Below are 61,854 nucleotides of genomic sequence, written 5' to 3'. Positions count from 1 at the left end.
CCTCTCGCAATTCCAGGCCATGTGCCCCGGGCGCCACACTCAAAACACCTTTGGTCTCCATCAACCTGGGGTCGTCGGTGGCGGGTCGGCCCTACCCCAGCCGTCTCTCCACGGGTTTGCGGTCCTTTGGCCCTGCCGACTGTCGGTTCAGGGTGCCCAGCAGTGGGGCTGTCCTTCCAACTCCTCGAATGGGTCGTCGACTCGGCCCGGTTCCCACTCAGCAGAGCCTGAGTGTTCTGATGTGTCTCCACTGCATCCAGGAGGCCCTCCAAGGTCTGGGGCGCGCATAGACTCGCTGCCCTCTTCATGTAGTGGGGTAGTGCCCGTAGGAAGCGATCCAGGACCACTTTGTCTAGGATGGAGAGGGTGGGTACGTCGGTTAGGAGCCATCCCCTGGTGACACGTAGTAGGTCGCTCATCTGGGCTCGGGGGGATGCGTCGGCTATGAACCTCCAGTTGTGGAATAGTTGAGCCCGATGGGCCAGGCTGTACCCGTGGCGGCTGAGTATCTCCCGTTTGAGTCCATTGTAGTTAGCTGCCTGTTCATTGTTCAGGTCCCAATACACCTTTTGGGCATTCCCAGAGAGGAACGGGTCCAGCAGACTGGCCCATTTCTGCCTTGGCCATCCTTCCCATAGTGCTGTTCATTCAAACGTACAGAGGTAGGTTTCAATGTTGTCATCTTCTGTTAGCTTGATTAAAAACTGGTTTGGATGTGATTCAGTAGACGCTCCTCCTTGTAGCTTCCTGATTTCCTCAATGAGGCGGATGTTTTGTAGCCGCTGTTCCTCCAGTGTTCGTTCCTGCACTGCCTGTTGTGCCTGTTGGGCCCGGATGAACTGAGCTATCAACTCGTCCATGCTGATGCTGCGTAAACGTCAACCCTGATCTGACCACATTGTCAGAGTGCCCGCATTCTCCACCACTTGTGGCAGACCAGGGGGTTGGGTCTAAACGTGTACACAGATCAGACACGGATAGAGTAGGATTAGCTCAGTTTCAAAGGTGTTTATTAAAATAATAGTCCAAAAGAAAAGAATAGGTCTCCCCCAAGAGACCTTCTCCGGGATACCGTCTTCTGGGCTCCTGTATCCTGTGGGGATCAAAACTGAATTCCTTCCTGTTACCTCTGGTACTGTCCCCAACTATACGGGAGTCCTTTCCTCCCCCAGTCTCTCCTGTGTGCTGCCCTTTTGGCAGCTTTATGGACTTGTACAGCTGGTGAGCAATCAGCCCTTGATTACTCACCAATCAGCCCCAATTAGTCCTGGCCGGAGATCCCATTGAGACCTGGTACATCCAGCAGATGGAGCCATCGCCTCGTGATCTATACGCCGTCTGTCACCAGGCCTCGACGAGTCACCCCCTGGTGGCTGACCTGCTGAACGCCACAAGAGATGCACAGGAACAGACACACTAGCACACACGTTCACTGTAATATTGTTGTATGGTGGTATTATACATTTTGTACTGTAGATATGTAGTGGTGTAATAATGTTATATGATGTACTGTTTTGGATCCCTAAGAAACAGCTATGGAAGATTTTTTCACTTCTCTCATTGACTTCTCAAACCCCAAACCCCGGCTTGGTCTGTTTCACAAGGATCCTGGAAGTCTGAAGATGTTGCGCCTCTGGGTTTTACGCATCGATCGCACCAACAGTGGTTTGGCATGTTGGTACACCAGAACTACATTCATTTCCAATGGAACACTGCGTTTGCCTTGCAGCATTGCGTTGCAGAGGCAGTTGCAGTGTGTTCTGCGTGGTGCATAAGTTGGATTTATCGAACGTATGCATCAAATTGTATGTGTAGATGGCTTGAAGGAAATTGTAGCAGAAGGTGAAAGTTTAACTTTTATTGCACACATATCCAGATGATGCTGCGTACCATTTTGCCCAATGACGCTGTAGGTGTGTTCAAGATGTTAGAAACTTTGTGGGTGCACTATGCAGAAATCACTCCGCCATTTATTGGCTGCTAAAATTGTAATAGTTTGCCTAATTTAAGTTTGTGACAAAACAAGCAAGTGTAGTGTAGAGAGTCGCCGTACTATCTCAACCTCTGAAATATATTTTCCATAACCAAAAACATTGTAATTTCAGCTATTTGAAGCTGGTGTACAAAACTGAAAGTAAAATATTTGCTTTCAATGAGAATGATAGATCTATAACTAACATTTCTAAGTGAATTTGGTCGTGTTGCCCAAAAAGTTAATTATCAAATGTTATTTGTCACATGCGCCGAATACAAAAGCTGTAGACCTTACCATGAAATGCTTACTTACAAGCCCTTAACCAACAATGCAGTTCAAGAAATAGAGTCAAGAAAATATTTAGTAAATAAACTGAAGTTTAAAAAATCAAATCAAAAAGTAACAAGAAATGTACATAACAATAACGAGGCTATATACAGGGGGTACCGGTACCAAATCAATGTGCGGGGGTACAGGTTAGTCGAGGTAATTTGTTAAGTGACTATGCATAGATAATAAACAGCGAGTAGCAGCAGTGTAAAAACTAAGGGGGGGGTGGCCATTTGATTAATTGTTCAGCAGTCTTATGGCTTGGGGGTAGAAGCTGTTCAGGAGCCTTTTGGTCCTAGAAGTGGCGCTCCGCTACCGCTTGTCGTGCGGTAGCAGAGAGAACAGTCTATGACTAGGGTGACTGGAGTCTTTGACCATTTTTTGGGCCTTCCTCTGACAAAAAGTTACATATTGCAGCTTTTTATTTTACTAGGTAAGTCAGTTAAGAACAAATTCTTATTTACAATGACGGCCTACCCCGGCCAACACTGGGCCAATAGGACTCCCAATCACGGCCGGTTGTGATACAGCCTGGAATCGAACCAGGGTCTGTAGTGAGTCTAGCGTAGTGAACTTAGTACTGAGATGCAGTGCCTTAGACCGCTGTGCCACTCGGGAGCCCAGGTGCTTTAATTTGAAGGTACTAAAAGACAAGGCAAAGGCATGAAAAAAAAGTGGTGTTTTGTCTGGTTGGGACCCATATTGAAACTGAGGGCAAAACTTGGTCCAGGTAATGTGGCTCAAAGATCTCGTACCTTAATTAACATAAAATATTTTGGAATATACTGACTGACAACAATGGTTTTCCATGAAATTCTCCAATAAGGCAGGTGGCGCTATTGTAATGCAGGCTTTTTTTACCGACCAACTTTAGTGAAACGACAATAAGGTCGCTATCAGCCGGTACGCAGATTCAGAGAGAGAGGTTTCAACCAACATTTCTTTAATAAAACGAACAGCTTGACTTCCAAAAACCAAGCCATGAGGTTGAAGGAATTTTCCGCACAGCTCCGAGACAGGATTGTGTCGAAGCACAGATCTGTGCAAGGGTACCAAAACATTTCTGCAGCATTTGAAGGTCCCCAAGAACACAGTGGGCTCCATCATTCTTAAATGGAAGAAGTTTGGAACCACCAAGTCTCTTCCTAGAGCTTGCCGTCTGGCCAAACTGAGCAATCAGGGGTGAAGGGCCTTGGTCAGGGAGGTGACCAAGAACCCGATGGTCACTCTGACAGCTCCAGAGTTCTTCTGTGGAGATGGAAAAACCTCCCAGACGGACAACCATTCTCTGCAGCACTCCACCAATCAGGGCTTTATGGTAGAGTAGACAGATGGAAGCCACTTCTCAGTAAAAGGCACATGACAGCCCACTTGGAGTTTGCCAAAAGGCACCTAAAGGATTCTCTTTGGCCTGAATGCCAAGCGTCACATCTGGCACCATCCCTACGGTGAAGCATGGTGGTGGCAGCATCATGCTGTGGGGATGTTTTTTCAGCGACAGGGACTGGGAGACTAGTCAGGATTGAGGGGTAGATGAACGGAGCAAAGTACAGCGAGATCCTTGATGAAAACCTGCTTCAGACCGCTCAAGACCTCAGCCTGGGGCAAAGGTCCACCTTCCAACAGGACAACAACCCTAAGCACACAGCCAAGACAACGCAGGAGTGGCTTCGGGACAAGTCTCTGAATGTCCTTGAGTGGTTCGGCCGGGGCCCGGACTTGAACATCTCTGGAATAGCTGTGCAGCGACGCTCCCCATCCTACCTGACAGATCTTGAGAGGATCTGCAGAGAAGAATGGGAGAAACTCCCCAAATACAGGTGTATTTGTGCCAAGCTTCTAGCTTCATACCCAACGAGACTCAAGGCTGTATTCGCTGCCAAAAGCGCCTCAACAAAGTACTGAGTAAAGGGTCTGAATACTTATGTAAATGTGATATTTCCTTTTTTTTGTCATTATGGGGTATTTTGTGTAGATTGATGAGGGGGAAAAACAATTTAATCCATCTTAGAACAAGGCTGTAACGTAACAAAATGTGGAAAAAGTCAAGGGGTTTGAATACTTTCCGAATGCACTGTACTGTACTAACGTTTACTACCTGAATTAGTGGGATCATCTGGTTACCAACCGTGTTTGGAATACATTGAGCTCGTTGACAAAAACAGACCATGGGACACCTTTTCACACAGAGATGTATTTGTCAATGGTCCGCGGTGGGTCTGTGTAAACTATGCGATTATATTGGAGAAAGGTTTATAGCAGTGTTGTCATCTATTAATTTACTGTTGTAGTATTTCTAAGGAGCAGCCATATCAGCCAAGGAAACTAAGAGCATTCAGAGTTTTCTGCCCGACTTTGGCACTCTTTTCCTGAGTTAAGATTATCTTGTGATCACAACAAAACTACTTATTTTACTAAACTAGAGATTTAAATTAATTGTGATTTTTCAAAAAGGTAGGCCTGAGTGACGTGGACTGTTTCCTCACCTTATTCTCCTTGTGGTTGTCCGTGGTTGCTGGTTACTCAGATAAAAACAGAATGAATCTGGACAATCTCACAAGTTCCAACATTGGCAGACAAGTATCCAATTCATCACATTAAAACATCTCAGTCAGATCACGTGAAGGAGTTCCCATAGGTCGTTTAGCGACCTTTTAAGAAAACAAACGAGAGCTAGTTACGATGATTGACTGAACAGAATCCGTTTGTCTCCACTCAACTCCCGCTGCGCGACATGCATCATCAATTTTGTGCACCAGGCGTGTCCGTATAGCCTCTCCCATGCCAAAGAGCTTTGTCTCTTCCTCGGTCGTTACTAGTTACCACAGCCACAAAGCCATAAATCCCGCCTTTTCAAAAAGAAGCAAAGTGTTCGTTTTCACAATTTAGCCAATTTTGACTTTGTTGCTGTGGTAACTAGTGGAAACCCTCTTCCTCTCTTGCGCACCCTTGAACGCAACTTCTGGTTCGCCAACATTGCTTTGTTAAGTCACGTGCTGGGGTACCGGCTATAAGGCACTCCTGTCCTGTAACCAAAATCTAAAACTGACCCTTACCTTAATCCTAACCATAAACTTAACCTAATTTGAACTAATTCTGAAATGAAATATATTTTTGTAGGTCAGGAGTGTCAGTATAGTCTTTTCCGTGCTGTAGTGTAGACTAGTCAACAAACTAGTTTTATTTTTGAACACAGAGAGGCCTTCCTAACAAAATGACAGATATATTAAGTCTATATTGATTGAATATATTTTTTCCCTCCAGACTTCCAGGTACTGACTCCTGCCGTTCCCCCTGAGCAGCAGAACTGTGAGCAGGAGTGGAGCCCCAGTCTAAGGCAGGAGGACCCAGAACCCACACAGATTAAAGAGGAACAACAGGAGCTCAGACTCAGTCAGGAGGACTCACCTCAGCCCTCATATCTGTACCAAAACCAAACTGTGGATGAGGGAGAGAGGAGCTCTCTACCTATCATCATAACTGAGGAGATCAAAACAGAAGCTGATGGAGAGGGCTACAGAGCACCAGAACCAACCAGTGATCAACCCCTCTCAAATCATCCAGACGACTCTGCTGCAGTGGAGAAACCATATCGGTGTCAACAATGTGGCAACAGCTTCACACGTAAGGGACACTTGACCATCCATTCAAGGATACACATAGGAGAGAAATCTTATCTGTGCAAATGTAACAGTATAAACTTTACGTCGTCCCCTCGCCCCGACCCGGGCGCGAACCAGGGACCCTCTGCACACATCAACAACGGTCGCCCACGAAGCACAGTCGTTACCCATCGCTCCACAAAAGCAAGGGGCAACACTACTTAAGTCTCAGAGCAAGTGACGTAACTGATTGAAATGCTACTAGCGCGCACCCGCTAACTAGCTAGCCATTTCACATCCGTTACACAAACAATGTGGCAAAAGCTTCATCCAGAAAGGTGACTTGGACAGACATACAAGGGTACACACAGGAGATAATCCATATCAGTGCAAACAATGTGGCAAAAGGTTTAGCCAGAAGGGACACTTGACCGTCCATTCGAGGATACATACCGGGGAGAGACCATATCAGTGCAAAGACTGTGGCAAAGCCTTCAACCAGAAGATAGAATTGACGTTGCATATGAGAGCTCATACAGGAGAGAGACCATATAGCTGTCCTGTATGCAGGAAAGGTTACATTGCATTAAGCTATTTTTCTTCTGGCTGCAAGCCCGAGGCCGGCCACAATATGACAACAGCCACTTCAAGTGCAGGGCGCGAAATTCAAAATATATTTTTTAGAAATATTTACCTTTCACACATTAAAACTTCTTCAGGCTGCAGGGTGAATATTGAAAAAAATGGAAAATATGTGCACATTTTCAAACGGCCTCTTAAGAAATTTTTGATTTTACAATATGCATATATTTACTACTGTTGGATAGATAACAGTCTATAGTTTCTAAAAACGTTTGAATTATTTCTCTAAGTGGAACAGAACTATTTTTACAGCCATTTTCCCAGCCGAATTGAGATTTCCAAAATGCGATGTGTCTCTTTAAGACCTTGTCTATACAAGGTCATGACACTTAGGACCGTAGAAACACGTCATACGCCTTCATCTGGGTGTAATGCGGAAGTGAGAGTTGAAAGGAGTCGAATATCTCTTCCATGGACTGAATACCACATCTTGTGAGACCTGCGCAGTTTAAAAACAATTCCGGGCGCGAGGCAGAATCTGGACTCGGCTCATGGAAGACGCTCGTTTAAGGTGAATATGACCTCTAGCTACGATATTATTTGATACATGTCACAAAATCATCCTAAAGTATGTTTTTTCAATATACTTTAATTATATTATTGCAATTTATTCTGGACTTTAGACGTGGTGCTTTGGAAGAATTTTTTGAAGAAAGACAGATTAGCGCCGCACGGCCGTTGTGCTTGCTAACCAAAGAGGGAAATATTTCGTTCTGGAACCCAACTAAAGACTGTACTGGACATTGGACCCCGTTACAACATTCTGATGGAAGATCAACAAAGATAAGGACCCAATTTGGGATGCTTTTTCATATATCTGTCGAACTGTGCTATGCTAGCGCTTGACTATAATCGATGCTGCCGTATGCTAGCTAATGTTGTAAGCTAATATAACGATATATATTGTGTTTTCGCTGTAAAACACTTGAAAAATCGGAAATATTGGCTCTATTCACACGATATTTGTCTTTCATTAGCTATCCACCATATGTTTTTATGAAATGTTTTATGAGGTGTAATTAGTAGTTGACGTTGGTGTCTGTATTTTCTCTGGCTACTCCCGGTCGATTTCAGACTGTAGCTAGGATGTAGCTATGATGGGAGCTGCAATGTAAAACTGATTTATAGCTAAAATATGCACATTTTTTTAACAAAACATAGATTTATTGTGTAACATGTTATAGGACTGTCATCTGAGGTAGTTTTTTCTAGGTTCTTTAGGTTGGTTCTAGGTTAGTTCGGTTGGCTTGTGCATGCTACTTGAATCATAATTCATACATCATAATCATAAGTGTCTGTCCACTTTTGTAGTTGGTGGTGAGCTAACATAAATATATGTGGTGTTTTCTCTGTAAAACATTTTAAAAAATCGGACATGTTGGCTGGATTGACAAGATGTTTATCTTTCAAATGCTGTATTGGACTTGTTAATGTGTGAAAGTTAAATATTTTTAAAAAATAGATTTTGAATTTCGCGCCCTGCAGCTGTTGTCATATTCGTTCCGACGTCGGGCTTGCAGCCCAAACAGGTTTTAACAAGTCCAATACAGCAAATGAAAGATACACATCTTGTGAATCCAGCTAACATGACCGATTTTTAAAATGTTTTACAGCGAAAACAGCACGTATATTTATGTTAGCTCACCACCAAATACAAAAAAGGACAGACATTTTTCACAGCACAGGTAGCATGCACAAAGCCAACCTAACTAACCAAGACCCAACCAAACTAACCAACAAACAACTTCATCAGATGACAGTCTTATAACATGTTATTCAATAAATCTATGTTTTGTTCGAAAAATGTGCATATTTCAGGTATAAATCATAGTTTACATTGCAGCTACAATCAGAAATTGCACCGAAAGCAGACAGAATAATTACAGACACCAACGTCAAATACCTAAATACTCATCATAAAACATTTCTGAAAAATACATAGTGTACAGCAAATGAAAGACAGGCATCTTGTGATTCCAGCCAAAATTTCCGATTTCTTAAGTGTTTTACAGCGAAAACACAATATAGCGTTATATTAGCTTACCACAATAGCCAGAAACACAAGCCATTTACCAGCAGCACAAGTTAGCGATCGTAACAAACCAGCAAAAGATATATAATTTTTGACTAACCTTGATAAGCTTCCTCAGGTGACAGTCCTATAACATCAGGTTATACATACACTTATGTTTTGTTCGAAAATGTGCATATTTAGAGCTGAAATCAGTGGTTATACATTGTGCTAACGTAGCATCTTTTTCCCACAACGTCCGGATATTTTTCTGACACTTTTTCTGACACACATATTCTGACCAAATAGCTATTCATAAACATAACTAAAAAATACATGTTGTATAGGAAATGATAGATACACTAGTTTTTAATGCAATCGCCGTGTTAGAATTCTAGAAATAACTTCATTACGACATCCAGCTTAGGTATAGCGAGAGAGTACCCAAAAGCTGGGCGCAAACGACTAGCACAACATGTTCGACAGATATATGAAATAGCATCATAAAATGGGTCCTACTTTTGCTGATCTTTCATCAGAATGTTGTACAAGGGGTCCTTTGTCGGGAACAATCGTTGTTTGGATTTAGAACGGCCTTTTTCCCTCTCGATTTAGCAAGCACACTTGCCAAGTGGCGCGAATCTCTCCATGTCAACAAACGGAAGATAACGGATCACGGCAAAACTCCCGAAAAATAATCTGATTAAACTATATTGAAAAAACATACTTTACGATGATATTGTCACATGTATCAAATAAAATTAAAGCCGGAGATATTAGTCGTCCATAACGACAGCTTATCAGAAGGCAAATCCAGGTCCCTTGACACGCTCTCCAGAAAACAGGAAACTGGTGACACGTCATACAAAGAGCTATTATACGAGCCCAGATCAAGTTATTCACTCCATTTCTTCTCTCACTCCTTGTCGCCATCTAGTGGAAGACGTTTGAAGTGCATCTAAATGAATAAATATCAAGGACTTTAATAGGCAGCCCCTAGAAGAGAGCATCGAATTCAGATTTTCCACTTCCTGTCAGGAAGTTTGCTGCAAAAGGAGTTCTGTTATACTCACAGATATAATTCAAATGGTTTTAGAAACTAGAGAGTGTTTTCTATCCAATAGTAATAATAATATGCATATTGTACAAGCAAGAATTGAGTACGAGGCCGTTTGAAATGGGCACCTTTTATCCGGCTACTAAATACTGCCCCTGCAGCCCAAACAGGTTAAGACGTCATCAGCGTGTTCACACAGGGGAGAAATCTTACCAGTGCAAAGAATGTTACAAATGCTTTGGTTATAAACATCGCCTAACATCACATATGAGCACTCATACTAAAGGGCATAAATGATATTACTGCACTGAGTGCAATAATAGCCTGAAATGAATCTGAAATGAAAACAACAAATAAATAGTTTGTCATTGTGAATTTCTTAATACGTCCAACTTCTGAATAAAAATGTTCTGTTTTCTGGCAATTGACAACAGAACAAACTGAGTAATGCGTGTTGAGGGGAAATCACCAGTCAGTATCAGTTTGGTAAACTGAATCTAGCGCTCAGTTTCAGGGACCCTCCAGGACACTGCTAGCTTCAGGAAGTCCTCACAGCTCCATCTAGCAGAGCACACACTCCTGTTCTCCGTATACACAAATAACAACTGTATGCAAAAAGTAACCTCACCTTCATCAAATACCTGTATGCGGACGACATGGCTCTGGTTGCTTGTCTGGATGGCAAATCCAGCTCAAGTTTCTCCCAGTTAATTGATGACCTCGTGACATGTTTTGACAATAGCTTCATTGATGTCAATTTCACCAAGACTAAATGCCTTGGTGGTAAGATGCGGAATAATGCAAGCAAACACACACTGACCATGGTGTAATGTCCCTGATCGAGAGTGTTCTCACCTTCATCTCCACCTGGTATGGGAATTGGGAACCTCTCGTTCAGGGACAGAAGTAAAATGGCAAAAGTTGTCAATCAGGTCAGCAAAATAATCAGCAGCAAAACAGCCACAACTGCAAGAACTGCACACACAGAACATTAAAAGGAAAGCACTCCAGGTCTTCAACGACCACGCCCGCCCACTGCATGTTCCTTCCAAATGCTGTCTGTTCGGAGATGAAAGGTGCCACTCGCCCGGAAGAATGGCTGGAGAAATCCCCTCCGCAGTGACAATTCTAAATAAGATGAACAACATGTAAATACTTCATGTAATGTGTATGTTTTTATCCATTTAATGTAAGCCAGAGCACCAAAGACACTTTTCCATTCTGTGCAAACTTAATGGACCAAAACGTTTTCTAATCTCATCTCTCTAAACAACAGTTCTTATTCAATTGTTTAACAATGACATACGAGACATTTGGGCCACTATCACATCTGTACTGACAGCTGCATGTTAGAATATTGATGTAGCCGATCACATTTGTTTTGACATAATCCAGGAAACAAACTACCTTTCCAGTGTAACCCCCTAGTCCATTGACACATCGGTGCGTCAATCTAAGTAACATAATTAAAATCTGTCAGTTTAAGCTAGAGATGTTTGGTTTTTTGCATCGGATGCTTCTCAATCTGCCTATGGTGCACTTCCGCATTTGTGGTAAACGGTGGCTAGAGCGGTGTTTGTCAAACCATGTGACATCGGTCTTCTCACAAAAATGTCTTATCAGTGTAATCAATGTGGCAACAGCTTCACATGTAAGGGACACTTGACCATCCATTCAAGGATACACATACGGGAGAGACCATATCAGTGCAAAGACTGTGGGAAAGCCTTCAACCAGAAGATAGAATTTACATTGCATATGAGAGTTCATACAAGGGAGAGACCATATATAGTAACTGTCCTGTATGCAGGAAAAGTTACATCTCGTTAAGGTACACTACATGACCAAAAGTATCTGGACACATGCTCGTCAAACATCTCATTCCAAAATCATGGGCATTCATTTGGAATTGGTCCCCCCTTGCTGCTATAAAAGCCTCCGCTCTTCTGGGAAGGCTTTCCACTAGATGTTGGAACATTGCTGCGGGGACTTGCTTCCATTCAGCCACGAGGATTAGTGTGGTCGGGCACTGATGTTCGGCGATTAGGCTTGACTCGAAATCAGCATTCCAATTCATCCCAAAGGTATTCGATGGGGTTGATGTCTGGGCTCTGTGCAGGCCAGTCAAGTTCTTCCACACCGATCTCGACAAACCATTTATGTATGGACCTCGCTTTGTGCACGGGGGCATTGTCATGCTCAAACAGGAAAGGGCTTTCCCCAAACTGTTGCCACAAATTTGGAAGCACAGAATGGTCTAGAATGTCATTGTATGCTGTAGCATTAAGATTTCCCTTCACTGGAACTAAGGGGCCTAGCCCGAATCATGAAATACAGCCCCAGACCATTATTCCTCCACTAAACTTTACAGTTGGCACTATACATTGGGGCAGGTAGTGTTCTCCTGGCATCCGCCAAACCCAGATTTGCCCGTCAGACTTCCAGATGGTGAAGCGTGATTTATCACTCCAGAGAATGCGTTTCCACTGGTCCAAACTCTAATGGCGGCGAGCTTTACACCACTCCAGCTGAAGCTTGGCATTGCGCATGGTGATCTTAGGCTTGTGTGTGACTGCTCGGCCATGGAAACCCATTTCATGAAGCTCCAGAGGCAGTTTGGAACTCGGTAGTGAGTGTTGCAACCGTGGACAGACTATTTGTATGCGTTACGCGTTTCAGCAGTCCCGTTCTGTGAGCTTGTGTGGCCTACCACTTGGCGGCTGAGTGTTTGTTGCTCCTATATGTTTCCACTTCACAATAACAGCACTTACAATATACCGGGGCAGCTCTAGCAGGGCAGAAATTTGTTGGAAAGGTGGCATCCTATGAGCTCTTCAGTAAGGTCATTCTACTACCAATGTGTGTCTATGGAGATTGCATGGCTTTGTGCTAGATTTTATACACCTATCAGCAATGGGTGTGGCTGAAATAGCCAAATCCACTAATTTGAAGGGGTTTCCACATACACTATATATACATGAGTATCTAAGACGTCATCAGCGTGTTCACATGGGAGATCTCCTACCAGTGCAAATAATGTGGCAAATACTTTAGTTTGAAAGGAAACTTGAAGTCTCATATGATCACTCACAAAAGGGGTTACATAAAAGCTTCAACCTGAAGTGAATCTGAAGTTAAAACAATAAATGTATACTTTGTCATTGTGAATTTCTTGACACATCCAACTTGTGAATACGTTTTATATTATGTTTTCTGGCAATTGATAAATAACAGAACAAATGGTGTAATTTGTGGAGAGGGAAAAGCATGAGTCTATCAGATCTGTAAACTGAATCTAGCTTTGACTCAGGGACCTACCCTCCAGGACACTGCTGGCTTCAGGAAGTCCTCACGGCTGTCTACAACAGAGCACACACTGTTCTCCGTATAGACGACATGCTCTAGTTGCTTGCCTGGAGGGCAAATCCAGCTCAAACGTCTCCCAGTTCATTGACGGCCTCCGGACGTGGTTTGACGTGCTCCAAGACATCGGGTGGCGCTAATGTAATGCAGTCTTACACCGTCCGCGGTTGACGAATAGAAAACACAGCACGTGACATTGTTGTTTACAAAAGGTATCTACTAGGTAGCGTAAACCCGCTAGGCTGAAGCAGACAGACGTTTCAACATTTCTTTGATAAAACAAACAGCTAGACTTGTATTGCCCTCGCCAATATGTCCAAACTACAGTTGCTGAATGTGTTCGTTACCGAGCGTTTGTCGGCGGCTGCTGTGGAGATATTCGGGGCGGTTGAGAAGACTATAGCAGAGTATCGGGAAGAAATCTTCCGTTCAGCAGAGGAGAACGAGCGTCTACGGAGGGAGATGGACATGATTATCAAATCAGAGATACAGTTATACAGAACAGGTCTGTAGCGAGTTAACGTTTTGAATTATAATATTTTACTTGTAGAATAATGATAGACCATTTATGTGGCACGTTGTGCAATTCTCACCCTGACCGCAACTCTGGGGAGTAATCATTAGTGCAAACAGATGCAAAATGAGAATTTCTATTAAACAAATCCAGGTAGATCCCTCCCCGTTTCGTTCCGTTTGCTTCCGTCTAAGAAACCTTTTGCAACAGAATTAATGAATACACCCCTGGTTTGCCAACGTTGCTTCTTTGAATCACGTGCTGTAGTGTAGACCACGGTTGCGTTCAGTACGACAGAAAGGGGTGCAACGTTGAATTTAACGGAAACGGAACGACTAGTTGAAAAGGTTGTGATTATGGTGGCCCAGAGGGCAGTTACCATGTGGTGATGGACGACATTTTGCGATTTCAGACTGAGGGGATTCGATTAACCTGCCCGGGTTGAACCGCTAGCCCGAACTGGTGAGGGAAGCACGCCCTACTCAAATCGAATGATAATCTGCGCTGCTCGGTCATATTGTCAAAAATGGAGCATGGTGCATCATTCAGGAACATTCAACATCTCTTCTCCATAAAATATACAGTACCAGTCAAAAGTTTGGACACACCTACGCATTCAAGGGTTTTTCTTTATTTTTACTATTTTCTACATTGTAGAATAATAGTGAAGACGTCAAAACTATTAAATAACACATGTGGAATCATGTAGTAACCAAAAAAGTGTTAAACAAATAAAACTATATTTTATATTTGACATTCTTCAAAGTAGCCTCCCTTTGCCTTGATGACAGCTTTGAAGAATCTAAAATATATTTTGATTTGTTTAACACTTTTTTTGGTTACTACATGATTCCATATGTGTTATTTCATAGTATTGATGTCTTCACTATTATTCTACAATGTAGGCTTTATTCATCGGCCAGAACGGGGCACCTGGCTCACGACCGGGAGGCAGCCCGGTTCCAAAACAAATGCAGTCAACGCTAACCCGGTACACCAGGAGCAGGCATCTAATCCCCTCAAGTTCACACCCAAATGTATCAGGTAATACCGCCTAGCGACCAGGGGTGTGTTCAGTCCGCTTGAAAGTTTGCTATGTTGCGGAACGGTTTGTCTTGTATGTTCTTTGAACCCACAACCCAACCTTATCCGTTCAATTGAACATTATTTTAAGTTTTTATGTACTGAACGCAACCCAGGCAGATGAACTGCCACAGTCGCTTTAAAAACTAGCACAGACCTCAAACAAAGTCGTTTTTCTACAGATTTTGGAAAAACTCAAATTTGAGCTGCTCATATCGTCCCAAATGTACTCCAGTTACTGTGTGTGGGGAGAATCAGTAATATTCAGTCAGATCCTATGGCTGTCTCATAGTCACCAATGTGATATCAGCTGAACATACAGTTTATCTTTTGCATTGAAGTGTGTATCAAATCAAACTTTATTTGTCACATACGCTAAATACAAGTCTAGACCTTATTGTGAAATGCTTACTTACAAGCCCTTAACCAACAGTGCAGTTCAAGAAGAGTTAGAACATATTTCCCAAATAAACTAAAGTAAAAAATAAAATAAAAAGTAACACAATACAATAACGAGGTTATATACAGGGGGTACCGGTACCGAGTCAGTGTGCAGGGGTACATGTTAGTCGAGGTAATTTGTACATGTGTGTAGGGATGACTGCATAAATGGCTACCACTCTGAGTAGACACTGTTTTAGAATTCGTGGGCAGTGCACCATATGTTTGAGAAAAAGTCAACGCAAAACAGGCCCTATTCAATTTTACGATCTGTTTACAGGTCCACAGCAATTTGCAATTGTTGTCTTTCCTAAGCTGTATGTCTGTCAGCCTAGGCCTACAGCAAGTTTCACATTGTGCCATCCCCTCCAAAGACATTTGATCAAGTTCACTATTGCTATTTCCTTTAGAAACTTGCCTCGGCCTAATTCAAATCCTTGAAAAGTATACAGCAAATAAGGGCGTTATTGTTACCATAAAAGGTGAACGATAGGCGTTTTTCAGGCGGAGTTTTAATGCTCGTTCACGAGTGCACAGTTTCAGGACGGGTCTGATTTGTATAACTGTAAACATGCGTATGTATGACGTGCGTCAAGTTGATAAATCTCTATATTTTTGTAAGTGCGCAAATTTTTCAGAAATGGCGCACGCATTTAATTGGTGTGAAATTTACACAACGTTATAAATGAGGCTGGTCTACTTACGCGCCAACCAGATAATATGAGCCTATGAGGTGTCTCGGTTTCTATACCTTCTCTGGTGTAGATGCTGCGTTCATAACCAAGTGGGAAAGTGTTAATTACCAGTTGTTAAGTCGGAAATACGAGTTGGATGTATCCACATGCTTTGAACTCGTTGAGAAATGCAGATTGGCCAATGGCAAACAAGCTGCTTCAACCATAAACTAAAAGTACAGTTATCATGCGCACAAACAAATTGTGTTCAAAAACCATATTCATAGATTGCTTTTTATAGATAATGTTTTGTTGCATTTACTGGCCAAAAATGCCATTCTCGAGATAATTTTCTTAATGTGTGACGTCAGGTTTCAGCATGTGGGATAAGTCGGAGCTTGGGATGATAGATGAGTTTCCCACTAGTATTTACCAGTTGAAGGGACGTTTTTCCCTGTCGTATGTGGTAAATAGCATCTTCCCATTTGGTTATGAACAAAGCAAGACCAGTCTTTTTCTAAAGTGGGATTTTAGGGCAGACAGCGTCAGTCACCCAAAATGCACTCAGAACCCTACTGGGGACCTGACAGGACGAAACTGCTCCAGCCAGTACTCTGTGTAGCCCCTCGTCCATGACATCCTTCAATCCCAAGAGGTGTTCAGCTGCAGATATGATATCGATCAATCTTGAGTTCTTATCCACTCCGGCAGTGCAGTTTATAACCATAGCAATAAATGCCAAACGTCCACCTTTTTCACGACGAGGGTATCTGGACCCTGCACCTGGCGAACGGCACCCACAGGACTAGACTACGGTGTCTCCACCATGGCAACCGACCCACTAGCACTTTCTTTCACTCTTTTGGCTGCCTCGGCATAAGAGACACTGGACAGCTCTTATCCTGGAAATCTCGGCCTCCTTCACTTTTACAGGGAATTCAGGGAGCTCATGTTCATGTTTCCCATCAGTGTAGACAAGACAACAAATCATCTTGTTTTTTTGCACAGACAGGCCTTTCAAGTAAAAGTACAGATTTTGTATTAAGATAAGTCAATATTGATTGAATATATTTTTTCCCCTCCAGACTTCCAGCTACTCACTCCCTCTGTTCACCCTGAGCAGCAGAACTGTGAGCAGGAGTGGAGCCCCAGTCTGGAGCAGGAGGACCCAGAACCCACACAGATTAAAGAGGAACAACAGGAGCTCAGACTCAGTCAGGAGGACTCACCTCAGCCCTCATATCTGTACCAAAACCAAACTGTGGATGACGGAGAGAGGAGCTCTCTACCTATCATCATAACTGAGGAGATCAAAACAGAAGCTGATGGAGAGGGCTACAGAGTACCAGAACCAACCAGTGATCAGCCCCTCTCAAATCATCCAGACTGCTCTGCTACACTGGAAAAACCATATTGGTGTAAACAATGTGGCAAAAGCTTTACACGTAAGGGAAACTTGACCTTGCATTTAAAGATACACACAGGAGAGAAACCTTTTCTGTGCAAACAATGTGGCAAAAGGTTTAACCAGAAGAGCAACTTGACTATCCACACAAGGACACACACAGGAGAGAATCCCTATCAGTGCAAACAATGTGGCAAAAGGTTTAACCATAAGAGCAACTTGACCAGCCATTCAAGGATACATACAGGGGAGAATCCCTATCAATGGAAAGCTATTTAAGACTTCATCAGTGTGTTCACACGGGAGAAATCTTACCAGTGCAAATAATGTAAGATGCAGTAGATGATATAGAGTACAGTATATACATATGAGATGAGTAATGTAGGGTATGTAAACATTATATTAAGTGGCATTGTTTAAAGTGGCTAGTGATACATTTTTACATACATTTCCATCAATTCCCATTATTAAAGTGGCTGGAGTTGAGTCAGTATGTTGGCAGCAGCCACTAAATGTTAGTGGTGGCTGTTTAACAGTCTGACGGCCTTGAGATAGAAGCTGTTTTTCAGTCTCTCGGTCCCTGCTTTGATGCACGTGTACTGACCTCGCCTTCTGGATGATAGCAGGGTGAACAGGCAGTGGCTCGGGTGGTTGTTGTCCTTGATGATCTTTATGGCCTTCTTGTGACATCGGGTGGTGTAGGTGTCCTGGAGGGCAGGTACTTTGCCCTCGGTGATGCGTTGTGCAGACCTCACTACACTCTGGAGAGCCTTACGGTTGTGGGCGGAGCAGTTGCCGTACCAGGCGGTGATACAGCCCGACAGGATGCTCTTGATTGTGCATCTGTAGAAGTTTGTGAGTGTTTTTGGTGACAAGCCGAATTTCTTCATCCTCCTGAGGTTGAAGAGGCGCTGCTGCGCCTTCTTCACAACGCTGTCTGTGTGGGTGGACCAATTCAGTTTGTCCGTGATGTGTACGCAGAGGAACTTAACTTTCCACCCTCTCCACTACTGTCCCGTCAATGTAGATAGGGGGCTGCTCCCTCTGCTGTTTCCTGAAGTCCACAATCATCTCCTTTGTTTTGTTGACGTTGAGTATGAGGTTATTTTCCTGACACCACACTCCGAGGGCCCTCACCTCCTCCCTGTAGGCCGTCTCGTCGTTGTTGGTAATCAAGCCTACCACTGTAGTGTCGTCCGCAAACTTGATGATTGAGTTGGAGGCGTGCATGGCCACGCAGTTGTGGGTGAACAGGGAGTACAGGAGAGGGCTCAGAACGCACCCTTGTGGGGCCCCAGTGTTGAGGTTCAGCGGGGTGGAGATGTTGTTACCTACCCTCACCACCTGGGGGCGGCCCGTCAGGAAGTCCAGGACCCAGTTGCACAGGACGGGGTCGAGACCCAGGGTCTCGAGCTTGATGACGAGTTTGGAGGGTACTATGGTGTTAAATGCTGAGCTGTACTCGATGAACAGCATTCTCACATAGGTATTCCTCTTGTCCAGATGGGTTAGGGCAGTGTGCAGTGTGGTTGCGATTGCGTCGTCTGTGGACCTATTGGGTCGGTAAGCAAATTGGAGTGGGTCTAGGGTGTCCGGTAGGGTGGAGGTGATATGGTCCTTGACTAGTCTCTCAAAGCACTTCATGATGACGAAAGTGAGTGCTACGGGGCGGTAGGGACTGGGAGGCAGGGACTGGGATCCTGACTAGTCTCCCAGTCCCTGCCACTGAAAAACATCTCCACAGCATGATGCTGCCACCACCATGCTTCACCGAAGGGATGTTGCCAGGTTTCTTGGCATTCAGGTCAAAGATTTCATTCTTGGTTTCATCAGACCAGAGAATCTTGTTTTTCATGGTCTGAGAGTCTTTTAGGTGAATTTTGGCAAACTCCAAGTGGGCTGTCATGTGCCTTTCGCTGAGGAGTGGCTTCCGTCTTGCCGCTCTACCATAAAAGCCTGATTGGTGGAGTGCTGCAGAGATGGTTGTCCTTCTTTAAGATTCTCCCATCTCCACAGAGTGACTCTGGAGCTCTGTCAGTGACCATCAGATTCTTGGTCACCTCCCTGACTAAGGCCCTCCTCCCCCGATTGCTCAGTTTGGCTGGGCGGCCAGCTCTAGGAGGAGTCATTGTGGATCCAAACTTCTTCCATTTAAGAATGCTGGAAGTCCAGTACCCAGTTGCACAGGGCGGGGTCGAGACCCAGGGTCTCGAGCTTGATGACGAGTTTGGAGGGTACTATGGTGTTAAATGCTGAGCTGTAGTCGATGAACAGCATTCTCACATAGGAATTCCTCTTGTCCAGATGGGTTAGGGCAGTGTGCAGTGTGGTTGCGATTGCGTCGTCTGTGGACCTATTGGGTCGGTAAGCAAATTGGAGTGGGTCTAGGGTGTCCGGTAGGGTGGAGATGATATGGTCCTTGACTAGTCTCTCAAAGCACTTCATGATGACGGAAGTGAGTGCTATGGGGCGGTAGTCATTTAGCTCAGTTACCTTAGCTTTCTTGGGAACAGGAACAATGGTGGCCCTCTTGAAGCATGTGGGAACAGCAGACTAGGATAAGGGTTGATTGAATATGTCCGCAAATACCCCAGCCAGCTGGTCTGCGCATGCTCTGAGGACGCGGCTGGGAATGCCGTCTGGGCCTGCAGCCTTGCGAGGGTTAACGCGTTTAAATGTTTTACTCACCTCAGCTCCAATGAAATCATCAGTCAGTATTAGATTTCTTAGCTGAAACTAGCTCTCACTTTCAGAGACCTACAGTGCATTAAGAAAGTATTCAGACCCCTTGACTTTTTCCATTTTGTTACATTACAGCCTTGTTCTAAAATTGATTAAATCGTTTTTTTCCCTCATCAATCCACACACAATACCCAATAATGACAAAGCAAAAACAGTTTTTTCAAAATTTTTGCAAATTGATCTCTCTGTACTTTGCTCCGTTCAGCTTTGCCTCGATCCTGACTAGTCTCCCAGTCCCTGCCACTGAAAAACATCTCCACAGCATGATGCTGCCACCACCATGCTTCACCGAAGGGATGGTGCCAGGTTTCTTGGCATTCAGGTCAAAGATTTCATTCTTGGTTTCATCAGACCAGAGAATCTTGTTTTTCATGGTCTGCGAGTCTTTTAGGTGAATTTTGGCAAACTCCAAGTGGGCTGTCATGTGCCTTTCGCTGAGGAGTGGCTTCCGTCTTGCCGCTCTACCATAAAAGCCTGATTGGTGGAGTGCTGCAGAGATGGTTGCCCTTCTGGAAGGTTCTCCCATCTCCACAGAGTGACTCTGGAGCTCAGTCAGAGTGACCATCAGATTCTTGGTCACCTCCCTGACTAAGGCCCTCCTCCCCCGATTGCTCAGTTTGGCTGGGCGGCCAGCTCTAGGAAGAGTCTTTGTGGTTCCAAACTTCTTCCACAGAGGCTACTGTGCTGTTGAGGACCTTCAATGGAGCAGAAATGTTTTGGGACCCTTTCCCAGATCTTTGCATCGACACAATCCTGTCTCGGAGCTCTTCAGACAATTCCTTCAAGCTCATGGCTTGGTTTTTTCTCTGACATGCACTGTCAACGGTGGGACCTTTATATAGACAGGTGTGTGCCTTTCCAAATCCTGTCCTATCAATTGAATTGTAGAAGTTGTAGAAACATCAAGGATGATCAATGGAAACAGGATGCACCTGATGTCAATTCCCAGTCTCATAGCAAAGGGTCTGAGTATTTATGTAAATACTGTATCTGTTTTTTATTTGTAATACATTTGCAAACATTTTCTAAACTGTTTTCGCTTTGTCATTATGGGGTATTGTGTGTAGATTGCTGAGAATTATTACTTTTTAAATCAATTTTAGAATAAGGCTGCTATGTAACAAAATGTGGAAAAGGTGAAGTAGGACACTGCTGGCTTCAGGAAGCCCTCACCATATCATTTGAGGAAAAATGTCTCTGTATTTGTGTTTTTTGTTTTTAATGCGTTGGTTGTTTTGTGTAAAGAAGATTTTTTTTTTTATGAATTGTCTACAAATAAAGAAAAAGAAGCCCTCACTGCTGTGTCTAGCACAGAGCACACATTTGGATTTCTGAACAATAGGAGTTCTTATTCAATTGTTTAACAATGACATACAGGCTATTTGGGCCACTATCTTCTATCTGTACTGACAACTGCATGTTAGAATATTGAAGTAGCTCATCACATCTGTATTGACTCAATACAGCAAATCATTTGTTTTAATAAAGTCGTTTTTTCAATGGATGTCATAGTGAAACCCTATTTTTCTCTGTTGAACATGATTTCTGTGCTGGTTCATATTAGGCAGGTTTAATACATCCTCTATCAGCTCTATTTCCTGCCTCTTACCCCCAACCCTATCCTGGACCGTTTTCATAAAGCGTCTGAGATGAGGGCCTATCTAGGATCAGTTCACCCCTTCCCATTCATTATAATTTACATAAATCATCTCAAATGAGTGCTGATCTAGGATCAGATTGGCCCTGTACATTCATTATAATTGAAAAAGCAAAACTAGATCAGCACTCCCACTCATACGCTTTGGATCCGATTCCGATTTAGGAAATTATGCCTTTTTTACCCACTTCTCAGTAGTTGGTATTCAGACTTACCATATGAAGGTGCGTAATGGGCTTTGCAGGCGTGATTCTTTTATGTGCGCTGAACAAATGTAATTCAACCGCTGAAAACCGCTGGCCAACAGATGTTCTCACTGAGGTTTAATTCAGCAAGGTTTTCAGGTCATTTATCTTAAGCCGCGATCCCTTTAAATACAGTGTACCTTCAATTAGAATTTTGTCGACAGACTAGAATACACTGAGAGAACGAGTTCAGAAAATAGGGGTAAATGAAAGAAAGCCATCTAAATATTATTTTTTTTAATCAATATCCCTATTTTCTGAACCCGTTCTCTCGATGTATTCTAGTCTGTCGACAAAATTCTAAATATTGCGCCATGGGTTTGGTTAAAATTGTCACGGCTCAGTCTGTGCCCCAGCTCCAGAACGATTTAATTAGCCTACATCCGTTTTTTTGGTAACACTTTACTTGACACTTAGCATCATAACGTGTTATAACACGGTCATATTCATGTCAAAATATGTCATAACAGCTGACATAACATAATATCGTCTTAACACTGCCATGACCCATATATTTACACCTGTTGTGACATATTGCGTTATTTTATGGCTGGTTAAGACACCTACATAAGAGTGTCAAAATCTACATTTATTCAAAAGTGTTTTTTCGCTGCTAAGAATTGTCCTTTAGTTTGAAAGTTTGCCAAGAGTGCGCAAAGCTGTAATCAAGGCAAAGGGTGGCTATTTGAAGAATCTCAAATATAAAATATATTTTGATTTGTTTAATACTTTTTTGGTTACTACATAATTCCATATGTGTTATTTCACGGTTTTGATGTCTTCACTATTATTCCACAATGTAGAAAATAGTAAAAATAAAGAAAAATCCTTGAATGAGTAGGCGTTCTGAATCTTTTGACCAGAAGTGTACACACATTACATTTGAAATAAATAGTCATCAGACATCTCCGGTATACATTATGTAGTTATGTAGAAATCTTACTTTGTGCATCTTGTCTTTGGTGTCATAAACAATCCTTGCTTCCTGCCTGTGCTTGGTAAGGATATGAGAGGGGCCCTTATGACCTCCTCCTTTAGACTAGTTGGCAGAACGCCCAGAATATGTTCTTTAAGTTAAGATACGAGACAGTGCAAGACACATGCCGGAACTAACCCTATGAACTATGCCTATGTAACGTGTCTGTAACCAGTCTATAAGTGAACTAAACGGGACTGCCCCATTAGAGCTTCTGACAGACGTTCACTATGGTGCATTAAGTTTGTTGATTTAAGGTTGACTTCGGGTGTCCCTATGTAAGAATTTCCATGACATAGTGTTTTCAGTAATAACCATTACAGATCATGGACTGAGAGCTTTACTCTCAGTCCATCCCACTTATCTCCATAGACCACACTCTTTTGATTTCCAAGTGCCGTTTTTCAACTGTGTTGTGATGTTTTACATACATTTTGCATACTATACACAGATTGTGAGCTAAAGATTAACATCTTTCCTATGAGTGTTATTATTTTGTTGATTGATTGACTATTGCATTCCAAATCACCCAACACTGCTATTTGTAAGATTAATTGTCAGGTTTTGGCCAGGACTGTTCAGGTTTTGGTCACTAGATGTCCCCATTGCACCTTTTTTGTACCTTTTGTTTTTCCTTGCTCTAATTATTGTTTGCACCTGTGTGTCGTTCCCTTGTTAGTATTTAAACCCTGTGTGTTCCTCAGTTCCTTGCTCAGTGTTTGTATGTTAGCACCCAGCCCCAGCCCAAGCCTTGTTCTGAACATATTATTCTCTTATTGGATTTTCCAGAGGTTCTCTGGTTTAGTTCTTGTGTATTTTTGAGTAGTCTTTTGAGGTTTGTTTTTCCCTGCTGTTTTTACCACTTTATGGAGTTTCTTTGTATTTTGGAGGATATCCATTTTGTGCTTCTTGACTTTATGTTTGGACATTGTGGATTTAGATTCTTTGCCTGAAGATTTTGTTCTTTAATTAAACCACCATCTCTAGTACTGCTGTGTCTGCCTCATCTTCTGGGTTCTGACGATTATTAGTGACTGTTTCTCGCACCGGGTCCTGACATTAATTTTAAATTAATGTTAATTGTTCAGCCATTCCTGAACCTGTGACCAGAAACAAGCTATATTGGGGCAATACCAGAATAAATCAATGGAGGCTTCTCAGAGGAGTAAGGGGAAGACCATCCTCCTTAGGGAATTTCATAAACAAATAAATAAGAAACATTAACAAAGTTATCCTTTATAGATAAAACTATACTAAATATTATTTATTTGTGTTGTTCCAAATGTCTGAATAAAAATTACAGTTAGTACAGAATGGTGCTTTTTTTGTTGTTGGGGGGGGGGGGGGGGGGGTCTGGGGGGGGGGGGGGGGGGGGGTTGCCCAGGGAGCCATACAAGCTAGAACCGCCACTGATGTGACATGGAATCGGTACATAGACAATCTCTTCGCAGCTATTTTGCGATCTGTATGGCACAGCTGTCAGCATTTTTGTCCTCAAATGAAACTGGTAAATTTTGTCTATGCCAATTTATTTCACCCAATTTTGGTCTTTAATATAATGCTGACAAACATGTTCCCTACTTTCTCCCCCTTCCACTTGACTCCTCCATTTTTGCGGTAATGCTGCAATCAGTTGATTGTAACTTTGGATAAAGCAAAAATTCCCATCTTTTTTTTATATTTGCATGTGTGACATAACTCCACCATTCCTATTCATAATATCATTCATAAATATAAAACAATTCAAAAAAAAGTTTCATAAAGAATTATTATTTTTTATCAATCAGTATATTTGAGTTTAACCATAATATTTGTTGTAATATTTGTTCCATCTTTTCTGGAGGATAAAACTGAAATTGTAACCAGCTGTGTATAACTTGTTGAAAACCTCAAGAGATGTAAAGACCCCTGTTTAGGGGACCTGCATGGTTCTGGTACTGGTTCCGACCAACATTTTCACTTAAAAATCTATCTGTTTACACTAGATCGAAATGGCTTGCATTGCGCGATAGTCCAGGTTCCCACGGATACAGTAATATATTGTCTGAGCCTGTGTGATGTAGGATGTGAACATAGAAACCCCTTGAAGCTGGGATGTCCCTCCTACCATTTCATTTTCACTTCTGACTGTCCATCAACTCCTGGCTGAACCCTTCATCACATCCACCGACAAAGCACATGCCTGCAATCGTTACACCATAGCCCAACAGTGGTGGCTCATCACTGAAGCACATTCAGAGATCGATTTATAGCCATTGATCTAAAATTATTCATATATTTTAAACATAAAAATGTTTGTTTGTCATATGATGTTTGTTTGTCATAGACGGACAAGATTTATATGAAATGCTAGGCGAGCTCCTAACTAGTTCAGGAAGCCCAGCTAGAGCTCTGTGAGACGTTCACAGCGACGAGGGCAAACGTTTTGATCAAGAGAAACCTTTAGAAAATATACACATTTTCTCTAACACTAGACACACAAATATGTATTTTACAGTTAGAACGAAGGTGAAATCTTATAGTTTGATTATACTATATTTAAAAAGCACACTGTAAGTCATTTCAAGCCTTATTCATAAAGTTTTGTTGAATTGGAAATGCATCATGTAAAATATGTCATATTTGTATCATATTTGTACTGTGTACTTGAGCTTGTGTCCTTAAAAGTGACTACACCTCAGAAATATATAAATATTTTTACCCGAATGGGGAGATTTACTTTCTTGGATTATGCAGGATGACTGTGGCCCTCTCGTGATAAATAATTACATTTGGGGATTATGTAGATTACATTTTTTCATTACATTTAGTTGCATTTAACTGAAAGGGCGATACTTTGAACAAAGTTTCATTTTCAATTAATCGAAAATGAGAAGTAGTAATCTGTATAAACGCAAAAAGGTCATTTTTGAACAAAGTTTGACCCTTTCTTACTAATCTACTGTAGAACCAGTTTGGGTTTAAGTATAATTTACGTATGAGTGAAGCTTTTAGTGAGAGGTTTAACGCTTTAATATTTAAAGGCATAGCCACGGGAAGTAGGGGTGCTGTAGGTGCTGCAGCACCCTCTGAAAATCACAATTTAAAAAAGTATTAATATACAAAATATACAAAATGTATGCAGCATTTGTTTTGTTTCACCAAATTAGTGCACTAGGCCTTTATTACTCCTGTATGAGCGGAGAGGAGCAAAATATTGGTCAGCAGAGCGGGGAGAAATGCAGAATCTTCCCGCGGCCATGTTTAATAATTTCAGTCGCCCAAACTCATATTCATTATATGAATAGGCACCTTTAATTACCAATATTTTTGTCTCATATGATTTAAAAACATGTTGTCTGGAGTAGATCTGCACCATAAATTAATCAGTAAAAGGCAGATTGGACTAGAGTTAATCAATGTGATTTGTCCATAAATATTCAGGTATACCTCTCCATGGTTGCAGAATCTTGTCTATTTTTGCTAACTTTCTATTGAAATTTCTTGTGGTAAATGAATTGATATCTTTAGGGATATGAATATCAAGTTTGTCTACTTCACCATCAGGCCATTTTATAGGTAAACTACAAGGTCATGTAAAAATGTTGTCTTTTAACGATCCAATATATAAGGTACACTTATCATAATTGGGTTTAAGTCCAAAAAGGATAGAAAAGGGATCAAGATCTTCAATGAGACTGTGCAGGGATGCAGATTTGCGGATTTCAGAGTAATTTTAGTCATTGGCATACATTGACACTTTTGTTTTCAAACCCTGGATTTCTAACCCCCAGAATTGAGGCCTTTGTGAATACAACCCCTGGCCCTAACCCTGTGTTACTTGTTAGGGTCAACTTTGACCTCCTCCCAACTGGTGTCTCCTGGGACATGATGGTTTAAATAGAAGGCACTAAGAGACAATGCAAAGGCATGAAAAAAACGTATTGTTGTTACGGAATACACTGACTGACAACAGTTCGAAATCTAAACGAACAATTCAGCGTATAGTCTGCTAGAAACGAAGAAGAAGACATTTTAGCTCAATTTGGTGTTGGGGGTAGGATCCAGTAACTGGTTTTCCATTAAATGCTCCAAGACAGCAGGTGGCGCTATTGTAATGCAGTCTGTTTTTCACCGATCGCGACCCTGGGTCGTTGCAATATGTTCTCGATTAGATCTGCTAGGCAAAAGCAGACCGAGAAGTTTCAACATTTATTTGATCGCCAATATGTCAAAACTACAGTTATTCGGGGCCGTAGAGAAGACCATTGCAGAGTTTCAGTAACTAATCTTCTGTTCAGCAAAGGAGAACGAGCGTCTACGGAGGCTGTTGGCCATGGTTATCAAACCAGACATAAAGTTACACAGAGTTGGTGTGTATAGCGAGCTACAGTTGTTATACGAGATTTGTGAATTTAACATCACTAGACTAGATAATCCAGGTGGCACGTTGTGATATGCGCACTCTTAGCCCAATATTATACATTTGATCAATTATTTATTGAATTAACTAATAAGACGAGGTTTAAATAGCCAGCCGATGCGACCTGTTTGCTTACAGCTGCACTAGGGTCGGACAGTCTTCCTGCATAGATTAAGACCCCGTGGAGGGATGACAATTCGGAGTACAACGCATTTCTCATCCCTGGATTGAGATACATTTTTCGAGACATATCTCGCGTCGGCTCTGTAGGAAGCCTGTCCAACCCTACTGCAGCTGGTAACAAGCGGGTTGGATATGCTGGCTGATGTCTGAAGGGTATTCCATAACGACTGCATTAGAGAAGTCATAGTCCAATGGCTTTACCTGTAGTAGACCCACGTGTCCGCGTCTGAAGCGATCTACATATTAGTTCTGATTATACCCATTTGTCCCGTGTCTGAAGCTATCTACACTCTAGTCCCGATTAGCTAAACACATTTACAGTGCATTCGGAAACTATTCAGACCCCTTGTCGTTTTCCACATTTTGTTATGTTTCTGCCTTATTCTAAAATATATTTTTTTATTTGTTAAATCCTCATCAATCTACACACAATAACCCATAATGACAAAGCGAAAAACATAGAAACTATTAAATCCAGTTTTTAGATGCTACCACCTCTTCAAATAATTATCTAATATGGATGCCAATTTTTTGTTCTACATAGCCTATTTCTGTCTGAACATTCCAAAACTCTCTGTCTTGCTGAATGCCCCCCTGTCGGTTTTGCGGCTCAATAGCTGACAACAGACGGGTGTGAACCACAGACAGATGTGCTTGCAAAGCAGAAAAAAAACATTGGCGTCCATATTAGATTTTGATTTGGGAAGGGGGGTAGCATATAAAAACTGGATTTAATAGTTTTTTGTTCACTGGTCAGCGACGGAAACGGCGATTCTGTTTCTGCAATTTCTGTTATTCAATACGTTTCAATGGGCTTTAGTAGTAAAGGCAAAGATCTATATTTTATCCCCCCCAAAAATATTCATTTTTGATACCTAAAGGGGTCCTAAAATTAAAAATCAAATAGCTAAATGATCCATGTAGTATGACCATCTTAAAACAATTCCATATGACAGTTTAGCAAATTTTTACTCTTGAACTTATTTAGGCTTGTCATAACAAAGAGGTTGAATACTTATTGACTCAAGACATTTCAGCTTTTCATTTTTAGTTAATTTGTAAACTTTTCTCAAAACACAATTCCACTTTGACATTATGGGGTATTGTGTGTAGGCCAATAATGACACAATCTCAATTTAATCAATTTTAAATTCAGGCTGTAACACAACAAAATCTGTCAAGGGGCGTGAATACTTTCTGAAAGCACTGTAGCTTTGGACTTGGGACACATGCTGCTAGTGGTCATTGGACCATGAGTTATCTCGAATGCAGTCACAATGAAATGCCCAAAGACCTCGTCTTACTAATTCATGAAATAATGAATGACAAGTCTAATATTGGGATAGCACACCCTGAACATAACTTTAGTTGGCCAACATTGCTTTGTTGAATCATGCTGTAGCTAGTGTAGTAGACCATTCAACAAATCCTCTTATTTTTAAGCACAAAGAGGCTTTGTGCTATTTTTAGTCATTAAAAATATTGATTGAATATATTTGTTTCCCTCCAGACTTCCAGCTACTCACTCCAGTTGTTCCCCCTGAAAATCAGAACTGTGAGCAGGAGTGGAGCCCCAGTCTGGGGCAGGAGGACCCAGAACCCACACAGATTAAAGAGGAACATCAGGAGCTCAGACTCAGTCAGGAGGATCTACCTCAGCCCTCACATCTGTACCAAAACCAAACTGTGGATGATGGAGAGAGGAGCACTCTACCTATCATCATAACTGAGGAGATCAAAACAGAAGCTGATGGAGAGGGCTACAGAGTACCAGAACCAACCAGTGATCAGCCCCTCTCAAATCATCCAGACTGCTCTGCTGCAGTGGAGAAAACATATCAGTGTAAACAACGTGGCAACAGCTTCACACGTAAGGGACACTTGACCATCCATTCAAGGATACACACAGGAGAGAAATCTTATCAGTGCAAAGACTGTGGCAAATGTTTAATTCGGAAGATAGAATTGACATTGCATATGAGAGTTCATACTGGACAGAGACCATACAGCTGTTCTCTGTGCAGGAAAAGTTACATGGCATTAAGCCATTTAGGACGTGATCAGAGTGTTCACACAGGGGAGAAATTTCACCAGTGCAAAGAATGTGACAAATGCTTTAGTTATAAAGGAAGCTTGAAGTTGCATATGAGCACTCACACAAAAGGGATACATAATATCACTGCAATGAGTGCAGCAAAAGCTTCAGCCTGAAGTGAAAACAACAAATTATACTTCATCATTGTGGATTTCTTGTTACATCCAACTTTTAAATTAATGTTCTATTTTCTGGCACTAGACAAAAAACGAATTGAGTTGTGTGTGTGGAGGGGGAAGCATCACTCAGTGTCAGCTTTTTAAGATAAATCTAGCTCTCACTTTCAGGGACCTACCCTCCAGGACACTGCTGGCTTCAGGAAGTCCTCACCGCTGTATTTAGCATAGAGCACACACTTGGATTCCTAAACAACAGGAGTTCTTATTCAATTGTTTAACAATGACATACAGGATATTTGGGCCACTATCTTCTATCTGTACTGACAACTGCATGTTAGAATAGTGAAGTAGCTCATCACATCTGTATTGACTCAATACAGCAAATCATTTGTTTTAATAAAGTCGTTTTTTCAATGGATGTCATAGTGAAACCCTATTTCTCTCTGTTGAACATGATTTCTGTGCTGGTTCATATTAGGCAGGTTTAATACATCCTCTATCAGCTCTATTTCCTGCCTCTTACCCCCAACCCTATCCTGGAACAGCATTCCTAAACTTTCAGACGCTTTGTCCATACAGGCCCTGTGTCAATTTTACCTCCTGACTGGTGTCTCCTGGGACATGGCTGAAAGTAAATCTGTGCCTTTGTTTTAATTATTGGGTCACAAAGACCTTTGTTGGGTAAAGGTCAGGCTGTAAAGGACTTTGGGAACCATTACCTTATACTGACAGTGGCTTCCTGTGAATACTGTGAGTGTTTAAATGTAGGTCAGTGTGATATTTGACAGGCCACATTCCTAAGGAACACCAGCGTCATGGAGAATCCTCAACATTCCAACTGACCTGACCGCGCCCTCCACAACCGTGTCTCCTTCCCCCATCCCCGAGCCTGACCCCAGAGGGCCCTGAGGTACAGTGTTGTGAGAATCAGGACCAGCTTTAACTGAGTGTTTGGGTACATCTCAGTAGTCATAAGTCTGACCCCTCCCCTTTCCACTCCTTTGACTCCTCCCCTTTCCACTCCTTTGCAACTCTTCTGCAGGTCGTTGTTTTGTGAGAGAAGGGTTCTCCGTTAACTAAAGTAACTGGAGTAAAAAATCAGATGATAGTAGGATACCTATAATGATACTTTTTGCCTGTGCATACTGCTTTCTACTTGCAGTGCTCTCAACACATTTTGGGGTTGTGGTTATTCCTCCTATGGTAGTAACTGTCAGAAATTACACTATAATGGCAAACTTGAACTGCTGCTCACCTGACACCAAGACGACTGTCTCATCATCTCTAATTAAACATGGCAAAATAATGTTGTAGGGATTTATTCGGATAGATATTACTACATCCACAAAAATTGATCATTTACGTCTGGCATGTTTACTTTTACCCAAATATTTGCCTGTAGGATTAGGGGGACAGTGTCGCTGGCGCCCGTTTTACAAAAACAATAAAGAATCAACCACAAAGTTGACGAATCATGAAATATAATAAAAATATTTCTGAAGATAATAAACGGGTGGTCCCACTTCTAAACTAATCCTCGGCCAGCTGTGGGGTGGTTTGATTTGGCACTATTTGGTCAATGCCTCCTAATAATCTCCAGTCATTTATCAATCAATAAGAACTGAATTTGAACTTGTACCGGCCGCTTAAAATTTGTCTGGGCGACTTTTGTCAGAACTGGTAGTTTCCTCTGTTCCCTGTGTTTCCAGGGCAGATCTGGGTCTGTGTTTGTTATCATAGGCTGTGATAATCGCTCCTCAAGCTCCCACCAGTACAAACTAAAGGAAGGCCTCTGAAAGGAAGGCCAACCGAAATGAAGTCCAACTGAAAGGAAGGCCTCTGAAAGTTGTGGCAAGAAACATTGTTTTGAATTAGATTCATGTAAGCCGGCATTGTTCGTGTGCCAATGGTGGAAATGCCAGATTAATTTCAGAGAGAAATGGGTCAAGAAAACAGAGAGAGGAGCTGGAGGGTATAGGACTCTTTTAATACTAGTTTTCAGAGTGGAAATATGTAGGATAAAAATTCCCTGAGGTCTATCATCTAGTTTTCAAAGGGGCCAGAGACCGTAATAGATGACATAGGCCTGCTAGTAGAAAACAATAGACCCTAGATACGATCACTAGCAGGGTAAATACGCCAAGATTCTACGCCAAGATGGCGTAGCAGTCGGACGTGTGTTTGTATTGTCCTGTATTGTCCTGTAGCGTGTAAATAGTAAATAGTAAATAGTCTTCGTATTTTTCGTATACATTTCGTATATATTTTAATTTCACTTTCCATCTAGGAACTGAATATACATTCCTACATTCCGCCTCACCCAATGTGGTACGGACCTGCTATTTTTTTTATACTTTAGAACCGTAACCCCAAGCTGAAGCTAGCCAGATAACTAGCTACTAGCTAGTAGTCAGTTAGCCACTGCTGCGGTCTTCACCCTCAACTCGGACACAGCCAGCTTCAATACCGGGCCAATACCTACCAGTCTGCAAGCGCGATATCAACCGAGAGCATATAGGACTGCTTTTTCTCTACCACATCACCGGATTCCTGACGCAAGCTCTGGACAATTACACCGTATCATCACAGCTAGCTAGCTGCAACCGAGTGGCTACTACTGGCTAACACCTCTGTCCCGAAGCAAGCACCAGTTAGCCTTGAGCTAGCCTCGAGCTAGGCCCATCTGCCGGCTAGCTGCAAGCGCGATATCAACCCAGAGCATATAGGACTGCTTTCTCTCTACCACATCACCGGATTCCTGACGCAAGCTCTGGACAATTACACCGTATCATCACAGCTAGCTAGCTGCAACCGAGTGGCTACTACTGGCTAACACCACTGTCCCGAAGCAAGCACCAGTTAGCCTTGAGCTAGCCTCGAGCTAGGCCCATCTGCCGGCTAGCTGAAGAGCTAGCGCTAGCGCCACTGCGCCAGACCCCCTCCGTCTGAGCAGACCACCCCCCGGGCTACTAACTTTATACGCCGCGTGCTAGCTTAGTGGAGGCCTCCTCTGCTCCATCTACGGCTGCCCCCTGGACACTATGATCACTTGGCTACATAGCTGATGCATGCTTGACTGTCCATTAATTCACGGTACTCCATTCTGTTTATTTGTGCTTTACCTGTCGGCTCTGTACTTTAACTCAGGATCTGTGTGTAGTTAATCCGACCCTCTCTGCCTAGTCGTCGCCATTTTTACCTGTTGTTGCTGTGTTAGACTAACACCCTGTTATTGCTGCTGTTATCTTACCTGTTGTTTTAGCTAGCTCTCCCAATCAAGACCTGCAATCACTTTATGCCTTATTGTATGTCTCTCTCAAATATCAATATGCCTTGCATACTGTTGTTCAGGCTAGTTTTCATTATCATTGTTTTGGTTTGCAATGGACCCTGTAGTTCCACTCTCCGTACCTCTGATACCCCCTTTGTCCCACCCCCCACACATGCGGTGACCTCACCCATTGAGACCAGCATGTCCAGAGATACAACCTCTCTTATCATCACCCAGTGCCTGGGCTTGCCTCCGCTGTACCCGCGCCCCTCCATACCCCTGTCTGCACATTATGCCCAGAATCTATTCTACCACGCCCATAAATCTGCTCCTTTTATTCTTTGTCCCCAACGCTCTAGGCGACCAGTTTTGATAGCCTTTAGCCGCACCCTCATCCTACTACTCCTCTGTTCCTCGGGTGATGTGGAGGTAAACCCAGGCCCTGCATGTCCCCAGTCACCCTCATTTGTTGACTTCTGCGATCGAAAAAGCCTTGGCCTCATGCATGTCAACATCAGAAGCCTCCTCCCTAAGTTTGCCTTACTCACCGCTTTAGCACACTCTGCCAATCCTGATGTCCTTGCCGTGTCCGAATCCTGGCTTAGGAAGGCCACCAAAAATTCTGAGATTTCCATACCCAACTATAACACTTTCCGTCAAGATAGAACTGCCAAAGGGGGAGGAGTTGCAATCTACTGCAGAGATAGCCTGCAAAGTTCTGTCATACTTTCCAGGTCTATGCCCAAACAGTTCGAACTTCTAATTTTAAAAATTAATCTCTCCAGAAATAAGTCTCTCACTGTTGCCGCCTGCTACCGACCCCCCTCAGCTCCCAGCTGTGCCCTGGACACCATCTGTGAATTGATCGCTCCCCATCTAGCTTCAGAGTTTGTTCTGTTAGGTGACCTAAACTGGGATATGCTTAACACCCCGGCAGTCCTACAATCCAAGCTTGATGCCCTCAATCTCACACAAATCATCAAGGAACCCACCAGGTACAACCCTAAATCCGTAAACATGGGCACCCTAATAGACATTATCCTGACCAACCTGCCCTCCAAATACACCTCTGCTGTCTTCAATCAAGATCTCAGCGATCACTGCCTCATTGCCTGTATCCGCCACGGGTCCGCGGTCAAACGACCACCCCTCATCACTGTCAAACGCTCCCTAAAACACTTCAGCGAGCAGGCCTTTCTAATCGACCTTGCCCGGGTACCCTGGAAGGATATTGACCTCATCCCGTCAGTTGAGGATGCCTGGTCATTCTTTAAATGTTACTTCCTCACCATATTAGACAAGCATGCTCCGTTCAAAAAATGCAGAACCAAAAACAGATATAGCCCTTGGTTCACTCCAGACCTGACTGCCCTCGACCAGCACAAAAACATCCTGTGGCGAACTGCAATAGCATCGAAGAGCCCCCGCGATATGCAACTGTTCAGGGAAGTCAGGAACCAATACACGCAGTCAGTCAGGAAAGCAAAGGCCAGCTTTTTCAAGCAGAAATTCGCATCCTGTAGCTCTAACTCCAAAAAGTTCTGGGATACTGTAAAGTCCATGGAGAACAAGAGCACCTCCTCCCAGCTGCCCACTGCACTGAGGCTAGGTAACACGGTCACCACCGATAAATCCGTGATAATCGAAGACTTCAACAAGCATTTCTCAATGGCTGGCCATGCCTTCCTCCTGGCGACTCCAACCTTGGCCAACAGCCCCGCCCCCCCCGCTGCTACTCGCCCAAGCCTCCCCAGCTTCTCCTTTACCCAAATCCAGATAGCAGATGTTCTGAAAGAGCTGGAAAACCTGGACCCATACAAATCAGCTGGGCTTGACAATCTGGACCCCCTATTCCTGAAACTGTCCGCCGCCATTGTCGCACCCCCTATCACCAGCCTGTTCAACCTCTCCTTCGTATCATCTGAGATCCCCAAGGATTGGAAAGCTGCCGCGGTCATCCCCCTCTTCAAAGGGGGAGACACCCTGGACCCAAACTGTTACAGACCTATATCCATCCTGCCCTGCCTATCTAAGGTCTTCGAAAGCCAAGTCAACAAACAGATCACTGACCATCTCGAATCCCACCGTACCTTCTCCGCTGTGCAATCCGGTTTCCGAGCCGGTCACGGGTGCACCTCAGCCACGCTCAAGGTACTAAACGACATCATAACCGCCATCGATAAAAGACATTACTGTGCAGCCGTCTTCATCGACCTGGCCAAGGCTTTCGACTCTGTCAATCACCATATTCTTATCGGCAGACTCGGTAGCCTCGGTTTTTCTAATGACTGCCTTGCCTGGTTCACCAACTACTTTGCAGACAGAGTTCAGTGTGTCAAATCGGAGGGCATGTTGTCCGGTCCTCTGGCAGTCTCTATGGGGGTACCACAGGGTTCAATTCTCGGGCCGACTCTTTTCTCTGTATACATCAATGATGTTGCTCTTGCTGCGGGCGATTCCCTAATCCACCTCTACGCAGACGACACCATTCTATATACTTCCGGCCCTTCCTTGGACACTGTGCTATCTAACCTCCAAACGAGCTTCAATGCCATACAACACTCCTTCCGTGGCCTCCAACTGCTCTTAAACGCTAGTAAAACCAAATGCATGCTTTTCAACCGTTCGCTGCCTGCACCCGCACGCCCGACTAGCATCACCACCCTGGACGGTTCCGACCTAGAATATGTGGACATCTATAAGTACCTAGGTGTCTGGCTAGACTGCAAACTCTCCTTCCAGACTCATATCAAACATCTCCAATCCAAAATCAAATCAAGAATCGGCTTTCTATTCCGCAACAAAGCCTCCTTCACTCACGCCGCCAAACTTACCCTAGTAAAACTGACTATCCTACCGATCCTCGACTTCGGCGATGTCATCTACAAAATAGCTTCCAACACTCTACTCAGCAAACTGGACGCAGTTTATCACAGTGCCATTCGTTTTGTTACTAAAGCACCTTATACGACCCACCACTGCAACCTGTATGCCCTAGTCGGCTGGCCCTCGCTACATGTTCGTCGTCAGACCCACTGGCTCCAGGTCATCTACAAGGCTATGCTAGGTAAAGTGCCGCCTTATCTCAGTTCACTGGTCACGATGGCTACACCCACCCGCAGCACGCGCTCCAGCAGGTGTATCTCACTGATCATCCCTAAAGCTAAAACCTCATTTGGACGCCTTTCCTTCCAGTTCTCTGCTGCCTGCGACTGGAACGAATTGCAAAAATCTCTGAAGTTGGAGACTTTTATCTCCCTCAACAACTTTAAAAATCTGCTATCCGAGCAGCTAACCGATCACTGCAGCTGTACATAGTCCATCTGTAAACTACCCACCCAATTTACCTACCTCACCCCCCATACTGCTTTTATTTATTTACTTTTCTGCTCTTTTGCACACCAGTATCTCTTCTTGCACATGTTCATCTGATGATTTATCACTCCAGTGTTAATCTGCTAAATTGTAATTATTCGATTTATTGCCTACCTCATGCCTTTTGCACACATTGTATATAGATTCTCTTTTTTCTACCATGTTATTGACTTGTTTATTGTTTACTCCATGTGTAACTCTGTGTTGTCTGTTCACACTGCTATGCTTTATCTTGGCCAGGTCGCAGTTGCAAATGAGAACTTGTTCTCAACTAGCCTACCTGGTTAAATAAAGGTGAAATAAAAATAAAAAAATAAAAATACAAATATAGCTAGCGAAAACAATAGACCATAGATACTATCAATAGGTGGGTACATACAAATATGGCTAGCAGACGTGATACACATTACAAAGGAATAACATGTAGGCCTATCTGAAACACTACAAAGAAAAGTACTACAATTGTTGCATACAACAAACGTAATCAAAAGTTGCCATAAAAATACTTAGTACTGATGAGAATGAACCTTTGTGGATGCATTTAAAAACAATCTTGATGACAATTCAATGTCCCAGTTTTATCTGACAGTCTTTCAGCGTCAGTGGCAATTGAGGCATACTGTCAGTAGAACAATGGTCAATTGGTCGATTCAGGGTACTCTGACTATGATGGGGGGTATCCACAGCTCTTTCAGGCCATTCTTGGGCAGCTATAAAGAGAGACGTGAGCCACTAGATTATGGCTATCAGGATGAGGATCGCTGCCACGGGACAAACAGAGTGGATACCAAAGGACAGACTGTATGTGATCGTATCTGATCACATCTGTATGAACCCATTCTAAACCAGAACCAGAACAGAGCTCGAACCGAAGTCATTCAGCTCACATCTCTGGCCCAGTCTCCAAGTCCAAAAACTTCACTCTGTATATTATCTGTACAGAGGATGTGTTGCCGTTACAGAGCTGACACAGCAGAGGAATCTTTCCATACACAGATGTGTGTGAGAGAAAAAGAGAGAGAGTTTGTCTACTGTTGGATTGGAGGGAGGGAATCTACACACTTGATAAATATTTATCTCACACATCAGTCTCTCATTTATTGGCAATAAACATCTCCTGCCTCTGACGTCTGCAGCTCATACAGGCTACGGAGGGCAGGAAGGAACATCAAGTGATAGGAGTAACTGTAGATGTATTCTAACCATGTCTGTTACATTGGTTTGGAAGAGCGAATGTAGTTCTCAGTTTTCAGTCATGGTCTACATGACCCTGTGTTGCTAGTTGCTGCAGGTAAATTGGAGAGGTGATGTCCTCGGGACCTTGTATAGCGAACGGACACACTCCTCTCTGCCTTTTTCTTTCTGGAACATTGGCTCATTAGGGAAGCTGATTAAATCGATGGGACGAGGGTCAGGCCAACCACTGGAGGGAGAAATGCTGTGCTGTGATGAACATGGAGAGAGGGAGGAGGAGATGAAGGAAGACAAAGACAGAAAGAGGTAGAGGGAAGTATAGGGTTGTTTGCAGAAGTGAAAGGGAAAGAGGCAGGGACAGAAAGAGTGGGGGGGGGGGGGGGTTGAGGGAGAGAGGGATAGGCAGAGTGAGAGAGAAAGATAGGAATGTAGTGTTAGTGATTGTAGTTGGCGGCTCTGAGGGCTCTTCGCCACATGTTTTGTCTGTACAGGGAGACCAGACGTTCCTTTCTAATGGAACCCTAAAGAGCACAGGCGAAAAGCCACTCAAATCCTCTATCTAATGAAATAACAATGTGTCTGTGTGTGCCTGAAAAAGAGGGGATGTCAAGAGAAGTTAGGAGTGATTTTACTTCTTCTCTTTTAAATTTCAACCAAATTTTTAATTGAGGACTAATTAGGTTCCAGGAAACCGGCCCTCAAGATTAAAGGAGAGAGTTGAAGTTTCAGAGAGACAATAATGAGGGTATGCAGTACTTTCTCTGTGTTCTGTCTGCCCAACAGCCCAAGGCATTTCATTATCACCCTCATTCATCTAATCATCTGAGTTTCTGAACCACTTTAAATGGGGCTATGATTGTGATTGGTTTGGGGAGCACACACTGTCCTGGTTCTTCTCACTTTAGCCCAGTTTGTGCTCCACTTCTGTCTGATGCGGCAGTAAAATGGATCTTATTACATTCTTTCTTTTTTTGAAACGGAGTTACAAGTTTTACAAAGTTTTGGGTCCCATTTCTTATCTCCTACTCTTATAATGACAGTGGGCACAGTGCCCTCTGGCCTATTACAGTGACCACCTGTTAATGAATGCCTATCATGTCTAATCCCTGCTGATCATGATAATAAAAATTGTGTTTTTCACTAACAAGTCTAAACTTCAAAGCTCACCTCAAGTCTTGGAGGAATACAACAAGCACATAAGATTTTTGTTATCAAGCTTGTAACATAGTCCCACTCTCATTGAAATGTTACCTGGTCCATTTTCCCGCAGATATTTCCCTTAAAAATAACCAACTCTTTTCTGCCAGACTCTGTCTGCAGTAGGACCCAGGGGCCACCGAGGCGCCGACTCCACAGGGCTCACGAACTCGTGTGTAAGGAATTGGCACAGCCAATTTGTTTCAGTGTGTGGAGAGCCTGAGTGAGGTGCGTGCATAGTGGACCTATAACTTGTGAAGATGTGCATGACTTAGACAGTTCGTTTTCAACACCAGACAACTAAACTTTCATTATCACCCACGACGGACATAATACCGTATACAGATCCTGTGCGTACTTTATACGACTTTGGTTGGACTGCAAGGCGTCGACAGGAGAATTGACCTTTCTTTCGCACATGCACAGCGACGCATGGGTGGAATGCTTCTAACGAATAAGGACTTTTATGGAGTTTCTTTCTTTACTTCGTCTTTGGATAGCGTTGGGACAGTAGAGCGCGGTTGTAGCTCCCCTTTTCCCGCGGAACACTACCTGGATGGAAACCATGTCACCACAGCAACAGAACGAGCTGAGCCGCAGGACGTCACTCACCGGCGAGTCCAAGACCAGCACGCAACATGAACACAAGAGGGTAAATTAACGTCATAGGCCAAATCATGTGTTTTTACGCACTCATTCCCGATTCATGTGTGTGTGATTTGCTGTGTTTCAAAACAGTGAAAATACTTTTTTGGTCAAGTTGCTTATTGCAATTGTGTTGTGTTGCGCGCTCTGTGCCCCGTAGCGCACAGGCTCACACGGGGATTGCGGGTGCTATGTTCGGACTCACGGTGTTCGCAGGAGGAGGGAGTAAATCGCCGTTAAACCGAACCCTCCAGTTGTAGATACTAATCAGAATATCTATAGACAGATCCAGGAATTAGGCATATACAACTCAGTTATTTGCTTTAAACAGCACTACTTGTTGTATATCCATGCGTATATGTGAATTGGTGACATTTAAAAAGCGTTTCAATGCTCTGAAAACGTAGATCTTATGCAGTATATCAAATATGACACCTTCGTTTGAAACTTTAGGCCTTTATCATATAGCCAACTGTAGGTTATTATAGGCCAATGATCAACAGTTGGAATGTATAGATTCCCCCTCCGCAGTCTTCTGAATCAGTAGTTGTGGTGTTTGTGTAAAAGCTATGGTGTTCTGTAACCGGATATTTCAGTCTCTGGCACCACTATAGTGTCTGGCTGCGTGAGGACTGGCAGCCTTTTGCAATAGGCTTTACCCACTGCTCTGCTTTGTGTGGAAATAGCAGCTATAAGCAAGCCTGCCATTAATACCCTGACTGCTTCAGTAATTGATCGTTTTAATAACTATTTCATTTATCTATCCAGTCACAAGATCTACTGTGCATTCAGAAAGTATTCAGACCCCTTGACTTTTTCCACATTTTATTACATTACAGCCTTATTCTAAAATGTATTCAATAGTTTTTTCCCCTCATCAATTCTACAAACAATACCCGATAATAACAAAGCAAAAAAAGGGTTTTATAAATGTTTGCAAATATATAGAAAATATAAACCGAACATTTTACGTAAGTATTCAGACCCTTGACTCAGTACCTTGTTGAAGCACCTTTGGCAGCGATTACAGCCTCAAGTCTTCTTGGGTATGACACTGCAAGCTCGGCACACCTGTATTTAGGGAGTTTCTCGCCGTCCGTCTCTGGAGGTCCGTCTCTGGAGATCCTCCTAAGCCCTGTCAGGTTGGATGTGGAGCGTCGCTGCACAGATATTTTCAGGTCTCTCCAGAGATGTTAGATTGGGTTCAAGTCCGGGCTCTGGCTGGGCCACTCAAGGACATTCAGAGACTTGTCCCGAAGCCACCCCTGCGTTGTCTTGGCTGTGTGCTTAGGGTCGTTGTCCTGTTGGCTGTTGGAAGGTGAACCTTCACCCCAGTCTGAGGTCCAGAGCGCTCTTCATCAAAGATCTCTCTGTACTTTGCTCTGTTCATCTTTCCCTCGGTCCTAACTAGTCTCCCAGTCCCTGCCGCTGAAAAACATCCCCACAGCATGATGCTGCCACCCTTACGGTAGGGATGGTGCCAGGTTTCCCCCCGACGTGACGCTTGGCATTCAGGCCAAATAATCTTGTTTCTCATGGGCTGAGAGTCTTTAGGTGCCTTTTGGCAAACTCCAAGCGGGCTGTCATGTGCCTTTTACTGAGGAGTGGCATCCGTCTGGCCACTCTACCATAAAGGCCTGATTGGCGGAGTGCTGCAGAGGTAGTTGTCCATCTAGAAGGTTCTCCCATCTTCACAGAGGAGCTCTGGAGCTCTGTCAGAGTGACCATCAGGTTTTTGGTCACCTCCCTGACCAAGGCCCTTCTCCCCCGATTGCTCAGTTTGGCCGGGTAGCCAGCTCTAGGAAGAGTCTTGGTGGTTCCAAACTTCTTCCATTTAAGAATGATGGAGGCCACTGTGGTCTTGGGGACCTTCAAAGCTGCAGAAATGTTTTGGTACCCTTCCCCAGTTCTGTGACACAATCCTGTCTCGGAGCTCTACGGACAATTCCTTCAACCTCATGGCTTGGTTTTTGCTCTGACATTCTCTGTCAACTGTGGGACCTTATATAGACAGGTGTGTGCCTTTCCAAATCATGTCCAATCAATTTAATTTACCACAGTTGGATTCTAATCAAGTTGTATAAACATCTTAAGGATGATCAATGGAAACATTGATGATCAATGGAAGCATCTGAGCTCAATTTCCCTGATGGGTTTAACATAAATAATTGGTCCGTTGAGGAAACATGAGTATGCCTAAAGTCATGACATTCAAGAAGTTTAAGCTGCCTATCAATCATTGTTTTTGAAACCAGTGGACAGCCAGTGATAAATGTGCTCTTGCATCAGCTGCACCGTGCGGATCCAAACCTATGGAATAAAAGTGGGGCTTTTATTGCTCTGTCTAATTCATGCTGATAAAAAAAAAAAAAAAATCCATAGGCCTACTGGACACATGCTCAAACTTGCTCACTTTTGATAGACTTAACGGGGAAATCTGTAGTTGCTACATCCATTTTTGTACTTATATTTACATTAATATATATAATTTATATAATTTAATCGTATTATTTATTATTATATGTAGTAGAAAGCGATGGGTTAGAAGAAGCCTACATGACCAACCCATAAAGTAAAATGTAACATCCATATATGGCCAGCTATGTAAACTTTAACATTGATTTATCCTGCAATAGATGTCGTTCAATTGGTAACATACATTTATGTCTTCTTCTAATGCCTCTTAAGGGGAAAGTAATCTAAAAGTAACTGAATCTAATCAGATTACTGAGTTTGGGTAATCCAAAAGTTAGGTTACTAGTTACCTGTCCAAAATTGTAATCAGTAACAAACATATTACATTTAGAAAGTAACCTACCCAACCCTGCTGTTAACATGTTGTAATGCAATTAATCAGCTGTACATTGGTGACCTCAGATGAGGTATGACTGACCCCACAGTTGTACACAGGGTTACCTGTATTTTTCAGAGTGGAATAACATCTGATTTTCCTATTTACGTATTCACTTTATATTTTTTTACCTTAAAATAAGATCATCCACCCTCCAATCCAATTTGAACTCCCAATCCAATTAATGAACAACATTTATCGTCCCTCAAAAGGAAAGTTTCTCCAGAGCTCCCTACAGTCTACACCTACAGTACATTACAGGAGACATCCCTCACTGAGAAAGAACCCCAGTCCTCTCCTGTCAGACGGGACACCTCAGCCCTGTTATATAATTAAAACCTCCATTGTTAAATTCACTTCCCTCAAACTGTCTGCTTGGAGGCCATGCTAGCGGTGACTGCTGACACCAAAGTCGATGGCGAGTTATCGCACACATCTTGTGTAAACGTTATCTCTTTACCTCAGACTTGTGCAATGTTGTGGCTGCACCACAGTACGCTTTTTAACCGTTCTTTTATCAGGATATGCTGTATGTGTCTGTCCAGCCAGCCAGCTGCTGCTGTGTACTGTAAATAAGGTAAAACCCATTAGAGAACATTAGTCAGAGTTGAAGACATATTTGGGCTGCTGGATCAGAGTCTCTGCTGTGTTTGGCGTGTCCGTACAGCTCTCTCTGTTTCCCTCCATCTCCACTCCTATCATACCCCTCTCTATGTTTCCCTCCATCTCCACCACTATCATACCCCTCTCTCTGTTTCCCTCCATCTCCACCCCTATCATACCCCTCTCTCTGTTTCCCTCCATCTCCACCCCTATCATACCCCTCTCTTTCTCCTCCACAGAGGATGAAGTCTCTGAGCCATCGTCGACAGTCCGCTCCCTCTCTGGTCATCAACAAAGCCCTGACCAGATCCAGAACTTTCTCCAGGTACATTGGGGGACCAGGGACATTTCACATAAACGACGTGTAAAGGTCAAATCCAAGCTCAACAAAAATTACACAACTCAACTTTTCCTGCAAATCTCCCATCAATATCACACTCGGAGCTTGAGTTAAGTGGGTTTTCCAGTTAGGATTAAGCTCTCAAGGTAGAGCTCTAAGTCAACAGTTTCCATTCTATTTCTAAGGTTCTCTCTTGGCTAGGGAAGTGGCCATGGGTTGTGATGATCATAGACCAGAGAGGTCAAGGGTCACACTGGCTGAACATGAGGAGACAGTTTGTGCGTGCGAGTGAGTGAGTGTATGTACATGCATACCCTGGTCAAACAGAAGGAGACAGCAGTGCACTCTTAGGAAAAAAGGGTTGTTAGGCTCTCCCCATAGAATAACCCTTTTTGGTTCCATAGAAGAACCCTTTTTGGTTCTACCTGGAACACAAAAGGGTTCTTCAAAGGGTTATCCTATGGGGACAGCTGAAGAACCCGTTTAGGTTTTGGATAGCAGCCTTTTTTCTAAGAGTGTATTATCAGTCTGAGTTAGCTGTCTGAAGGGACTGACCCAAACAGGGACACAGAGCAGACATCCCCCTCCCAGCCTGGATGTGTGTCAGGGTCATTACTGCTTAGACGACCCCTGGGACTCTGAGCTGTGATTGAGAGGAGTGGAAGGAGCCAAGTTTTAATTGAGTGAGAGTTGCGCCTACGTCTTCCAAATACTCGGAGGGGTGATCTCATAATCTGCACCACATTACAGATGCTTAACAGGAAGGAGCGGAACGACTTCATTACTACGAGAGGAAAATAGTTTTTCCATCAGTTTGTGTGTGTGTGTTCACATGCTATATGTCAAGGCAGTTGGGAAATGAATGGTTCACATTGATCTCCAGTTGTTGTTACACACACCAAGCTCCTAGTCCTAGAGTGGTTCTCCTCTCAGGCATCGCTAATCCTCTCAGATAGCTAATCCATCCCAATCAGGATCTGGGATCTATTAATATCCCTGGCTTTGACCCTCTGTCCAGGGCAGTGAATAACCATATTAAAGAGATACTGGAGGTGTGTTCATCTGCCCTGGTGACTACTAGCCTAACTGACCCCTTTCACAGCAGGGTCACATTCCATTTAATTCAACACTTCAAACACAACCACATACCCCATAATGTTGATTCCCTGAACTGAAGTTCCTGCATAAATGTTTAAGATTTGTTAAGATTGTTTCGGTTGTATAATTTGGTCAGGAAAGAATATATTTATTCTGGAACTGTGTTTAGATTGGATGTATACCTGATATTTTCTCCCCAGAGAGAGCTTCCTGGTTCCTGTCTGTCCAGAGACGTGCCCATTGGTCCAGTCGTTCCTGTGTCCTGATAGGGCGTTCCTCCTGCACGGCCACGTCACGCTGAAGACTGGGCTGCAGACGCAGGACAGAGACCTCTTCCTCTTCACCGACATCCTCATCATCGCCAAGTCCAAGTAAGAGCAGGAGAGGGAGGAGGAAGGTGGGAGATAGAGGAGGGAGGATGACAGGGCAGTGAATGAACATTAAATGAGTGTGTCTCTGACATCTGTTTGTCATCCTCAGGTCTCCCACACACTTCAAGCTGAAGGCCCAGGTGTGTGTGGGTGAGATGTGGACAGCCCAGTGTATGGAGGACGTATGTGAGGGCAGCACCAACCCAGAGAGGAGCTTCGTCATGGGCTGGCCCACCTGCAACTGTGTGGTCACCTTCAGGTACACAACAGACATTCTGGGTCTGCACTCTGCACTGCATATTTCTGAGCAGTGAAGCATTGCGTCTGCTAAATGACTTAAATGTAAATGTAAATATACACAGCGGGGAGGCTGGTGGGAGGAGCTATTGGATGGGCTCATTGTGATGGCTGGAATGGAATTAATGGAACTGAGTCAAGCATGTGGTTTCCATATGCTTGAAGTGTTTGATATCGTTCCATTTATTCCATTCCAGCCATCCCAATGAGTCTGTCCTCCTGTAGCTCCTCCCATCAGACTCCTCCGATATACATTATGACCTTTTATAGGTTGTATATCTTTCAACCTGGGACGTTTTTACAGGTGGTTCTATAAGTTGCTGTAGAAAGTGTTTAGGTTGCACGTGCTGCTGTTCTGACGTTTATGGTTTATCTTTACCAGCTCTGAGGTCCAGAAGGAGAGATGGCTCTCCCTGCTCAAAAGGTGAGCAACAGATAAGCCTTCATGCTTTCTTCTACTGCAAACGTATGTTGATGTGTGTCCAGTATGTGTTCTGCCTGTGGGCTGGATCCTAACTTTCCTGTTTTTCCAGTCGAATAAAAGAGGAGAAGGAAAAGGATGATCCTAAAACCATTCCGCTGAAGGTGTTTGGGAAAGGCATCGGGAGTTGTGCTCAGGCCGTCAGTAAGACCTTGGGTGTCAGTAACTCTGATTCAACCAATGAGGTTGTCCGACTCGCTCTTCAACAGTTTGGTGTCACGGTGTGTATAGAATCGAGCAATACTGTTTTTTTTGTGTCTTGTGTTGTTGTTATCTTGACTAATGTAGTTTTTTAAGTGTTTTTGTTTATCTTGGATCTTAGAATATCTTTGTCTGTGTTCCATAGAGCTGTGTGAAGGACTACCAGCTGTGGGTACGCTCCAAGAGGGACAACGCCCCTTACCCTCTCATTGGTGAGATTCTAACTAAGGTCTTGTCTACTGGTTGATTCCCTGGTGTGTTAGTTGAATTAGGTGTTGAGTCAGGTGTGTTAGTGCTAGCCTGGAACTAAATCCTACTGGAACCCCTGATCTCTGACCTTTACGCCCTAACCCTCTCCCAGGTCATGAGTTCCCTTTCAGTATCCAGATGAGTCATATGCGGGAGCCCCTGGCCCAGCCGGGCCGCAGGGACACAGTTCCACCTCCAGACAGACAGAGGGCGATGCACCGCGACCAGGTACAGGTGGACAAACAGTGCCAGTTCATCCTAAAGACCCGATGCAGCTCCACAACAACAACGCCTGTGATTGGTGAGGACTGAGGAGGCGCTTAATGTACTAATACTAGTCTATAAAAGGTTTATTAATGGTCTATTACTGGTCTGTTACTGATCTTCCAGGATTGGCTCGTTTTTGCTGTCACGCTTTCTCTTGTTACTCTAGTGCTTCTCTCTGTGTCGCACTGCAAATGATTTGATCTCTCTGTTGTGACCACGTCCTGTCTGACCTGACATCTCTCTCCAGTAGACCCAGCTCAGAAGCCCTTCAAGCGAAGGCGTTCTCTCATCAACTGGGCTTTCTGGAAAGGCTCCAATCCTAACCTCCACAGTTCCTCTACAAACCTCTCCTCTCCTGCCCCCGGCTACCTGTTTGGCCAATCGCTGAGCACCATCTGTTGGGACAACTCCCTGCCCAAGCCCGTCATGGTGAGGCGATGATGTCACAGTGACTTCAGAATGACATCATCACAGTGATTTGAGGAAGTCGGTTGAAAATGTATCAATCTCATCTGCAACCTCTCTCTCTCTCTGTCTCTCTCTGTCTCTCTCTCTCTCTCTCTCTCTCTAGGACATGCTGGTGTTCCTGTACAACGAGGGTCCGTTCACGCGGGGGATATTCCGACGGTCAGCGGGGGCGAGGGCGTGTCGTGAACTCAGGGACAGACTGGACTCTGGGGCTCAGGATGTCCCGCTGACACGGGAGCACGTCTTCATCATCGCTGCTGTGTTTAAGGTACACTCTCTAAAACACGCTAGACAACTCTGAAGTCTGTGGCGGCAGAATTACATCAATTATACCAATGTTATGATGTGTTATGTAGGCCTTATGGCAGACGGAGGGTTCAAGTGAAGTGGAACCAAATGTACTTTCATCACCTGAGGAAAAACAGGTTTAAGCTTTGTGCTTAGTAAATCTGGTCACCTTGTTGGAGCATGGCAGATGAAGCTGTAAAGAAACATGCGGCTGTCACATTGATGCTGTAGTGTTGAGGTTGGGCAAAAAAAACAACTAAAATAACCGCCTTAAACTATATAACTGATCAATGCACCATCATACCAGGTCATTTAATGCTTTAAAATGGCTGCAGAAGTGCAATTTCTTACCGATCTCTAGAGCTTCCGTCCTGTGAAATGACATCAACACATACAGGGGTAGTTGCTGGCTAGCTACAGCGGCTACATTTAGCTAACGAACTAGCTACGTCAGTCGCGGCGAGCATGACCAGAATGACACGTCGATGAACCACCAAAGGCACACTCCATTTTCTGTTTGAAAATTGAGAAAGAGGCGGAGTTGGACCGTTTTTCGTGCCCAAAGTCCACCTTTAAGCCTTGTGAATGACTAATGTCAGGGAAGGACATTGTAACACTTGGCAAGCAAGGACATTACACCTGTGCCCTTGTGGTGTGTTGTCGTCAATCCAATTATGGACTCGTATCTCTATGGGTGACACATCCGAGCCCGTAGCAATGCAGCACAGGCTGTGCCAAAAACAATAGCTAAATAGAGATAAGGTTGTCAAATTTAATCTGTAGCTCATAATCTGTTCATCTGGTAGGGATCCACTGAATGAGTCTGAAGACATTAACAGTTACATCTAAAAGTCTATGACAACAAATGAAGGTGTCCACCTTAAACTTCACCTCAAAATGAACTTCAATGACATTTTACTGTCGTATATTTTTTCCACTATAAATTGTGTCAGTCTAGTGACTCTGGTCTCTGTCTCGACATTCAGGACTTCCTGCGGAACATTCCGGGCAGTCTGCTGTGTTCCGATCTCTATGAACAGTGGATGGATGTGATGGAGGAAGCAGAATTGGAGGAGGCAGAGGAGGAGGAGCAGGCACAAGATATAACGAGGTAGACGGACACTTTCCATCCTCACCTGTATCAGCAGTAGCCTACTCGCTGAGTAATGAACCAGGTGACTTAGTTCTGAAAGGGAAACTCCTCTATAGGGATTTAAGAGTGCCAGGATCCACTGCTTCCATCAGCTCAGTGTTCTAATCACAGAGAGTTTTATCTCAATTGTTCACAAAGCTTTTCAGCTAGCTCCTCTAAATGGGCAGAGCCCAGGGTTAGGGAACTGAAGAGAAGGACTGGACAGCGTCAGCACGACTATAGGCCACTTTAAAGTAGGAAAATATCGGGCAGACCGAATATTCCTCCTGGGCATTCAACTATTTGTTATCGATTCGTTCCACCCAGTCACAAGGGAGCCGTGTGAGAGAGAGAGAAAGAGTGTGAACTGTTCTGTTATCATTCATTTCTGTGCCGGAAAGCAGAGTCCATGTTCAGATGGAGGTAGAGGTAGCCCTTTAAGACAGATCTAGGATCAGATTACCACGTTACTTGAATCCTAATCAAAACCATCAGGCTAATGAGAAACATTTGACCACGTATCAGTCATTAGGGGCAGCTTGTACCTACACAAATCAAGTTGTATTTTGTTGTATTTTAAATTTGTGTGACTGTTCTTGTCTATCAGTGTTTTGTTACTAGTCAAGTGTTGTGTTTTTTGTAGTCACAGGAAGAGTAGCTGCTGCTTCTACAAAAGCTAATAGGGATCCAAATAAACAAACCAGCGTCTGGAGTTTTTCCTGTCAGGGAAAACTCAAGACCCTGTTCATACTGTAAATAATACACATTTTGATAACCAATAATAACCTTTGACCCATCTGTGACCCTCCTTCTCTGCAGGCTGATTGGTCTACTGCCCAAAGAGAACGCCCTTCTGCTACGCCACGTGGTCGCCGTGCTGCACGGTATCCAGGAAAACGCCCATGACAACCAGATGAACGCCTTCAACCTGTCTGTGTGCATTGCTCCCAGCATGCTCTGGGCCCCGGGCCCCAGCAGCCCCGAGGTGGAGGGCGAGGGCGCCAAGAAGGTGAGGGGACGACTGGAGGGGTAATGCACATAAGCACTTTCCCTTGGCCCCTAACCTTTATCTAGGCTAGGCTCCACTTAAGCTTTTATCCTGTAACTTAGTGAATGGTAACTCAAACACTGGAAAACCACAGTAGAGTAACAGTTAACATGTAGCTGGGAACTCAACAGTAATGAGACGGTAGCTGGAAACATAACGAGCTCGCTAAGAAATATGCAACACATTTCCTTCAGCCTGCAGGGTCAGCACTGTTCTCACACTCGTCTTGTGATGCACACACACACACACACACTCTACCCCTGCCCTCACAATGGGTGTTGTTTTTTATCTAATAGTGTAGCAGTTAATTCTAATTCTATGGCTAACAGAGTTGTCTGACGGCTCTGCTAACATAGCAAAAATGTATTATGCAACAAAGGCTTAGGTTACAAGTAAGTTCATGTGTTCCATAGCCAGTTCAATAGCCCCTAGAAGCTTATCTCGCGTGCTGAGACTGAAAATACAGACAGAGCAACATCAATGTAACCATCAGAGCCCTTTTGGTGCTGCATTTGTGTCAGTTCATCACCATATCAACAGAATGTCCAACCCACTCGGAATAGATTGTTCTTTCTCTGAGAAGGTTATCTGGTAAATTTTCATCACTCACGTCACTCCTGCGTTCCTGTTTCATACAGTTCGAAAGCTGTGAAGCCATTTGTCCTACGAATAGACTCACTTCTCTATCTTGGAGACTGATTTCTCATGAGAAAAACACAATGTATATTAAATGCTAGTTATTTGTTTAACTCAAGGCCTAATAAAAAGATACATAGAGCTCAGTATCTGTAGAAGTTCCTCCAGGTTAAAGACCTGTCCCCTGTCCTGTCCCTAGGTGTGTGACCTGGTGAGGTATATGATAGAACACTGCCAGGAGGTCCTGGGACAGGATGTCACCTCTGTGTTTGGAGGTCTACCCCGGAAACGTGCCGAATCGGGTATCACACACACACACACACACACACACACACACACTAACATCTCTGTTTATGCACAGATTCCCCTGCTCAAAAGCACACGCCTTCTAATTTTCTCCTCTTCCTCTCTGTTCACCTCTATCTCTCTCTTTCTCATTCTCTCCACAGACGTGTCTTCCTTCCACCTGACCGACTCGTCTTATGACAGCCTGGAGAACATGCTGAATGATGACAGCAGTGAGTCTCCATGCCTCCACACCTCACGGCGGCGCTGGAGAGCCAAGCCCCTGCAGGGCAGCCTGGACTCGGTCCTCACCCTGAGTGACTGCGACCTGGAGCAGCCCGACCTGGACACAGACCCCAACACCACAGACCCCCAATCTGGCAACCACAGTGATACGATCACACAACCTGGATCTGGCAACCTCCTCCAGCCCTCAACACCAGCCCGAGGCAGGACCAGGAAACTCAGCCCAGCTGCGCCCCCCTCCTGTCCCAGCCCACCAACTCCTCGGAGGGGGGGGAGGAGGTGCTCCGAGCCGGCCATAGGGTACTCTGTGGCCAGCTTCGTGGCGCGACTGGCAGGGAACGCAGACAGGCTGGGCAGCATCGATGACCTGGCTGGAGGTGGGGAGATGTTTCACAGCTTACGGAAGGATGGACAGACACACGGACCCACACACACAGGGGACTGGAATGGCAGTAAGGGTGTGTGTGAGGGTTCGGGGTCACAAGGTGCACAGACGCGACGCCGGGATGCGAGCTACTCCAGTCTCTCTTCGACGCCCACCTCCCCTACCCCCCCCACACGCTCCTCAGTGGACTCCCTGGACAGCCTCCTCTCCCACTCCAGCATCCAGTCCGCTGCATTCTGGCAACCCAGGGTGGGACCCAACGCTGCAAGATTGACTCCCTCCCCTGTCCCTCCTGGTCCTCCTGTCCCTCTAACCCCCATATCTTCCCCTACTTTAACCCATAGTCTACCCATCCCAGCTCCAGGCCAGGAGCTCAGTCTCAATATCTCCCCGCCGAAGGAGATCCCTTCCTGGGGTACGCTGATGGGCTGCAGGGGGCTCCATCCCAACACCTGGTTGAAGAGAGGCCGCAGACTGTCGCTGTCGCAGCAGGAGGATGAGGGGGGAGTGGTGAGTTCCATTACATGTGGTTGTTGTTTATTAGTACTGTTCATTCATGGAAGGTCTCTCACACACACTCCTAATTTCTCTCTCTTTCTCTCTCTGTAGGTGGGTTCCACTAACAAGACTCTCCCCACTAGCAAGTCATGTCAGGATAAAGGAGGGCTGAAACAGTCATCTGAGGACCCCCCCAAGTCCAGCCTGGCCAGCTGCCCCCCAAAGGCAGGAGGGTTGCAGAATCGCGGCAGGGTGACCAAGGACCGAAGATCCAATCAAGGCTCGGTGAGCCCACCATCATCGCGCCAGAGGTCCCTGGAGCATTTCCACTCCTGCCGCTCTCCCTGCTACCAACCAACAGACAGACCCCTCACTGTCAAAGAGCTGAGAGAGATACACAGCCGGGCCTGCGCAGCGAGCAACACAGGATATGATGTCACAAACCAGGGCAGCCGTACCCCTCCCCAACATGTGTTCTTTGGGCAGGGTGGACCCAGCTTGTCCCTAGCCAGGCAGAAGTCCCACTCTCTAGCCCCAGGCAAGGATGGTCTCTCCGGGGGCAGGTGTTCCCAGCGCCGGAGCTCCGAGCCTGGGGCAGCACATCTAGGCGAAGTTCTGGTTAAGGCCTCACACCCGGATAGGCTTCACAGAGAGGCCAAACTGGGTCAGAGGTCAAAGTCAGTGGACGGGTCCCAAGACCTGGGGTTGAAGGTGTCCGACACGGACCAAAGCGGGGCTCCGAGGTTTTGCCTGTCTCCCTCTGCCACCAAGGCTGTGAGGGACTATTTCTCATCTCACACGCACAGCAATCCCCATAGTGGGCAGCAGGTGGCGCTAGCCCTGATTCAGGGGCAGAGGGAGCGGCTCAGGAGGTGTAGTGATCCCATTCTGGAGCCTGACTTTGACCAACTGCTCTTTGCTGAAGAGTCCTACGTGTGAGACCATCACTGGTTGTGAACAGTCACATAAAATGCTTCTACATACAGCTGTGAATGTACAGGTAGAGTCATGTAGGACCATAACAGAACCAAAACATAGCGCTTATGAGAATCACAGATATAACAGCCTTCTGCTTATTGTGGACAAACATTCCTATACTTACAATGCACTTTGCTTTTCACAATCAATTGGTAATAAGACTCTCATATATTATTATAGATTCTACTAAAAGAGCTCACTGAAGTGAATGTATCATGTACGTATTAGGACTAGCGAGGGAAGAGTAGATTCAGATTATGTAATGTGTTGTTTTAGATCGCAGAAGTGAAGAAATGTACTTTAGGGATCAGGCTATTTGGTTGGATTACATGTGAGATTATTCACAGGGACCCTTGCAGTGAACTGCCCATGATCAGTATAAGATTACAAAAACGTTTACTTTTAAACAAAAATTCCTTACTAAACCGTGTCATATTTAGACAGTGTATGCGAGGCTGTGATTTTGCATTGACAGTATTTTGTAAATAACAAAGACGATCTTGACTGCCAATGAATAAATGTTGATAACGACAAAGCAAAGTGCTTTAAGCTTACAGCTGTAGTGTTTCCTCAAAATACTTCTCAAACTCTGTATTTCAATATGTACTGTATATGTGGCAGGATGTCTGTGTGTCTGAGAGATGTTGTGCTCCATTCACTCTGTATTGCTGAAGCGTTACTGATTCTGCGATCGAAATGTAAAGGTCGTTTCCCGATTGAGCTGACATACAGTATGCAGCGTTTACCGTGAATGCAGTCTCCGCAAAAGCGGGAACGTTGCCTTTAAATTTCAATCACGCTGAAAAGCTGAACTTCCACGATGCGGATTGAATAGAGCCCTATGTTTGTATAGATGTGTCTGAGAAGTATACATTAATTATATAATCTGTACGGTAAATTTACAGTATATGCAGTATGATTGTTCGCTTATTTTCTACATTTGAAGGTATTCATTTCATACTAATTGCTGCCAATTGTCTTATGTGCATTTTCACATAGCTTTCTACACCATAAATTGTGCTTTGTTCTCTTTGTATTTGTGCCCATAGGATGCTTTATAATGTTTAAAGTGTACACGCTGTGCTGTATTGAGATTGTACAAGCTGGCAGATACCGCCGCTGCTTTAATAAACTGGCTACTACACTCGTTTGATGTGTAACGCATAAGATAATCAGATCATCGAATAAAACAAACCACCTTGGCTAGTAAGACTAATGGTGCCGTCGTTTCGTTTTCTTTGAAATGTTCTCAGTCCTGTAGCACCTGGGAAAATGCCTTTTGGAAGTTTGTATTCAACTCAATTACACCCAAACCCCACTGAACTCAAGTTCAGCCAATCACCCACTGTCACCTCAATCAGCAGGGCTGGTGCACCCTGGGGACTCCAGAATGCCTGTTTGATGCCAAGCTGTTCTGAATGACTGATGTAAGAACTTATCTAATTAATTCTGCCATGTTGCCAACCAATTATCCTAGCGCAGTAACTTCAAACATAGATCCAGCTAATAATATCTACAAAATGTAGATTAGGGTGACTGTCATAAGAGGAAATCTACTGATGCACAACCACATTTCTAAATGGCACCTTGTGTATTCTACTATTATAACTCTCAACAGCCCCTGACTTGAGTCCCCACCCAAAATGAAATAATATACATTTGTCTACAAAAGGGGGGCCACGGGCTGCCAGTTTCCCAACCCGGATGTAGATTGTATGTCGTTCCTGTTTGGAAAGAGATTAGCAGGCATACCAAATCAACACATTCTGGTTCTATTGTTTGAAAACAGACTTCCCAAAGTAAAGTTTAAAAATATATATAGAAATGCAACATGTAAAGTGTTAGTCCCATGTTTCATGAGCTGAAATAAAAGACCCCAGACATTTTCAAATACGTACAAAAATATAATTTCTCAAGACGTGTTTACATCTGTTAGTGAGCATTTCCCCTTTGCCAAGATAATCCATCCACCTGCCAGGTGTGGCATATCAAGAAGCTGATTAAACAGCATGATCATTAAACAGGTGTACCTTGTGTTGGGGACAAAAGGCCACTCTAAAAAGTGGTTTTGTCACACGCCACAGAAGTCTCAAGTTTGAGCGAGCATGCAATTGGCATGCTGACTGCAGGAAGGTCCACCAGAGCATATAATATTCATTTCTCTACCTTAAGCTGCCTCCAACGTCGTTTTAGAGAATTTGGCAGAACATCCAACCGGCCTCACAACTGTAGACCATGTGTATGGCGTCATGTGGGCGAGCGGTTTGCTGATGTCAACGTTGTGAACAGAGTGCCCCATGGTGGCAGTAGGGTTATGGTATGGGCAGGCATAAGCTACAGCCAAACACAATTGCATTTTAATCGATGGCAATTTGAATGCACAGAAATTCCATTTCTTTTAAAGTATCTGTGACCAACAGATGCATATCTGTATTCCCAGTCATGTGAAATCCATAGATTAGGGCCTAATTTAAAATTGACAGATTTCCTCATATTAAATTTAACTCAGTAAAATGTTTGAAATTGTCACATGTTGCATTTATATTGTTTCAGTATACATTAAGAGTGAAGCATATGAAGGACTGAAGTAATGCCCCTTTCTGCTGTGTCATTTTCTCATTAAAAACATGTTGGAGGATCCATTTTCTATGGTTGTGCAATACATAATGTTAGTATAATAGTATATTCCCTTGAGGGTGGTTTCTCTACAGCACCAACAACAGGACATGGGACAGACAGAGAGAAATCAGAATAATTAGAAATAGTCTATTTTAATACAGCATTTCTCTGACTATACACAGATGAGTGCTATTTACAATCATGTGTAATATGAAATTAATATTTGGTTACACGAGTGGTAGGACAACACTAAAGACAGTAAGGGTACACAACTTGATAAAACAAAGGCTAGGGTGGCCATAGAAATGACAAGATAAGGCACCCTAACCAGTCTTGCATCTGGCCATATTAATGGGTGTCATTCTGAAGTCTGGATGGGTGACTTTACAATCCTGTTTCAGCTGGTATTTACTCAGAAACAACATGGTGACACGCTGCACTTCTTGGTACTTATTTTAAAGAATTCAGTACAATTGGTAACGTGTATTGGTAATAGCACAAAAAACAACTATTTGAATGTGTTATGTCTAAGTACTCACCAGGGAGGTAGTGGACTATGAAAGTGATCATAACCCCTTACATTCACTGGAGAACATCTACACAGAATAAAAATATAAATGCAACATGTAAAATATTGGTCCCATGTTTCATAAACTGAAAATAAGATTACAGAAATGTTCCATATTCACAAAAAGCTTATTTCGCTCAAATTGTGGGCATAAATTTGTTTACATCCCTGTTAGTGAGCATTTCTCCTTTGCCAAGATAATCTATCCACCTGACAGGTGTGGCATATGAAGAAGCTGATTAAACAGCATGATCATTACACAGGTGCACCTTGTGCTGGGGACAATAAAAGGTCACTAAAATGTGCAGTTTCGTCACAACACAATGTCACAGATGTCTCAATTTTGAAGGAGCTTGCAATTGGCAGGCTGACTGCAGGAAGATCCATCAGAGCTGTTGCCAGATAATAGAATGTTTATCTCTCTAACATAAGCTGCCTCCAACGTAGTATTCGAGAATTGGGCAGAATGTCCAAACGGCCTCACAACCGCAGACCATGTGTATGGCGTCGTGTGGTCGAGCGGTTTGCTGATGTCAACGTTGTGAACAGAGTGCCCCATGGTGGCAGTGGGGTTATGGTATGGGCAGGCATAAGCTACAGACAACAAAAACAATTGCATTTTATCGATGGCAATTTGAATGCACAGAAACACCGAGATGAGATCCCGAGGCAAATTGTGAGGCCCATTTCTATTAAAATATCTATAACTAACAGATGCAAATCTGTATTCCCAGTCATGTGAAATCCATAGATTAGGGCCTAATTTATTTATTTCAATTGACAGATTTCCTCATATCAACTGTAACTCAGTAAAATCTTTGAGATAGTTGCATTAATATTTCTGTTCAGTATATACTACTTCACAACCGTTAAGGACGGGGGGGGGGGGGGGGCTGATTGTAGACTTCCATCTAAACTTTCTTCTATTCTCCAGAACCTGCTTGGCACAGAGGAATTATTTGCCAACTTTCCCCATTGTTCCCTGTATAAAGTGAATGTAAAACTGTGATGTGGACTCATTCAAATGTTAATATCTCATAATCTCTATTACTACAGTGTCTTCCATTTCAACATTTATACCAGCATACCACTTAGAATTGGGCATTATTTGGTCATGCTAGTGTTGAAATAAAGCGTTGATTTGGGAAAATTTCAGTACATCTATTACTCTGGTCTGGGGTTGCCATTATGAGGACCCGTCTCCACTCTGTCGGATGTCTGCCACACTCTCAGGCACCCTCGCTGTCATGCCTTCCAGGGACCTGGTCAGGCAGATCTGGCAACCCAGGCGGGACCTGGCAGAAAGAGAGAGGAAAAAAAAAGAAGATTATGACAAACATATTTGAAAACGTCACAATGCTATGACTAACCAAAATGGATCCACTTGAAATAATTGGATAATTGAAGTTGGAGAGTGAGGAGGTAATCTTATTCAAGATCTGTGTTTAGGGGGTAACGTTTTGAGACAACAGAAGTAAAGTGGGCCAGTGTCACATGGGGTTCAGTCAACACTCAGCTAATATGATTAGTGAGGTCGTGACTGTCACCTTTCTCATCTTGCTCTGCCTAAACCAGCAACAGCAACACAGAACTCAAATCCCCTTCCGATTGGTTGGAAAGCAGGCTAGCAACAGTACAAGGCAAGCGTGTGCCACTGTGTGTTTATCCCTCTGTTCTTGTTCCTCACAATGATTACCTCCTAATCTCATTATAAATCAACGCTGAACAGCATAACACTCTGGTTACACTGGTGGCAGTGTGTGTGTGTCATTTCACTTGTGCGTCCAATCAATGGGCCTCCAATTCGTGTGTGTATGTCTCACGTGTCTGTGAGTCCATAGGCCAGGTCCAGCATATCCATCTCCTCGTCAGTAATGGGGCCCAGCTTATTATACACGTCTTCCTCAAAGATCAGGTGACAGGTAGAACAGGCCAGTGTCCCCTCACATGCACCTGACAGACAGACAAACACACAGAGAGACAGACAGAGAGATCAAAACATCCCACAGATTGAGAGAGCAGGCGAAACCTACAATAAACAACCGTATTAATTCACTTAACCACATTAACGTAACCCAACTCACCGAACCCATCGAAATCGAGGTCCTGGTCAATAATGACATCTAGGAGAGAGTCTCCAGGAGAGCCTTTGACAGAGATCTTCTCTCCATCTCGATTTATGAAGTGGACCGTCACCTTATTGTCAGCTCTGCACAGGAACAGACAAGGGTGCAATTACAGACAGTAGCTGTGGTCATGCTGGGGATTGGGAATAAATTGGATTAACATAACACTTTACAGATGCTCAAGGACTTTGCATTGTATGTGGGAAATGGGTAACTCCCATAGACTAGGTAACTCCCTCTCAGGACTTCGGTTGCGAATGTACAGGCTGTTTTTGAAGATAAATTGGTTTCGGGTTTCTGCACACAGATCCAATGGCTTCAGCGTTGACATCTATACCAGGATGTGTTGAACAATATTTCTACAGTCATTCCATACTCTACCGTGTGTAACTAGTCCCACAAGCAATCCAGCAATGTCCTAGTCCAACAACTGTTTAGAGATCCTTAACAAAGCCCTGGTTTGATGGCGCTTATCTGCCAGAATGACCAGTCAGTTGTACCTAGCTGTACAATGGTGACAGTTTGCAAATGAATTGGTTTGCACATGATTTTCAAATGATGAGATGTACATAAGGTTACAGGCAGTGTGTCATGGTTAGTAAATTGATTAAATAGAATGGTGGGTTACTGAGGAAGTAGGTAGCTAGACAGATGGTTAACCTTTGCTCATCATTTTCAACCAGAAGTGGTTATAGAGTGACTTTTTCGTCACACTGCTGCTAGTTTGGAAGTTATGATTAAACACACAGTTCTAAGTAATGATTGCTACCTAGTTGGTTCGATCAAATACATCGAGTACTGACACAATGATTACGCAACAAGCCTTTCTGCTGAAGTTAGCCTTCAGGTATTGGCTTATTTGATACGATACTAACAAGTTTGTTAACGTTAACTAGTTCATGTTAGGAAGAATGCTAAGGTAGCCAATATGACTAGCTAGCAAGTAGCCTAACTAAGCGTGGTTACCTTTATAGCTAGCAGGTTAAGTACCTTTGGGGAAATGATAGATGACACGATTCCTTACCTAAGAGGTTGTGCGTTGGTGCTAAAATCCCTTACACGAATACAGGCCATTCTCTGACCAGCCAATGATAAGTTCCCCGACGTTGTGTTTGTTGCTGAAATGAGTGCTTCTATTCGTCGTAGAGAATTTTCTCGGAACGAAACATGAAATAGTCTTCTTGCCGATGTCATCAGAGCCATTGCTTGGAGATGACGTTCAAAATCTAGCTTAAACGGCGGGGAAGAGAGTACGATTTCGCCTTGTATGAGACCGCTATTCAGTCCTGACAAAACAAGCTAACTTCATGCTAAAATGGCTATATCTACCCCTTTGCGTAACCAGCAGGCACTGCTGCTCGGTCGGTGTCACGTTGATTACATAACATCTTAGCTACTGCTTTATGAAGGCCATACTGCTACACGATCACTTTGGAAATAAAACCTGAAATATATCTAATTTGTTTCAATGAAATAAGCTTAGCCTCTGGACTATTTCAAAGGCAAAGCGCAAGATTTTACTTTTTTATTTAAAGATCTCAAAATAACTTCCTGAAAAAATTCTGACATACACTCTCACGTGACCTTACGTGACCAATCACAATAGTTTTCTTGGGGTCTTTTTCGGGGCAGTGAATAGTTTTCTTGTATACAAATGTATTATATCATGTCAACAAAAAGAAAGGAGGACCAAGGCACTCTTCATAAATTAATTAAAATGCCTTTATTAGTATGGCATGTTCAATAGAAACAAAGTTGTTTAAAAACCGACGCGTTTCGGCTGCATGGCCTTCGTCAGGGAGTACAGAAAAAAGAGAATACAATGTCCTCTTTTGAAAGTCTTTTCCAATTAGCCCTAATTAGAAGAGGGAGTGGTTACCAAATTGGACACACCTAGTAAGCAATAATATACACATGAAAAGGTAAAATACTGTAGCTATGTTATCATGAGCATACAACTCCAAGCTAGAAGCATCAGAACACCCAGAGAGGCAGTTCCAACCCTACCCATGACTGGGAGAAGTGTCCAAAACAAGAAAGCAATATATTCCACAGATCACAGCAAAACATGAACAACAGTCCAAACATAGCTAGAGGGCAATTTGAGCAAAATGTCCACTAGATGACAGCAAATGGACCCATAACGACCCTACAGGAAGGGTGAGAAATCCATATCTTCATTTAAACCAGGGTACTTAGTGGCCTGTAGTTTGTAAATCCAAAAACTTTCCCTTTGGTTTAACTGTTTAAGACGGTCCCCTTTTCTAATAGAGGCCGGAACATGATCAATACCCATAGCTTGTAGGGAGGCAGGGTTACCATGGTGTAAGGACTTGTAGTGCCTTGCCATGGGGTAGTCTTCATTGCCTACCCGTATGGCGTACTTGTGTTCCGTCAAGCGATCTTGAAGGCGTCTCTTTGTCCGTCCAATGTAGAACACCTTGCACTGTGGACATTCCAGTCTATAGATGACATGAGTGGTTTTGCAGTTAATAAAATGCTTGAGGTAATACTCCATTTTAGAAGCTGTGTCAACAAAATACTTTTTCTGTACAATATTACTGCAATGGTTGCACTGGTAACATTTAAAAGAGCCCTTGGGTTTGTGGTCAAGCCAAGTTTTTTGAGAGTCACCCGGAAGGTAACTGTGGACTAATTTGTCATTTAGGGTAGGACATCTCTTAAAGCTTATGACTGGTGGTTCAGGAAAGACTTGGCGTAGTAGCGTATCACTTTGGATGATTCCCCAATTATTTTTAATGATTCTTTTAATGTTCTCTGCTTCAGTGCTGTATTTTGTAACAAAATACACTCTCTCTGATGTATCACGGGGCACTCCTCTTCGTAACAAGTTCTCTCTGTCAAGTAATCCAGCCCTTATACCTGCATCTTTCAGGACCTGAACGCTGTAGCCCCGATCCAAAAAGCGATTCTCCAATTCTGCAGATTTGACACTGTAGTCTGTTTCCTGATCGCAAATTCTACGGACTCTTTGGAATTGGCCATATGGAATATTCTCTTTTAGCCTTTTGGGGTGAAAACTGTCTGCCCTCAGAATGGTATTCCCATCTGTAGGCTTCCTAAAGATTGATGTGTGCAAACAACCTTTGTCATTTTTACTAATATTGAGGTCCAAAAAATGAATGTTATCCTTGCTGTATTCCATAGTTAGTTTGATGTTAGGGTTAATGCTGTTGAGGTATTGGTGGAAGGAAATAAGTTCATCTTCTGAGCCGGACCAAAACAGGCAAACATCATCAATATAGCGTCCCCACCATATAATCCGGTCAAAGAAATGGTTATTAGAAGGATCCAAAATGAAGTCATTTTCCCATTTACCCAAGTACAAACCAGCGTAGGAAGGGCTGTAGCAAGCTCCCATGGCACATCCTTTGACCTGTTTGAAAATACGGTCCTGGAAGATAAAGATGTTATGGTTAAGAGTCCATTCAGTCAGTGATACAATGAATTCTGTAGGAGGCATCTCAGTTTCAGGCCGGGTACTCAAGAAATGGTGCATCGCTGCCAAACCTTGTTGATGCTCAATGGTGGTGTATAGAGACTCCACATCCATGGTGACTAAAAAGGAAGCTGTACCTATATTCTTCAATTCCTTAATTTTGTTCAACACATCTGTGGTATCTTGAAGATAGGCTGGAAGTGACAACAGAAAAGGCTTAATAAAGTAATCAATGTACTTAGAGATGGGTTCTGTCAGACTTTCATTACCACTAATGACTGGTCTGCCTGGGGGGTTTTCAAGATTTTTGTGGATTTTTGGAAGAAGGTAAAAAGAGGCCATACGCGAACTGCCATTGAAAAGAAATTTGAACTCATTGTCTGAAATGTAACCATTTTCCTTAGCTTCTGTGAGGATCCCTTTCAAATCAGCTTTTAGGTCCTCTGTAGGGTTGAAGGTAAGAGATTGGTAGAATTCGTCATTGTCTAATTGACGGTAGGCTTCTGTCACATATTTGTCTTTACACCACACTACTGTAGCACCACCTTTGTCAGCTTTTTTAATTACAATCCGTTCATTTTTGGATAATGATTCAACTGCATCCCTCTCTGTCTTAGAAAGATTACGTCGTGTTTTGTTGGAATCAATTTTACCCTTAAACAGATTCTCCACATCAAAATTAACTTTCTTGGCAAATGTATTTAGTGTGGCATTCTGGACTATGGGACAAAAAGTGGACTTGGGCTTAAAAGGTGTTTTGTCCCATAGTCCAGAATGCCACACTAAATACATTTGCCAAGAAAGTTAATTTTGATGTGGAGAATCTGTTTAAGGGTAAAATTGATTCCAACAAAACACGACGTAATCTTTCTAAGACAGAGAGGGATGCAGTTGAATCATTATCCAAAAATGAACGGATTGTAATTAAAAAAGCTGACAAAGGTGGTGCTACAGTAGTGTGGTGTAAAGACAAATATGTGACAGAAGCCTACCGTCAATTAGACAATGACGAATTCTACCAATCTCTTACCTTCAACCCTACAGAGGACCTAAAAGCTGATTTGAAAGGGATCCTCACAGAAGCTAAGGAAAATGGTTACATTTCAGACAATGAGTTCAAATTTCTTTTCAATGGCAGTCCGCGTATGGCCTCTTTTTACC

At 43.5% G+C, this 61,854-nt stretch overlaps 3 protein-coding genes and 1 pseudogene across 3 annotated transcripts; 3 read left to right on the top strand and 1 right to left on the bottom strand.

The window, feature by feature from the left end:
• The first annotated feature begins 3,869 nt into the window (after positions 1-3,869).
• On the top strand, positions 3,870-24,031 carry LOC129860100 (zinc finger protein 8-like). Its single transcript, XM_055930421.1, has 4 exons — positions 3,870-3,915; positions 5,570-5,745; positions 13,272-13,485; positions 16,778-24,031. The coding sequence occupies exons 1-4, from the start codon at positions 3,870-3,872 to the stop codon at positions 17,374-17,376; spliced, it is 1,035 nt and encodes a 344-aa protein (XP_055786396.1). The 3' UTR covers positions 17,377-24,031.
• Positions 24,032-26,868: 2,837 nt separating this feature from the next.
• LOC129859880 (zinc finger protein 420-like) lies at positions 26,869-29,934 on the top strand (annotated as a pseudogene).
• Positions 29,935-38,726: 8,792 nt separating this feature from the next.
• Positions 38,727-53,136, top strand: LOC129859863 (rho GTPase-activating protein 20-like). The gene is made up of 15 exons (XM_055930055.1): positions 38,727-39,205; positions 42,892-42,977; positions 44,291-44,461; positions 44,571-44,720; positions 45,141-45,182; positions 45,292-45,460; positions 45,586-45,652; positions 45,802-45,990; positions 46,204-46,385; positions 46,528-46,692; positions 47,699-47,823; positions 48,664-48,853; positions 49,728-49,830; positions 49,978-50,954; positions 51,054-53,136. Exons 1-15 carry the CDS (start codon positions 39,110-39,112, stop codon positions 51,879-51,881), a joined length of 3,540 nt encoding a protein of 1,179 aa, XP_055786030.1. The 5' UTR covers positions 38,727-39,109; the 3' UTR covers positions 51,882-53,136.
• A 1,536-nt stretch (positions 53,137-54,672) lies between these two features.
• On the bottom strand, positions 54,673-58,769 carry LOC129859885 (adrenodoxin-like). The gene is made up of 4 exons (XM_055930107.1): positions 58,258-58,769; positions 57,192-57,316; positions 56,931-57,060; positions 54,673-56,402 (listed from the first exon to the last, which is right to left on the bottom strand). Exons 1-4 carry the CDS (start codon positions 58,434-58,436, stop codon positions 56,294-56,296), a joined length of 543 nt encoding a protein of 180 aa, XP_055786082.1. The 5' UTR covers positions 58,437-58,769; the 3' UTR covers positions 54,673-56,293.
• Positions 58,770-61,854: the final 3,085 nt, after the last annotated feature.

The sequence above is a fragment of the Salvelinus fontinalis genome, chromosome 7 (genome assembly GCF_029448725.1).
Source record: "Salvelinus fontinalis isolate EN_2023a chromosome 7, ASM2944872v1, whole genome shotgun sequence".
Lineage (NCBI taxonomy): Eukaryota > Metazoa > Chordata > Actinopteri > Salmoniformes > Salmonidae > Salvelinus > Salvelinus fontinalis.
This window is presented reverse-complemented; position numbering and strand designations above follow the sequence as displayed.

What these genes read in the sequence shown, in the direction of transcription:
- LOC129859885 (XM_055930107.1), bottom strand. Translation starts at nt 58,436, where the DNA reads ATGGCTCTGATGACATCGGCAAGAAGACTATTTCATGTTTCGTTCCGA. An exon ending in ACCAACGCACAACCTCTTAG is followed by an intron (nt 57,317 to 58,257) that starts GTAAGGAATCGT and finishes GTTCCTGTGCAG; the next exon opens with AGCTGACAATAAGGTGACGG. An exon ending in GCCTATGGACTCACAGACAC is followed by an intron (nt 56,403 to 56,930) that starts GTGAGACATACA and finishes TCTTTCTGCCAG; the next exon opens with GTCCCGCCTGGGTTGCCAGA.
- LOC129859863 (XM_055930055.1), top strand. Translation starts at nt 39,110, where the DNA reads ATGGAAACCATGTCACCACAGCAACAGAACGAGCTGAGCCGCAGGACG. An exon ending in AACTGTGTGGTCACCTTCAG is followed by an intron (nt 44,721 to 45,140) that starts GTACACAACAGA and finishes TATCTTTACCAG; the next exon opens with CTCTGAGGTCCAGAAGGAGA. An exon ending in TCATCGCTGCTGTGTTTAAG is followed by an intron (nt 46,693 to 47,698) that starts GTACACTCTCTA and finishes CTCGACATTCAG; the next exon opens with GACTTCCTGCGGAACATTCC.
- LOC129860100 (XM_055930421.1), top strand. Translation starts at nt 3,870, where the DNA reads ATGAAAACCTGCTTCAGACCGCTCAAGACCTCAGCCTGGGGCAAAG. An exon ending in ATCTGTACCAAAACCAAACT is followed by an intron (nt 5,746 to 13,271) that starts GTGGATGAGGGA and finishes ACAAACAGCTAG; the next exon opens with ACTTGTATTGCCCTCGCCAA. An exon ending in GATACAGTTATACAGAACAG is followed by an intron (nt 13,486 to 16,777) that starts GTCTGTAGCGAG and finishes TTTCCCCTCCAG; the next exon opens with ACTTCCAGCTACTCACTCCC.